The 72,089-nt window shown below is 37.1% G+C and overlaps 1 protein-coding gene across 1 annotated transcript; it reads left to right on the forward strand.

Annotated features, from left to right (window-relative positions):
- Window positions 1-3,375: 3,375 nt before the first annotated feature.
- Window positions 3,376-39,636, forward strand: CHIC2 (cysteine rich hydrophobic domain 2). The gene is made up of 6 exons (XM_069457704.1): window positions 3,376-3,800; window positions 18,834-18,888; window positions 19,029-19,184; window positions 34,752-34,808; window positions 34,975-35,034; window positions 39,272-39,636. The coding sequence occupies exons 1-6, from the start codon at window positions 3,682-3,684 to the stop codon at window positions 39,320-39,322; spliced, it is 498 nt and encodes a 165-aa protein (XP_069313805.1). The 5' UTR covers window positions 3,376-3,681; the 3' UTR covers window positions 39,323-39,636.
- The last annotated feature ends 32,453 nt before the right edge of the window (window positions 39,637-72,089 follow it).

The raw sequence follows: 72,089 nt of genomic DNA on the forward strand, positions 1-72,089 counted from the left end.
CACCCAATACATGAGGATTCAGCCCTCATGACCTAATCACCTCCCAAAGGCCCCACCTCCTAATACCATCACTTTGGGGGTTAGGATTTGAACATACAAATTTTGTGGGGACATAAACATTCAGTTCATTGTAAACTGGGTGGCTTATGGTGGAAGCAAAGAGAACCTGCTTTCTGGTAGCTCTTCTTACAAAGGCAGTAATTTTACCATGAGGGCCCCAGCCTCCTGACCTCATCTCAGGCTAATCATCTCCCAAAGGCACCATCTCCAAGTACCATCCCATTGAGGTTCAGGGTTTCAACATATGCATTTGGCAGGGGTTGAGGGGGGGGCACGAGTCAGTCCACAGCACATGCATTATCTCATATGATCTTTGATAACCCCATGAATTGGTTCCATTTTAGGATGAAGAAAAGGAAGCTTAGAAAGTTGAACCTGCCTAAGGCCACTCAGCTTAGGTAGTGACAAAACTTGGAGGTTTTTGAATCTAGGAATAGTTGTGTTAAAAGTGACAAGACCTGCTGCCTCCTGGGGCCTGAGGCACCATCCTGCTTGACTTTGAGCCATTTGGTCTGCCGGGAAGTATGAAAGTGTACGGGGAACGCAGACGGAGCAGAGGCTATGGTGGGGGAAGGGCACTGTGCAGGGCGCAGGAGAGCACCTGAACACCAAGGAAGAAGACGCTGAAAAGTGTGGTTCACCCCCAGGGAGGAACTGGGGGGAGGAGTTTGGCAGATAACTGGACCCTGGAAGGTTGGGAGTAGAGTTTGGAATTATGATGTCAACTGTCATCAGGGAAATATTTGACTCATCTTCCCTCATCCTCTTGGCCTTGTTCCCAGGTCCCACACCCTTTTGCTGGCTCTGACAGGTTTTTCAGAACAGGAAAAAAAAAAAAAAAAAAGCAGCCACCACCTTACACCCAGGCAGTGGAAGTTACAAAGTTCTCTGTGTTAAATAGACCTTAGAATAAGAACATTTCTCCCACAGAACCAGTGTTAAGATAAGGGTGAGGTTCTCACAGTCCTCTGAAGCCTAATTAACTCATGATGTTCTGGAAATGGCACTAGTAACAAAGTATCTCAATTCAGATAACATACATCAAGCTTCTTCTCTGAAGCAGGAACTGTGGAAGGTGCTGGAGACTCAAGGAGCGGTGCGTGGCTTCCTCTGCCCTTGGGAAGTTGTCAGCTAAGTGATGACTTAGACACTTTGGTGCCCCAGCCCTTTGTCTTGGCCACTGTTTCTGCATAAAGGTGCATTCTCAGCCACAGGGCACCAGGTGTGGGGACATGCCCGGGACATGCTGACCTTACTTTCTCTTGTTCCCTTTCCTGTATTCCCGTTTGCAGAGGCTCCTTGAACTGAGTGCAGCCACTGGCCTCCTGGTTCCTGCCAAGAAGGAAATTCCAGAGCTTTGCCTACCCAGTGCACTGAGTTAGAAGCATTCAATAGTCATGTGGCCGTGAGAAAGCTACACAGCATCTCTGAAACTAAGGAATAAACTGTATACCCTCCTTGCTTACCTCACAGGCTCTTGGGGCAGTATTAAATAATATATTATGCATGTGCTTCATAAACTGTAAAACATTATATAATGCAAAAAATTATGGCGATCCTCATAGAGATGATGAGCTGGACGGGTCCTTAAGGCTTGCCTGGTACCACTCCATATTTACTGTGTGCTGGGCCCTTCTAAGCACTTCACAGATATTAGACTGTTTAATCTACTGAGCAGCCCAGTGGGTAGGTACTATTATGATCCTCCTTGTACACGAGGAACGGAGAGGTGAAGTGTCTTGTCCAGGGTCACATAGTAGGTGGCAGAGCTGAGATTCAAAGCCAGGCAGTCAGGTTCCAGAACCCATTGTTGATCACTAGACAAAACTGCCTCCTGTGTGCTCCATTAGCACCCTCTGTATACCCTTCTGTGAGCACCTGGCAGGGAATTACAATTGCTTGCTTTAATGATAGATATGCTACTGGAAGGCAGACACTGTACCTCATTCTCTCAGACATGCACACACACACACACACACACACACGCCCAGTGCCTGCCACATAGTTGGAGCTCAGTAAATATTGTTGATTAAGTATCCTCTGGGGAAGTGTACAGTAAATCTGACACACCTGTGTTTTCCCTCATCTTTCCTTGGTTAACCACGCTCCTTTCCTTCCACCAATTTCAACGGGAACTTGTTTGGCATTTCTCACTGACCTCGTTTGCACTCTCTCCATTTCAACAATGATCGAGCTAAAGTGAACTGCCAGGACGTCAGCACTGGACTTGGAGAATAGTCTGGCTGGCCTTGGGTCCAGCGGGAATATCCCTTCCTCCCCCTACATGACTCTTCTAGGGGGCCCATTCCTGTCCCTGAACCATTTGTATGCCTGGGTATGGTTTTGACTATGAAACCAAGCACCCAAAGTGACCTTTAGGCCTTTACTAGGTAGGGAAGCAGAGTTTATTAAACTTTTCCCTTCCTTCCCTACATTCCCTTCCATTTCCTTCTCTCCCTCCCTTCATTCCTTCCTTCCCTCCTTCTTCCTCCCTTTTCTTTGTGGGAGGAACTAGTAAGAAAGGAAAAGGGATTCCTAAGGTTTTGAGGGAAGAAAACAGAGTATGTTTGGTGGGCGAGTTGGGGCAGGAAACTGCATCTTCTAGTATGGAATCCAGAGAATTTATCAGTTTTGTTTCATAGCATGACTACAGTGAGGTTTCTTGTAAGAAAAAAAATCAGCATCATTGGCATCACATATTGGACTATATTTAAGGGGATAAAGGGACATGATGTTTGAATTGGGAAATTTTTTGGAAAATCCGGTAGTACAGTGGGCAAAAATGTTCGCAATGCCTCTGTTGGGCTCCACAAATAGGCAAAGTACAGATTGTGGTTCTGCTCATAGACCTAAAAACTGGCGAAAAGCGAGGTTCTGTTATTAGATAAACTGGCAATCACACGCACGAACAATTTTCTATTCCAACCAGGGTTTTTCTTTTCGGTTGTTTGTTTTGGTCAGAGACGACTTTGGGGAACTGCATGTCCCACTGGACGCTCCGAGCCCTGCTCTCTGAGTCGGGGTCACGACCTTCAGTCCGCTGAGCCGCCACTTTCGCAGTCCGAGACCCGGGAGCGGGAGGGCGGGGCCGCGCCGGCGGGAGCGCGCGCCCCAGGCGCCGTGGCGTGTGGAAGCGGAGGAGGGACCGCCGCCCGGGAGCGCGCGAGGCCGCACGTGCGCGCGCCCGCTCGCCGGCTCTCCCAGCCCGCGCGCCCGCGCGCCCACGCGCCCACGCTCGCGCCCGCCCGCACTCCTGGAAGTCTCGCGATGCCTTAGCCGGCTGCTCCCGCTGCGGGTGGCTCCGGCTGTTGCTGTGGTTGCCTGAGTTGCTGCTGCGGCGGCGGCGGCGGGCGGCGGCGGTGCTGGTGGAGGTGTCGGCCCCCGGGCGGATGTTGACATTGTGTTGTTGTTGTTGCTGATGGTAATGGCGGCGGCGGCGGTGGCGACGGCCTGGACCCCATCTCCTCTGTAGCCGGAGCGGAGACAGCCAGGAGCGAACTCCGCGGCCTCTGAGCCGGCAGCGCAGCGACTCCCCTCAGCCTCCGCCGCCTCGCCAGCCCGTCCCCCGGCGCCGGCCCCCGGAGTCAGGCCCCTCTGGGCAGGGGGAGTCGGAGGCTCAGGATGGCGGATTTCGACGAGATCTACGAGGAGGAGGAGGACGAGGAGCGGGCCCTGGAGGAGCAGCTGCTCAAGTACTCGCCGGACCCGGTGGTGGTCCGCGGCTCCGGTCACGTCACCGTGTAAGGCCCGGAGGAGGGCGAGGGCGAGGACGGGAGGCGCGGGGCTGGGATGGGCCCCGCTGACTCCTCGGGAGCCCCCTTTCTCTGGTGGCCGTCTGGGGTCGGGGGCCTTTGGGAAGAGTAGGCGACCAGGAAGTGCGAACTTGCTTTATTTTCATTTGTTTGGGTCTCCGGAGTGGGGACAGACACTGCCCTTCCTCCTCCACACGCCCCTTTTGGCAGGCCCTGCAGGCCCGAGCGATGCGACGGAGCCTGGCAGGGAAGGTTTTCCTTTAGGGTCTGCTCTTTGGGCCACCGCTTCGGCTTCGGGGTGGAAGGACGTGTATTTACGAGGAGCCTCCCTCTTGTTTTCTCGCCCAGTTACCCTGTGGTTCTCTGTGCTTTGGAGCCTAGTGACATATGGCTCAGAGGCCAGATCTGGGCCGTGTGAGACCCCAGTGACAAGCGACACTAAGGTTCACTGTCGCGTGTGTGTTTCACACAGACCCACAGGTTTTCTCCCTTTTCCAACGGTTAATTTCTGTGGGACTAATGCAAGTTCCTGTAATTGTATGTGATAAAAACATACAGGTGAACATTAATTTGAGATATGCAGAAAGATATGTTTATAACTTTTTTTTTTTTAAATCAACATGATTTAACAATCAAGCCCAGATTACTGAGGGCTCCCTGTGGACTGAGTCCTTCCTTGGGGCATGAACTCCAGGATGGCCTCTTGACTTGGTTCCTGTAAGTCCGAGTAGCAACATTAAAAGTCCAATATGATTCAAACAATAAGCAACGAGAGCCTTCTGAAAGGTCATGACTAATAAAGGAATGTGAAGACTTGAACCAAATTATGAGCTGTCCGGAAGCAGGAAGTTTTGTAATGTTTCTCCGTGAAGTCCAGAGTTTTGTACAACTTGATACTCTTTCATTTTAGATCTGTCGTTCAAATCACAGATTAAACTTCCATACTCATCAGATATCTCTGCACTTTTCAGTAAAATAAAAGGGCTAACAAGTCCGAGTGTCTGGAACAATTTTCATTATGTTTTGGTATAGGGCGAGTGGGCTGTGCTGTGAATAACTTAGTGAAACAGTAAGACTTCTCATATAAGCTTGTCAGCAGAATCCTTGCATTTTTCAATACGTGACATGACCAGACATATTGTTGTTTGAGTATGCTTATGTAGTGCTTTGCTTCCTTTAGCACCTGTTAGTTTATATTCAGGTGACTTAACAGGGTAAAAACACTGCATCGTTGCTATCACAGCACCATGACAAGACAATGGAATTTCTCACCACAGTGAGAGTTTCTCAGTGTTTTGTCATCATTAGCTTAAGGAAGAAATATAACCGAATATCAGATATTAAATTTTAAACACATATCACAGAACTTTTTTATTCTCATAACCCACCATTTAATTTTTAGTTTTGACTTTCCGTTGTTGTAAGCCCAAGGAGTATGTGAGTGCTTAAAGAAGGGATTTCCAAACTTTTTCAATGCTCTCTATCTACCTTTCCCACTACTTCCCTCATGTCAAAGAAAAGCTGGCAAAATTTTGTTATTTAAAAGGGTGCAGCTATAGTTGTAATGTTTACTCAGTTTAAAGAGAAGAAAAGCTAAGCACTTTGTTGGGTAAACAGAAAATATAGTAGTCAAAGTGCTCAGAACCACATAGGTGATCAGTGAATTTGATTGTAGTTGGCTACTTAGAGTGGGAAAGAATTGCTAAGTGTTTTTCAATCATAGGTGCCCATTAGAATCACCTGGGGAGCTTTAAAAAAAAAAGCCCTGCCCACTCCAGGCTAATTGAAGGCCAACTACTGAGTGATAGCCAAGGCCAAGTATCCAGGCATCGATAGATTTAAAAAAAACAACAACAACAAAACAAAACCTACAGGTGATTCTAATGTGTAGCGAGGGTTGAAAACCACTCTATTCCAGGAGATAAAGGGACTGTCTGCCACTGATAAACAGTATTCCTGTCTGCGCTGGGAGTTAATATTTCTGTGATCTTCCTCCACAGCTTCTCTTCCAGGAGAGATTATAGCCTCTAGGTTCAAGTCTGTCTCAGCCACTTCTTGGATAAATTATTTATCTCTGCCCCTTCAGTTCAGATGGGGGCAGTTATGGTCCCTACCTTTTAAGATTATTAAGGATTAAATGAGATAATAAATACAAAGAATTCATCATACTGTGTGGTAATGTGGTTAATAAATATTAGGCTTTATTAATTATTCTCAGATACAGTTTTCCACTTTGAGAAACACAGGTGTAAAATACAGTACTACAAAATCAGAACTGCCATTTTCAAACCTAACAATGATGCACTTCAGTCTTATTTTCTCATTTCTAGACAACTTGTATGTGCTTAAATTACTGTGTGAAATATTTTGATGAAAATAAGGATCTTTCAGTATTAAACACTTAAGCCTGTTTTGTGGTGCCATAGGTATAGTAATACAAAACTTTCTTTTACATGACTCTGTCATGCAAAATTCTTAGGCATACTCTGCCCGTAGGTAGCCCAGTTAACACCTGTAAAAGTTTTTGGAATTGGTGCTTATGTGTTACTACAACTGTTCAGTTTTTCCTGCCTTTAAATATAAATGGGAAGAGCTATTAAAACAGTTGTAGTAAGACTGGCTAAACTTACCACTTCCCTCTTCCTTTTTTTTTTTGACTAAGGAACTGATCAAAGTAGTCTTCCCTTACCAATTTGCTAGTAAATGATAGTGTAAATGGAATCATTTGTAATCCAGATCAGCCTGGAAGGATATATAGATCTATCCATAGGTTTTTCACAGATTTAACTTTTGGGTAGGCCTTTTCAGTTGACTATTTCTACTCTTTTTTTCCACCTTAATATATTACAGTATTATTCTTTATTTGAGAGATCATTCTCATGTGACATGATTGGCGTATCCTTGTGATGTGAGAAAGTAAGTTACCTTATATTTGGTAGGTTAGTTTTGTGGCATAGTCAGATTTTGGTGACATAGCATGCAAAATGTTTAATTTCCCTAAATCAAGTCTGCTTTAATGTGGTCTTTAATACAAATATTTTTATATTAACCCCAAATCAGACTTACACTTTGTACTTCTCTCGTGATCAGTATTCTTTCTTGACATTCTTCTGGCTAAGTATTAATATTTTCTTTCATTGTTAGATTTGCATGTAGCAATGTGGAGAAATATTGTACAGAAGCATATTTTGAGGAAAGTGGTATTGGAAGGAAGGGAGGGAAATGATAAATTCATATCATTGCATAATATTTATATACATGTAACTTAAAAGGCTTGAGCTTACAATTCAGTTAAAAGTGGATTTCCTTTTTTTTTTTTGGTGGTGACTTCTCATATAATGAAGATGAGGGAAAAAGTGACTAGGTGGTATCAGCCAGATTCGTTACTATTTTAAAATTATGGCATTCCTTTATCCCTTAGAATAAATTTGTACAAGTTGGTTTAGGCCAATATTTCCTACCTAATCTGTCATTATAACTGACATTATTTGTTCTCATCTTACTTCATACCCCTCCTATATCAGAATCAAACTTGGAGCTTTGCTATAGTATGTGTAATCTTGACTTCTAATTTAAGTCCTGTCATAGAGCCAAGTTATTTTGCTGAGGTTTGTTTCTAATGTTATTCTTTTCTAATTTCACTAAATTACTGTCTCTTCATGTACTCTCTCCTGAGGTGTAATCTTTTTACCATCTCCACAAATAATTCCTCATCCTTCAACACAAGTTTTTATCAACGGCTGTGGGACACCAATCTTTGCTTGTTTTGTCTCAGATATGCCTCGGAAGATTGAAGATTTAGAAATGTGAAACTTGAAAAAGTTTGGAAACTACTTTCGGGTAAAATATGATTTTTGCCTAGGAGACATCACAAGAACACTTTAGTGTTTATTGACTTTTCAAATGGTAGAGGTAATAAAAATTTGTCTGTCTTGAAATGCGTATCTCAAGACTGCTACTAGATTCTGTGGTTAGTACTAGACCTGAACTTGATTTATCGAAATTACAGAATCCCTTCAATTAAGCAAGTTTTTTAAACTTTGTAATTCCTACCTCTTTCCTCCACCCAGCATAACATGTAAGAAATATTCCATTTTTAGAGATTTAACTTTTTTTTGAGATTTGTTTTTGGGATTATTGATATTTCGTCACAGGTTGTACAGTTCTTGAGGGCAGGGATTGTGTTTATTGGTCTTTATTTCTCTACTATTTAATATGGTGTCTGGAATATTATAGGTCCTGAAATATTCTCTGAATAAATGAGTTAATTGCATACATCTTTAGATCTTGTCAGAATTGCAAAAGGAACCAGTTTTCTTCCCTTTCTGCACCTCCTAATGAAGGCAAACAGTATTTTATAATAGAACACTTACCACATTGAAAAGACAAATGGCACCTCTTTTTTTTTTTTTTAAATGAAATTTGGTAATTGTGAGGAAATTTTCAAATTAAGGTATACTTCCCCCCCCACCGCCCCCCAAGGTTTTTCTTATTCCTTACAATTTGGGAAGAAATTAATTTGATTATAGCTTTGACATGTCTTTGGTAATACGAAGGATTACCAACTTCTAAAGCTTCTTAATGGATAGCTTTCCTTGAAGAAGTGAGAAATATGATAATGAACTGAGGTTTCAAAGTTTTACTATATTTGAATTTGAAAATTTGCATGATGTTTCAGTCCAAAGAGTTCAATGTTGAGTTTTTGCCTACCAAGAGAGATGAAATTGACTAGTACTTAAAGTTTTATGTGATTAGCTAAGTGGAATACAGGGACTAAATGGTGAAAAGTAAATTGTATGTAATTATTTAATGGTAAATAACTAATCAAATACTATTCTAATAATAACATAACTTTAAATAATACTACTCTATAGAGTAATTAATTGAAGAGATATTCTTGAATTCCAACTTGAGTTTATACTGTTAACAGTTAAAGGCCCAGGATTACAACTATGTACTCAAAAAGGAATCTTTTAAATCTCTTTCATAGCTATGTCTGACTACTATAAAGTTATTAAGATTTCATTCTCAATAACATTAAGTTTTAAATATAACATGTAGTAACAAATGTTCTTAAGTATCCTTCCTCTAGTATCTTTTGTGTAAGATTTTTTGGTGATTTTTGACCCCACCAGAATCCTTAGGAGAAGAGTCTAGGAATTTTTAGTTTTAACAAGAGCTTAGGTGATTCTCATATTAGATATATTTGCAAAGTAATGGATGATAAATGTGGGAAAAGTGTGGTCTTGACGTTAAACAGATTGGTTTCAATTCTCAGATACTTTCCTGATTATAACCATAAACAAATTAACCTTTCTTGACTTCAGTTTTCTCATCTGCAAATGTGAAAATATCTACCATAGAGGCTAGGGGTGGAAGTCAGAAATAATTTAATGACCTGGACCCATAATGGGCATTCAACATATTATTATTTATCTCATATTTTAGTGTTTATCCCTGCATGCACATTATTTGGTTAATCTTTAGAAATCAATCTAAAATGTGATATGCACCTTTTAGCTTTAAGACAAGATCCTGAGCATGAATCAGAATTATCTTACTGACTAGGTGAATCATTTAATCAAAAGCAGATATTACCAGGTTGGTACATAGTGATGCCTTAGATAGAGGCCTTTGATATGTTGGGGTTTGAGAACCTTCTCTGAAATGTACTTCTTTTTGGGCTGTTCCTTTCTGTTTACCTTTTTCTCTCATTGTAGTTGATCAGCTATACTTGGAAATGAAACAACCAACCTAATTAGAACTATGTATAAAGTAAGAGAAGTTCATTCTGTGTTGAATGGAGATGCTTGAATTTTAGTACTTGGGTCTTATGATATTTTTATTTGCTCAACGTCCTTTTTGCTTAATCTTTGACTATCAACTGTCTTGTTGAAGTTTACTGATAAGTAAATTAACAAGTATTTATTAAATGCTCATTTTATACCAGGTATTATGGAAGTCTCTGAGTGTAGAGTTGTGAATGAAACACACATAGTTCTTGCCTTTGTAGAGTTTACAACTAATAGACAAATTATATCTGAGAAAATTTTGGCAAAGGAGACTGATAGGGTGCTGTGATTAAAAGTAATGTGATTAGGGATAACCTCTGTGAGGAAGGTAATATTTAGGAAGGATGAAGAGCCCTGTGAAGAGCACCCCAGATCTGGAGAGTAGACTCTTGCCAAGATTTGGCCTGCCTGAGGAACTGAAAGGATGCTTCTGTGTTATGGCTAGGATGTAGTGAATAAAGGGGATAGTGCCTTGAAATGAGGTTGGGGGGCTCAGTAGGGGCCAGAAAGGATTGTAAAGGGATTAGAATGAAATTGAGGAGGTGACCAAAGCAGTCTAGGTAAGGACCTCATAGTGGCCTGAGGCAGGGTCTTGGTCTTTAGATAAAAGGGTTATTACAGTCTGGTTATAAACCATCAAATTTCACAACTTTTCCTATGAGGTATGGAACAACATAGCAATGGCCACTTTTGCTATCCCCAGTTGTTGTGTTTGTATGGTTTTTTGTTTTGGCTTTGTGGAGGGTGAGGTCAGATAACTGTGATTGCCCTTACTGTTGACTAGGGACCATCTTGATGACATACCTGCACTTTCTGTTTTGCTATTAGAGGGCAGCTAGTTGGCCAAGACAGCAACATGTGCCAGAAGTGGAGAGGGGCCTTCTAAAACAAGATCATAGACTTTGAAGTGAAGACCTTCAGAAAGTGATACCCTGCAGCTACAATATATGTGGTGTTTGACAACCTCCTTAGATGGTTCATTAGATTTGAGGAAAATCTAATGTGCTTTTATTGTACTTTTTATATGTTACATTTAAAACTGAATTGGATCCATGAGGGCCAAAATGTTCTCACAAGGCCCCTGAAATATAAGTTTTTTTCCTTAAGCTTTTTTTCTGATCTGCCATCTAGTAAATGAAGTTTACTTTTGGTAGAGTTGGTTGGACTTTGGGATAACCTACCTTTGTTTTTTTGATTGATAACAAGTGAATATACTATATCTATCTATCTATCTCAGAGCTTCCTGCAAGAGCTCCTTGTTTTATTCTCTTTGATCTTGCATTGCAGTTACAATGGAATCCTTGGTTAGTTCAGTAGAGGAGTTCCTGTGTACCCAGCCTTCTTTCTCTGCCTTTTCTAAACCATTAAATTATACATGTTACTTCAAAATGATATTTGTTGGTAGTCTATGTTATAAACCAATTCAACCATATATTTTTCTTAAATGAACAGTATTTAGCATCATTGTTTTGCTCATAAGCTTTATATAAATGTGAAGAATATTCTATTAATAAAATATGAATAAATTAGATATATACAAATCATTTTTCTCCTTAGACTGGTACAGATAATTTAAAGTAGTTGAGTTAGATCAGTTGAATCCCTGTATCATTAGAAGTTAATACAGCTAGACGCAGTGGTGTGTATCTATAGTCCCAGCTACTTGGGAGGCTGAGGTGGCAGGATCGCTTGGAGCCCAGGAGTTTGAGGCTGTGGTGCGTTATGACCGTGCCACCTGCAGTCCAGCCTGGGTGACAGAGTGAGACCCTATCTCTAAAAAATAAAAATAAATAAATAAATTTTAGTTACTACCATGAATTTTAGTAAGTATACATTTATATAACTTTCACTGTTTAATAACACATGGAGTTGTTAAAAATTAAAAATTGGTAAAATGCTAATGCTAGACTATTATAAGACTGTGGGGACAAGAATCCCTATTCAACAAATGGTGCTGGGCGAATTGGTTAGCCACTTGTAGAAGACTGAAACAGGACCCACAGCTTTCACCTCTCACAAAAATCAAATCACGGTGGATAACAGACTTAAACCTTAGGCGTGATACAATCAGAATTCTAGAAGAAAATGTAGGAAAGACTCTTACAGACATTGGCCTAGGCAAAGAATTTATGAAGAAGACCCCCAAGGCAATCACAGCAGCAACAAAAATAAATGAATGGGACATGATTAAATTAAAAAGCTTCTGCACAGCCAAAGAAACAGTCCAGAGAATAAACAGACCACCTACAGAATGGGAAAAAATTTTTGCATACTACACATCAGATAAAGGACTGATAACAAGAATCTATTTAGAACTCAGGAAAATCAGCAAGAAAAAATCAAGCAACCCTATCAAAAAGTGGGCAAAGGACATGAATAGAAATTTTTCAAAAGAAGATATAAAAATGGCTAACAAACATATGAAAAAGTGTTCAACATCTCTAATCATCAGGGAAATGCAAATCAAAACCACAATGAGATATCACTTAACCCCAGTGAGAATGGCCTTTATCAAAAAAACCCAAAACAACACATGTTGGCGTGGGTGTGGAGAGACAGGAACACTAATACACTGCTGGTGGGACTGCAAACTAGTGCAACCTCTGTGGAAAGCATTATGGAGGTATCTTAAACAGATTCAAGTAGACCTGCCATTTGACCCAGCAATCCCATTACTGGGCATATACCCAAAGGAAAAAAGGTCATTCTGTAACAAAGGCACGTGTACCCAAATGTTTATAGCAGCACAATTCACAATAGCAAAGATGTGGAAACAACCCAAATGCCCATCAATACATGATTGGATTAGTAAACTGTGGTATATGTATACCATGGAATATTACTCAGCTATAAGGAATGATGAAGATACGACATCTCTATGGTTCTCCTGGAGAGAGTTGGAACCCATTATATTAAGTGAAGTATCCCAAGAATGGAAAAACAAGCATCACATGTACTCACCAGAAAATTGGTTTCCTTGATCATCACCTAAATACAAATCTGGAAACGACACCAATTGGACGTCAGACTGAGGTGGGGGGTGGGGGAGGGGATGGGGGTATGCCTACACAATGAGTGCATTGCGCACTGTTTGGGGAGTGGTAACACTTGAAGGTGCTGACTCGGGAAAGGGGGGGGTGGGGAAAAATATGAAACTATTGTTTTTAACTTGCACTGTTCACTTAATAATTTATCATGAATATTTCTCATATTATTTCATATCATTGTACAAGAAATAATGTATACACTATGAGGACATACCGTATCTAACAAGATATACTGTTAGACTCTTTGATTCTGTAAAATTAAATTGAAAAAAAAAAAAAGACTGTGTATAGGGATGAGGTTTATGATGGGGTGCATTTTTTAAACAATTAAGTCTTTGATTTCACTAGTTTCATGAATGAGATTATACTTTCACAGAGCTAGATGAACTCAAACATTGTTCAAAATGTGGTCACAGAGTTAAAATTTTTAGACTTATTCTGAGACATGTATATATGTCTCCACCTCCAGGGGTTCTGTATCTTCTGGGTAAACGAAGTACACTTTGAGTTCTATCCCTTCCTCTTTGAGCTACATTGATATTCAGACATATATTGAGGCAACCAGATAAACTTAAAGCATGATTTATATACATAAAATCTGTTAATTTCTTCCATGATTATGACTTAATCTCCAAAAATAGCTACAAATCTGATTCCATTGAGCTCAGAGTTCAGCATTAGGAAATAAGTACTATCTTCATTTGCCATCTGCGTAATCCATGTGTTCAGTTTGAGTCTGAAATTTCTAGTTCATATGTTCATGGGTCTTATCATATCTATAGGGAAATAAAAGTTTCTGAATCTGTAGAGTTACACAGGTTGAGTATCTCAGAATCCAAAATATCCCAAACTGAATTCATAATCTTCCTCTCAAATCAGTGTCAGCTGTAGCCTTCCTGTTCTCAGTTGATGGCAGATCCAGCATCCTAATTGTTTAGAGCAAAAATTTTTGCTTCATTCCTGATTTCCCTCTTTCTCTTTCACTGCATCCATTCTGTCAAGAAATCCATTGGCTCTAACTTTGAAATCTGACCACTTTTTGCCACCTCCACTACTGGTGTGAATTGCCAGTCTTCCTTCTGCATTACACTTAATACTAATTATCTCTGTTTCCACCTTTGCCTCTCCCCCTTTACAGTCTCTTGGTACATCTGCCATAATGATCCTTTTAAAACATAAATCAGATCGTGTCTGTTTTCTGTATCAAGCTTCCCAAAGGCTCCCCATCTTCTTCAGCATCCTTTTAATGGCCTGGAAGACCCTCCCTGATCAGACCCATTGTTACTTGTCTGATGATCTCATAGTTTCTGCTTACCATTGGCTTCAGCTTATTCTTGACTTCCAATTATTTATGGTTTCACTATATCTAGGCTTCAATTTAAGCCCTTTCTCTGTCTTTCAGCTCTTATTCATGTTACCAACTAGTGTCTTATATTCAAATACCTCAAGAGAGATCTGATTGAGTTAGTTAATGTTGTCTAAGTTGGGCAGGACTATTGGGCTCTGCTATCCCATATGCTGCTAGCCAGCCCAGGGATTAGCTGTTCTTAAAGCAGATGTCTGTTTGTGGTCTAATTAGCTAGGGTGTAGGGGGCTCCTAGTTAGGGATTCAAAGTAACAGGCTATCTCTCTAGTATGCATGGTTTTGAGCTGTGTCATAGCTTTTCAGATTATGTATTATAATTAATTGAATATAAGGATATTTCTATTTTAAAACTTTCATTGCTAAAAATAGCACTGCTACTCAGAAGTTATGAAAATAAACATTGAACAAATATTTTTGGCTAAGGGTAAAACAAGTTGAAATAGCCAGATTTTTGCAGTTCTGTATTTATAAGGCAATATTCACCATGAGTTCAAAACATATCTTAATTCAAAATGACAGCACAATAGTGAATTCTAAGAGATGTTAATATGGGGAGATACCAGGAACATAGAAGAGTTAAAAACTGAAGTAAAAAGGACTTGGGGTTATATGGTCTTGAGCCATGGAAAAGATTGAAATGCATTCAAGAAAACTATTGGTTAGTGAACCTAAACCTCTCTGTTTACTTATGATAAAATACCTAGTTAATACCAAATAAAAGATTCAAATAGAAAAAAATTATGATTGTATTGTATATTACAGAATGCTTTTAAAGTATTTACTTAGCAACAACTATACATTACTGAAGAAAAGTCCTATTTTAAGAAACAAATGAAACAAAATGTCTTTACTGTGCCTTCCCCAAAGTGATGCTGAAGAATACTGGATTATTCATAACGTATCTGTGCCACTGTAACTGTTTCCTTCTGATGAATGTTTAGAAGTAGAATTGCTGGGTCAAAGGGTAGAAAAAATTTTTAAGACTCCTTTTATGTACTATCTGATTGTGCTCTTGAAGATTCTATCAATTTATAAGATTTTTTTTTCTTTGCATTTGAGATCATGGTGTAAGTACAGTTTTGAATTTTCTTTTTTTACTTAGCAATATATAGTTTCCATGTTATTAATTTTTAATGGTTGTCTAATATTCTGTATTGAGGTATCATAATTTACTTAACCATTCCTATTCTGTTGTGAGTAAGTATTTTTGTGAATAAAATTTCAGTGAACTTATTTGGGCATAAATTTTTATTCATATTACAGGTTATTTTTTAGGTTACATTACATTTCTAAAAGAAAAATCACTGTGACAAAGGTATAAATATGTTTAATGCCAAATTGATTTCTAGAATGAGTGTAACAATTTATAGTTCCACTGATAGCACGTGATGTTTTTCATTTTAAGACTTTATTGCTAACATAAAATATTTTTAAAATATAATTTTATTTATTAGTCTTGATAGATTACTGAATTAAGATGCCACCCACCTTGAATCACATCTTTTTAAATTATTAGGTGCTACTTCCAGCTGTTTGGATTAGTAAAATGTTTGGTTATTAGAGTCTGAAGGGAATTCAGCTTCCTATCCAATGCAGGAATCTTTGCTATTCTTTCAAGCACATCAAATTATTATTTTATGGGATGAAATTTGGCCTTTGTACTTTGTCTTAGAATAAAATAAATTATTTTTACTGTATTTGAAAACTTTTGTATAAATTTGTAGGAGCATAATAGATAAAAGGAATAATTATAATTCTGTCAATTTAAACTAAAACTATCCCATTTTTATTCTAACAATCCCTGTGTCCTACCAAACTTTAAAAAAATTAAAAAGCCAGAACTAAGGTAGTATCAAAACTTAGCAGTTTGTATCAAACCAAAATCATTAAAGGTAGTATTTTGCAGTTATATTGACAAACATGTAATGTGGCTTTTCTTATCTAGTTAATAAAGTAAGACGGTCTTGCTAAAACTTTATCTGGTAGTATTGGTTTGGTTGGCCTAGATTTAAAAAAAAAAAAAAAAGGGCTTTGGCAGGGATGAAAGATGTAGCAAAGGAGGCATTTGCTGTGGCCTGTGCCAAGTAAGACATTCTGATGCTCAAGCTCTTTGCTAGGAGAATGCCATGTGAAAGAGGACTTCCTGAAAAGAGCTGTTTTCAACTGCTCTTTTGAGAGCAGTGTCATCAGTAAAGAAGTATGGGTAAAAGTGCCTGGATTGTGATAGTCTGGATAATGAATGGGAAGTAAGGTAAATATAGTGAATGTAAAGAACTCTTTCAGGACATTGGTTGAGGAAGGAAAAGGGATAGATACTATGATACATTGAGGGAGAAGGATTCTCAGGCTAGATAGGTGAAGGTTTGTAGGCTGTGTAAAAGGAGCCTAAACAGAGGGAGAAATGCAGTAGATTGCAGAGGAGTCTAGGAAGATGGAATCAAGAGCAAATGGTTAGCTTTGGGCAGCTTTCCCCATTGAGAAAGATGATAAAGATACTGGAGACATAAGTAAATCTTAAAATAGGGTGGAAAGATAAAGCAGTTTATAGTCAATGATATTTTTTTCTCTTGTTGGAGTTACTGACTATGGTTATCTGCAAAAAATGTGAGTGGTGAGGATAAAGTTTAGCACATAAAGAGAGGAGCAACAACTGCTGAGCACAGAAGGGAACCGATTGGGAATGAATAAAGATTGCTATGATAATATTTACTGAAGTAAGAAATAGTATATTAGTTATGTGATTTTTCTCCAGTATCTCTAGGAGATGTGAAGAAAGTGAAGAAAATAAACAGGTTAATTGAACCTAGGTTGACAAGGAACACTCTAGAGATGATAAAAGGGTGTGTGTTGGAGTATGGTCAAAATAATTGCCTAGGTAGTTCTGACAGATAAGGAAGTGGAGGGAGCTGCAGAGGGGTGGGAAGCAGTAAGTTATAACCAGAGGACCCCCCCCAAAATAAAAGTTTGGTAAAGATGGGAGAAATGAAATGATTGATGATAGTGGTAGGAGGAGAATTTTACAGTTCAAAATTTCAGAGATGATACAGTCGCAAGTGACGACAATATCCAGAGTATATCACAGTGAATGGACTGCTAAATTAGATGGAGGTGAATTTCCTCAGAATATATAAGGTCAGGAATGAGCTAGAGTTGAGGATTTCTAAGGAAAGAGTGGCATTGCAACAGGGTTTTGGTTAAAGTAAGGATATATACAGTTATGTGATGCTTAACCAAGGTTCTGAGAAATGCATCCTTAGGCGATTTCGTGGTTTTGTATACATCATAGAGTATACTTACACAAACCTATATGATATAGCCTACTACACACCTAGGCTATCTGATATGACCTTTGGCTCCTAGGCTACAAACCTGTACAACACGTGACTGTACTGAATACTGTAGACAGTGGTAAATATTTGTGTATCTGTACATATCTAAACGTTGAAAAGGTATAGTAAAAACAGAGTAGTATAATCTTATGGGATCATTGTCACCGTTGTTGACCAAAATGTCATTATATGGCACATAAATTTATTGTGTTTTTTTTTTTTTTTTTTTTAAAGAGAAGATATAAGGAGGTTTACTGGTAGTAGCTGATCTACAAATTAGGAGTTCCAAAGAAAGGTTTGGAAAGGGAAGGAGCTATCAGGAAAGGGAAAGTCTGAATTGGGTGAAGATAAGAATGCAGGGTAATGGATTTACAGGGTAATAGGTTTACTCTTTGAGTTATGGCTATGGATTATAGGAATGAGGAGCCAGGGAAATGGAAGTATGTGGGAAACAAGCCTATTTTATTTCAAGATTCTGCTTAGATTTAGGTATGAAGTTGGAGTTCCCTCTTCAAAGCTTTACCCAGTAGTACATGAACTTTCAAAATTATCTTAAATTATATAAAAGTAAAATTGGCCATCAATGTGATTTCTTTAAAAAAAAAAGCTATAAAAGTCTGCTTATTGTTGGATCTCCTGAAGTGTTATATAGAAGGTGGCACAATATTTGCCATTTGAATGAATTCTCTTTTCTCCAAGTACTAGTAGACTTCTAATAGGTAAGAACAAAATAGGTTCTTAAGTTTATTATGTCTTTTACCTTCTTGTCATATTTGCCCTTCTTTGAAAATAGTTTAAATCTTTTATCAGTTCTAAAGCCAAGGAATATTTTAACCATGATTCAAGAAAAGGTGTTTTAGGTAATAGGAATAGAAGTAGATATAGCAGATGTCTGCATTTTCTTTCATACCGTCTAATGCACTGACAATTAAGTAGATATTGAGTGAAACCTGAGACAGTTCTTGGTAGCACTTTGTCAATCTCCACTTTCTTTTTAATTTTTTTCTCTCCCTTTTTCCTTCCTTTCCCCACTCTTTCCCCTTCATCTTTACTTCTCATTGCTTGTGTATATGCCAAGATCACCTGCTAAAATTCACAACCATTGCTTATCTTCACCAATAACATTCAAAGCTAGAAAAAATTTCTAGCCCATCTATTAGAATAATATACTTTAAAGTTTTTAATATATAAGTGGTAGCTCAAATTAAGTGAACCATTTATTCTTTTGTTTATGTATTACTGGTTAATTAACATCCAGCCTCTTATAATACAAAAGTTTTGATTTAACTGCTATAATAATTACTTGCTACCTTTCGTAAATTTGCTTATTACAATGATTTTCTGTCTCAGACTTTATATGTCTCAAAATTGCTCTGTTTATGAATTTTCATTCTATTAATATTTACTTGACCTTTAAGTTAGATGGTCTAAATGTTTTACAGCAATGATATGTAATAACATTCTTATTTTTTTTTTTTTTTTAATAGATTTGGGCTGAGCAACAAATTTGAATCAGAATTCCCTTCTTCATTAACTGGAAAAGTGAGTGAATTATTTATATACTGTTTATATGCCTCAAAACTAAAGTTTTTTCTAGTAAATTAGAAAAAAAAGTATGCAACTGAGACATGTTTATTGACATTAATATTGCAATGTTATTATTTCTTAAAATTTTTCTTTAGGTAGCACCTGAAGAATTTAAAGCCAGCATCAACAGAGTTAATAGTTGTCTTAAGAAGAACCTTCCTGTTAACGTACGTTGGCTACTTTGTGGCTGCCTTTGTTGCTGCTGCACATTAGGTTGCAGTATGTGGCCAGTCATCTGCCTCAGTAAAAGAGTAAGTTGAATTATATATTTTAATTTAAATTTAGAAGTAGACGAGCAAGTCTTGCATTTATCTAACTTTTATTTTTTATGTTGAATAAATCATACTATCCTGAATACTATCCAAAAATAATCTGATCCAGTAGAGGAGTGATTAAGTAAAATTGTTGTATGTATATCCAACTGCTGTTTTATTAAATAGCCATCTAAAAATTGTATTTATAATTTTAGGAGCAGAAGATAGAATACAGCATGGTCTATATGTTGCAGTGATACTGATATAGTATAATGATCAAGGATGCTGGGTGCATCTCTACCACCTATCTCTGTGACCTTAGACATGTTTCTTAACCTCTTCAAACTCTTGTTGAAACAACTGTGAAATATTCGTCTACTACTTGAATAGGATTGTTGTAAGGGTAAAATGAAATAGTGCTTAGAAAGCTCTAAGCTGAATAGCTCAAAGGAAGTGGTTAATATGAATTGATTAATAGCATTATTACTGATAAGTAAGATAGTACCCATAGAAGAAATAAAGTAGTTTTCATGATTATTTCTAGTTGGTAAGATTATGGGGAATTCTGTTTTTCTTTCTTTTTTTTTTTTTTGTATTTTTTGTAAGGTAATGATTCTTTAATCAGAAAAGAAACTAAAGACTCAATTTTGACTGCTTGTAATAAAAAATTCCCAAGATGTTGGTATAGATGGCAAATTAGTATAGATTACATTATATTTCTGTTACAGTTTTTAAAAAGATGATATTCATATGTATAAAAATGATATACTGTTAAGTTGAATGAATGGTTTCATATGGTTACAATTCATTTTGTCACCAAATAATGGTAAGAAATATGGGAAAGCAAATTCTTGTGCCTTGATTTCTGTTATAAAATATAAGAGGTGTATTCCTACCAAAAATTTTTTAACTGGTACATTTTATTGATAGGAAGGAGATAATGCCTTTGTTATAGAATTACTTTTGTAATATTTACTCTGATGTGTATAATATTTTTTCTCAGAATATTTATTTTTCATAGTTCTCACCGGATCATCTTTAGACCATAGAAAATATTTTTCATCTCTGACGGTCTCTGGATCCACAGTTGAATTTGCTGCTCTCTTGTAGTTTAGATCCGCTCATTCCCTTCTACTATTTGAGTGTTTCATTGTATAAATAACTGCTATATCTCACTTGGTTTGTAATTGTTGTCATTACATAACCTAAGGAATCATAGAGTTTTATTGCTGTAAAAATCTTTGATATCTAGCTTTTTTGTTTGTGTTTGTTTTTAGAGCCTCTGTTTTTTTTTTGCTTTGTAATGAATAACACAAGATAGTGCAGTATGTGTACAGTGTATTTAGAAAACAAAGGTAAACGTCTTACACTTCTGCACACATACTTATCAACTTAAGGTCCTTTTTGAAATTCCCTCATTAAATTGCTTTTTATTTGGGACTTAAGATAGATTTTTTTTTTTAGGCTAGTTCCATCTGTAGTTTCAGAAAGTATATTTCATTTAGCACTGTAGTATTCAGTTTAAGATCTCTGTTTGTATATATATATATGACTAGGTGTAAAGTTTATTTGATATATTTAATATTGTATGGACTCTGTCTTTAGTGAACATAAGCAAATATGACTTGATTTTTTTTTAAAGCTGTTTATTTCCCTGTCTTGTGTAAACTATTATATAACCATAGAGAGAGTGACACTTCATACATGTATGAAGGGTATTAGAGGCCCTGGAGAAACAATTGATTTGTAAAATGGGGCAGAATAATTTAAAACAGGGATTTTTAACCTTTTTCTTGTCATAGATCCCTTTGGTAGTTTAGGGAAGCCTATGAACACTTTCTTAGAATAATGTTTTATATGTATTTCAAAACATTTAATATATATCAAATGTATAAAATAAAATAAGATTACAAATGAAACAAATTATATAAAATATAGTTATCAAAATACCATAAAATTTCAAATATATGATTTATTAATGCATATAAAATAAGATAACAGCAGATACATGGTAACATGATATGATAGGAAGAATCTGTGATTTCTATAAATGATAAAGGCACAGGTCCCATTTAGTCTATGGAATTTAGTTGCATACATGTATAACCTAAGGAAATATGATACATTTCAGTTAGAGGTGAAAAATGAAGATAAATTTTTGTTTCACCCACTTTCATGGATTCCCAGAATTCTTTCTAGGTATTACATGTTAAGAACTCTTGATTTAGAAGTACTAGTATAAGAAAAGGCTAAAACTCTGCTTGATTGCCAGCTTGTGAACCTCTCTTTTCTCCTCATTTGTGATGTGGAATCCTCTCATATGGTTACAATTGTCTCAGACTCTGAGACAAATCAGGACCAAAGATATACTTGATATGCAGCTCGGCATTTACACCTTCCTGACATTATTCACTGATTTGGATAACTAGATTTCTGCTTTGCTTTTGAAACCCATCCCCAGCTTAGTGCCCTCTTTTTATGACCAGATCTTGTTCCTGAGACCTTGTTTTTAATTATCCTATTATTTTTATTTTTTTAGAACTTCCAGATTGCCTCTCCCTTTTTTAAACTGCCTTATTTTTGAAAATTATTTTTAATATGCAATGAAACTCATTTTTTAGTGTACAGTTCTATGATTTTTAATAAATGCATAGAGCTGTATGTATAACCAGCACCTCAGATCAAGATATGTAACAGTTTTCTCAAGATATATAAATGTTTTTGTGTTGTCCCTTTGTAATCAAATCCTCTTCAACTCTTAAACCCTGGCAACCACTGATCTGTTGTCTATCCCTACAATTTTGTCTTTTCTAGAATATTAATGGAATTATACAGTATATGTAGCCTTTTGAGTCTGGCATCTTCCATTTAGCATAGTGCATTTGAGATTCATCAATTTCTCTCATGTATTAATAGTATATTCCTTTTTATTGCTAAGTAGTATTCTGTCGTATGAATGTATCACAGTTTATCCATTTACCAGTTGAAGGACGTTGGGTTGTTTCCAGTTTTGGTGATTTTAATAAAGCTTGCTGTAAACATTTATAAACATATTTTTGGGTGAACATATCTTTTCATTTAGAAGTGGGATTGCTGGGTTATATGATAAGCGTATGTTTAATTTTATAAGAAACTTCCAAACTGTTCTCTATTGTGGGTGAATCATTTTGTATTCCAACCAATAATGCAAGAGAGGTCCCAGGACTTGGTATTATCAGTTTAGAAATTTTAGTCATTCTAATAGATATGTAATAGCATTTTATTGTGGTTTTAATTTGCATTACCCTCATGACTAATGATATTGAGCACCTTTTCATGTGCTTACTTGCCATTTGCACATCTTTTTTGTTAAAAGTTTTGGTTGAAATATTTTGCCCATTTAAAAATTATTTCTTGTTGAGTTTTGAGGATTCTTTATATAATTCTAAGTCCCCTGTCAGATATGTGCAGATATATTTTTCCAGTCTGTAGTTTGTCTTTTCATTTTCTTGCCAATATCTAGTTGGCAGAGCAAAAGATTTTGCTTCTGATGAAATTCAGTTTATCACTTTTATAAAAAATGGATTGTGCTTTTAGTGTATCTAAGAATTTGCCTAAACCAAGGTCATGAAGATTTTCTCTTATGATCTCTTCTGCATTTTACTCTTAGGTCTATGATCTATTTTGAGTTAATTGTTGTATAGGTGTGAGGTATAGGTCACAGTTTTGTTTTTGTCTGTTTTTTACATATGACTTTCCAGGTTTTCCAACACCATTTGTTGAAGAAACTATCCTTTCTCCATTGAATTACTATTATACTGACATTTATTGTCAAAAATCAGTTGACAGTATTTGAGTGGGTCTGTTTCTAGACTCTTCTGTTGATCTACATGTCTATCTTGATGTTAATATCACAACATCTTGTTTACCATAGCTTTATAGTGAGTCTTGAAATCAGGTGAGGTGAGTCTTCCAAATTTGTTCTTCTTTTTCAAGATTGTTTTGGCTATTTTAATTTCTTTGCCTTTATATATATAAATAATTTTAGAATCAGCTTGTCAATATCTACAAAAATGCTGGGATTTTGGTTGGATTGCATTCAATTTATAGATCAATTTGGGAAGAGTTGACATTTTAACAATATTAAGTCTTCCAAACCATGAACATGACATACCTCTTCATTTATTTAGGTCTATGCTTTTTTAATTAGTATTTTGTACTTTCCTATATAGCATATAGATTCCGATCATATTTTGTTAGCTTTATACATAAGTGTTTCTTTGTGTTTGGTGTTATTAAATGATATTGTTTTTTAAATTTTGATTTTCAAGTGTTCATTGCTAGTACATAAAAATGCAGTTGATTTTTTGTACATTGTGTCCTTTGACCATGCCAAATACTTACTAAATTCCAGAACTTTTTTGTAGATACCATGGATTTTTCTACATAGATAACTATGTTATCTGAGAATAGTGACAGTTTTACTTCCAATCTGTGTACTTTTTGTTTCTTTTTCTCTTCTTTTTCACTGGGTAGGACTTCCAGTAAAATGTTGAATAGAAGTGGTAAGAGTGGATTCCTTGCTTTATTCTTGATTTTCTCTATTTTTCTGTTTTCACTTTCATTGATTTTTTTTTTATAAACTAGTAGTGGAAAAAGTAGAAAATATATGCAGTTTAATCAACCTAGTAAAAGCTAGCAAAGAAGAAAAAAAGTGGATAAACTATATATAAATAAACAGAATACAATGTCAGAAACTTTCATTGATTTTTATTATTTATATTATTTCTTTTTCTTGCTTTGGATTTAATTGACTCTTCTTTTTTAGTTTCTTAAAGTGAAAGTCATTGATTTGCCCTTTTATTCCTGGTATAAGCATTTAATGCTATTTCCCTCAAAAGCACTGCTTTGACTGCATCCTTTCTGCAAATTTTATATAGTATTGGATTTTGTTTGTTTGTTTTTTTGAGACAGGGTCTTGCTCTGTTGCCCACCCAGGCTAGAATGCAGTGGTGTCATCACGGCTCACTGCAACCTTGGACTCCTGGGCTCAAGTGATCCTTCCTAGTAGCTGGGATGATAGGTGCGCACCATCACGCCCAGCTGATGTTTCTATTTTTGTAGAGATGGGTCTCACTCTTGCTCAGGTTGGTCTTGAACTCCTGAGCTCAAGCAATCCTCCTGCCTCAGCCTTTCAGAGTGCTGTTTATACATCAACTACTTAACCTTTTTAGTTATCTTACCTCCTTTTTAAAAGCACTTTACTCTCTTGTATAAGATGTACAGAACTGTGTGGCTTTCTAAAAGTGCTTTCTATATGGATTTGTTATAAATATATTTCTGTTTCCTTTGTGCTTTTATTTATATTTAGTCCTATGTCAGGGAATCATTCACTTAGGAATAGGGAAGTGTAGCCTGCAACATGGGGTGGCTAAGACTTGCACTTTGGTGCTGAAAGCAACTGGTTTGTAATGTGACACATCAAACTGCTCCTTAAACCCTTCATTGTACTGTTGTTTTAAGAATTAGAGTAAGTGCATGTGGAATAGTTAATATAGTATTTTGCTTATAGAAGGTGCTTAGTTAAAGGCTGTTGCTATTATTATCATTTTGGTGTTATTAGTCTCAGTGACTGTCTTGTTAACTACTGCATCCCTGGTGCCTCTCACAGTGCCTGGCATCTATTAAATACTTGGTGTTCAATAAATATTTGTTGAATTAATGTATTCTTCAGGTCTTTAGCATTCTTGAGTTAGTAAGATCATAACACTTCAGAAGATACGGTCCTTACTAGTCAAAACAAGATTCCTTGGTAAATAGAAGTGTCTTGCCTTTTAGAGTAAGACATTTTTCTGTAGGAGCAGTGTGATAAAATGTAAAGCATGGTAAAAACCAGTGTTTGAAACTGGGTGACCTTGAGAGAGTCACCTAAAACCTCTTGGAGCCTGAGGGATTTTCCCTTTCTTCCCTTTCCTTTTCTTTTAATCCGAGAAAAGGCCTGGCTAACTCCCCTCTCAGGTACTTTTTCCAGCTTTAAAAATCTATAATTTTTGAAAATTGAGCTCTCTAGGACTCCAAGTTATCTCTATTTCCAAGCTTTAAAAAGAAATTCTCAGTGTTGACTTTTATTTCAAATCTAAAGAATTAACATTATAGTAAATATTTTCACATAGATTCCTTAGGTTTTTTTTTCCTTCTCTGCATTTTTTAAGATAATTACTATTTAGTTTTTGAAACTTCAGCTAAAAGGACCTGCATTTTTCTTTTTTTAAAGTGTTTTGTATGCATACAAATAAATAGTAATTCAGTTTTACTATGTTTCTTTTGCTTGAAGTTCTAGTTTACTTGAGTTTGCTTCTGAATATCCTTTGTCTCAACCTCAAGTTTAGTTACCCAGTAATTATGAGTTACTCCGGTGAAAGTGCAGTAGGGGTTGAGAATCTAAATGGGAGAAGTGAATAGTAGAGTTTTGTTTCGTTCTTTTTTTAATGAGAATGTGGCCTTTAAAGAAATTCAAGGGAAGGTGAACCTGGGGAAATCATAAGCAGAAAGCTAAAAATATTTGTATTTGAGAGGAATTTGGGTTATACTTACAATATTAAAAGTTACCAGAACTTTCAGAATTGATTTACTCAGTGTTTGGGATTTGAGCATTTGTAGTCAGTAGTAATTCTGAATCATAACATGAAAGGCATTGAACATCTAGATGAAGAATTAGATAAAGAAAAATATCTCTAACATATTGCAGATAATAAAACAAAACAAATTTGAAAGAATATTGAAATTTTAGTGAAGGTGGAATCCTGAAAAGTCCCTAGTGAACAGGGGATGATGAATGAGATAGAGTCTTATGACTACTATTATTAATGATTGAAGATGTAGAAAATCAATGCTAATTTTTTTAGAATGTTATCCAATTTGCTTTGTTTTGTTAAATATAAGGGCTTTCATATTGTAAATAATGATCTTAATCTTCCTTACCCTTTTTTTCTTCACTTTCATATGCTCTTATTATAGACGTTTTTCAGGAACATGATGTTTGTTGTGGGAGAAATGTTTATACTGCTTTAATATATAGTGATAGACTTGTAATACAAAATACCATTTACAGAAATTTCTATCAGGTAAATCTAGAGAAACAAACGTGAATTTTATGTTTTTGTATTTAAATCAGAAACAGTTTTTATATTTAAGAAAACCTTTCATATCATATATTAGATGACTTTTAGACCTACTTAAATGTAATTTAGGATAGTAACACTTGGTTTATAATACCAGTTACTTCACATTGCTAAATTCCTGATATTTACATAACTTAAAATATTTTGCTGTAAAATGTAAAATCTGTATTGATATGCAATGAAATAATAGACTACAAGGAACAAATGAAGAGAAAGATAGTAATTACTGTGTACCTGCTATTAGCAAGGCTTATATTCTCTTTTAATTCAATCTTCACAATAATCCTATTTAGTAAATATCATGGTAACATCTCGTAATTATTGAGTGCTTAATATGTAGCAGGGATTGAAGTAATCAATTTACTTGTACTGTGTACTTCCCCAAATTCCAATAGTAGATATTTAAATTATTCCTATTTTAAGGATGAGGAAACTGTGACTTTGAAGTCAAGTAATGTGTTTGAGGTCTCCCAGTTTACAAAACTAAGCCATGACTAGAATCCCAACCTCACAGCTTCAAATCTCATGCTTTTCCCAGCATTCTGTAGAGATACAGAATCAAGCTATTTTTTGTTATCATAATTTGATTTTATACCTAGCAGGAGGGGAATTCTAGAGCTTTGGAAGGAACTTAAAAGATTTCACAAGTTAGGAAATTCAGGGCCACAAGAGGTTATAATTTACCTAAATTTATCCAGTTTATTGATAAATGATAACAATATCCGAGCATTGTTATATCCACTTTTGCAATGCTTTCTTTAGTTTTTAAGCAGATTTATCTTTATACTTTTTCTGTCTAATATTTGAATAAATTAAATTTGTATTTCTTGAAGATACAAACTCACAGTAAAGAGGCTATAAAGCAGGTAAAGTGGGTGCAGGAGGAAAGTACATTTTAATTAGATTTTATACGGTGTTATAGTTGGACAACTAGGAGTTGATGTGTTGCTGTTGCTTCTGTTCTACTTTTATAAAAACAAATGAAAATCAACATACCTGTCTTCAAAAAATTAGGTTCCCACTCCCTAGCTAATAAGTGTACGTGATTTCTGATAGTTATTTTTTTCTAATATTATATCCTTCCTTGAAACTTGTATATTTATACTTAGAGAGATTTAGAATGTCACATAATGAGTTGATGCAATGTAGGCAGGACAGGAATTCTGACTAAAAGAAAAATTGGGTTTTCTGAATCTAACCCTAGGTGTTCAGTTTGTTGTTTCTTGCCTCTTTTTAACTCTCTCTCCTATTATAAAATGTAGGGTAAAGAAATAGGTTCAATTTTTTTGAAATCTTCAGTTGCTTTGCAAAAGGGATATCCTATAAAAGATTTTTCGTAACTGAAGGAACACATTTACTGCTCCTTCATTTTAAAGAATGCTTTGGTTTTGAAACTTAGAAAACAGATTCCTATATAAATTACCACCATTGGTGTGAATATTGCTGCTAATTTGTTTTTAATTAGAATGAAAACATATTACTAAATTTTCATCATAAGAATCCTTAAAATGTGTAGGGTTTTTTGTTTTTTTTTTTTTTGAAACAGGGGCTCTTTCTGTCTCTCAAGCTAGAGTGTAGTGGCGTCATTGTAGATCACTACAACCTCAAACCTCTTGGGGTCAAGCAATCCTTCTGCCTCAGTCTTCTGCGTAGCTGGGACTACAGGCGAATACCACCAAGCTCAGCTAATTTTTAAAATTTTTTTGTAGAAATGGAGTCTCGCTATGTTGCTCAGGCTGGTCTCAAACTCCTGGCCTCAAGTGATCCTCCCATCCTGGCCTCCCAAAGTGCTAGGAGTATAGGCCTGAGCTACCACACTTGGCACAGAACATAGTATTGTTGGTGTGGTGGTTTGTAGAAAGATTTTTATATCATCTTCCTTGACCTGAGTTTTTAATACCAGATATTATGTCTTTCAATTCTAGGTTGTCCATGTGATGGTTTTATAGATTCCAGTTCTCTTTTGAACTCTGTCTTTTCATCTACCTTTCTGCTCTGTCTTGAACATGTTAATCCTAGTTGGTTATTCAAGGCTTGCTGGCCTGGTTAGGGCTTAGAGGCCTTAGATAACTTGAGTGTCATAGAAATGTTATTCATCTCAAGATAATACCCATAAAATATCTGTAAAAAAGTTCTTATTTACAAAAATTCTTTTTTACAAAATCACAAATGGCCTTAAAATTAAGGACAAATGTATATAAAATATAATTGAAATGAAAACATTAAAAGATTTTAAAGAAGAGAGAAAGGTAGATTCAGTTATACAGCTGCATTAGACAAGAGCAAGGCATAAAAGTAAAGAGAAGTAGACAGATTCAGAAGTATTTAAAAGGCAAATAAAAACTATCAGAATTTGGTGTACTGGGATATAAAAAAGGTGGGGAACAGAGGAAGTGTATAAAAAATTGTTACTCTCAGTTTCTTGGCCATGTATAGTAAGGCCATTCCCTTACTCATCTCAAGATCATATCTGTAAAATATTTATAAAATATCTGTAAAAAGTTCTTCTTTACAAAAATTCTTTACAATTTTATGCTATGTAATAGGATGGAAAGAACTAGAGGTCAAAGGCCTGGTTTCAAATCCTAGCCCCACCACTTCCTAGTGTAGCTTTAAATTTCTTGACCTCTGTTAGCCTTCATTTTCATATGCAAAATGGAAGTAATACAAGCTGCCTTTTAGGCTTGTTGTGCAGACTTATGCAGGTAACAAAAGGAAGACAGGTTGCATGGGGTCAGACCCACAGTGAGAATCAACAAATGCTGGTTCCTCATCCCTCCTCGTTTCTTCAGTTATCTATTATAATCAACCAGCAGGTGATTTTTTTTTTTTTTTACCGCCTTTTTATCTGTTGGCCCTGAGCACTGATTCTTCTTTTTGTAATTATGTAGTTATAAACCCCCCCAATAGTAGTACCTTTTATTTTAGTGAAATTCATTTGTCTGATGAACAGTTTTTCTAATTTTCTGCTGTCAATTGAAACTCAGTTTTAGTTTTTAGAAATGTTATTAGCATTTTCTCAAATATTATCCAAGGTTAGTATGTAATAACACCCTTTAAATTGTATGCAACATTTCATATATTTGAACATATCTTTCTTTTTTCCTGGAGGGAGAGAATCCATAGCTTTCATTATTCATAGTCAGTGTAACCTAAACAAGTTAACAACCACTCACTAGCCTAGGTCATAAACTCTTGAAATTCTATTTAAGATTAGCGCTTACAAGTCACTGCTCAGTATAAGTTAAGGTGATAATTTTTGATACACAAAATGTTAGCAGTTGTTTAGCTTATCTCTGTCTAAAAATATTATTTGTAACAATTAGTACATGATACTTCAGTGGATGTTTTAGTATATTATTTAAAAGTTAATGTTCACATAAAAGTTTTAAAAGGAGCATTAACATATAGAAAGGGAATTTGTTTAAAAATCCTTTTGAGGAATCATATTCTCGTTTGTCTTTTTGGTAAATCCAGGTTTTTCATGTATGTGTCATAATGAGATATGGCCATTTAATTTTCTGCACATCACTGGAATATAATATTTAATATTAATCCAGAGCAAACAAATAAAGTGTTTTCCTTTTAAGTTTTTCCTATGGTAAAATAACTTATTTAAAATTATCTATGGTTTTCTTCTAATAACATAACTAAAAACATTGTTTCATTTATTTTAATAATTTGAATTTGCACAAATGCTTAAAGATATGTATTATTCTTATTTGAAAAATACTTAAAATAAAATTATGAATACATCCAAAGCATTATTCTATTTAAAGCTTAATGCCTTATAAATTTAGGAGTTTAAAATTAAAAATTTGTTTTACATAAGAAATTGAACGTTTGAAATTTTACTTTGACATTCTGTGATATTAGTAAATCCAATTCAAATTTTAATTGTAGGCTTAAATAAGTGAACTTTTATAAATAGTTATTAGTGAGATATTCTACTTATACATTTTGTTAACATAGCCCAGCATCTTTGTATTCTAAAGACTGATAATACTGTTCTTTAGGAAAAATTCAGAGAAATTTTGTTATAGTTTCCGCATTTAATGTTTTTTCTTTGGCTATACGTACTCTAAAAGTCATCAGATTTCCATTGGTTTTATTAGTAACATCTAGAAAACCACTTTTTTGACAAACTACTTTTTCAAACAATTGATTGTGAATAAATGAGTCATTGGTAATGAGTATACTATTAAGTAATAGTGGTAGTAACAAAGTGGGAGAGTAATACATTCAAGATTTTCTAAATGGTTCCTTGCTGCTCTAAAAGACTTAATTCTGTCTAATGACACATAATTTGTTTATAGGCAATAATTTCTTCCTTAAAAAGTTACGGTATTTAAGAAAATTTACAAAAATAAGTCAAATTTGAATTTTCAGAAAATCCTAATTTTATATTATAGTAAAAGAAATAGAAGCCAAAATTTCTATGGTTATGCTACTGCTACTTGTGTTCAACTTGTCTATTTTTTATTTGGTAATTGAAATGATATTTTTTGAATCTCTTATTAATTTTTACTTTAACACAGCTGAATGGCTGTGTTAGAACTACTTCACCAAACTAATATAACTACCGGGGTGTTGAAATGAAGAAATGTGGGGATTTTTTGTTTTTGTTTTTTTAAAAAGTCATTTAAAGTGAGCTCTGAGAGGGCCATGGGCGGGAGTCCAGATGCTTGGAGCTGTCTATTTCCACACCAGGTTAGTGACATGACATCATTCTCACAAAAAAGTTGTTTTTCTTGCATGGTGTGAGTTGGTGGTCTTGGTCCTTTTAATTAAAGATAAGAATCCATGATAAAATTAGATTTCTTGTTGATCATCTTAAACAGGAGAACTGAGGATTCGTTGGTAAAGAACCACTAACCTGTCCTCTCACCCCCAGGGTGTGAGCAGTGAAAAGGATTAAGACCCACTGTAGGGAAACTTGTACTGAAGCAGGCACTGCCCTTTCCCCTGTTCTTTCAGCTAAATAGGAGATTTTTAGTTCCCATGACTATCAATCTGGTGCTTTTCACAAGCACTAAATTCTTCTAAGAAAATTAAGATGACTTACTTTTAGAAACTGACTTAGAATACTGAAAGATGATTTTTTGTTGGTGCTGTGTTTCATGTTGACAGATCCTATACATACCATGTTTTTCTAATGCGTATTAATTTGCTTTAAGTTATTTTGAATTTGGAGGTCAATATAAATATTTAAAAATCAAGAACAGGTTTTTATATGATTAGGTTTGCTTGTCCAGTTAGTAAGTATAGAGTTCGGCAGTACTGAACCTTTTATTTCATCAGTAATAGCTACCTGACAGCCTTGTGGACATAAACTCTTATTTCTTGATGACTGCAGGTATAAGATACCTTATTTTCATGTTTAAAAGCTTTTGAAGAGCTTTTGTAAATGCTGGAGTGTCATATATTTTTTCAGTATCTGTCAAATTAGTATTATATCTAATCTTGAAAATATATTTTGATTTTGTAACTAAAAATAATTGCAGAGTATTAAACTTTCTTACTAGTTAAAGCTTTTTTCCCCATTTAATTTGAGCTTTTGTTGTTACTAACAAATAATTTGTGGCACAGTTTCTTTTCTTTCCTTTTTTTTTTTTTTTTTTAAGTGACTGCTAGAATCTATATACTTGTCACCTTACTGTGCTAGAAATGTTCCACTCAAATCAAGGGTTCCTTTCTGGTTTTGTATGTTCTCACCTGCTCCTCACTGTAAATCATTGAGATGTCAAGTGCAATGATTAATTAAGCTGCACGTGCAAGTGCTTTTTTTTTTCACCTGTCAAGCAGGAAAGAAGTCTTATAGCAAGATTAGATGGTGGTAATTCACAGCTTTTACTTCAGACTGCTAAGTGTGTAGAAATATTTTATATTTAGATGCTTATTGAGAATATGGCATACCAGGATTTGTTTGGTTTAGAATTCTTAAATATTGTAAGATACAATTATTATACCAAACCCTATCATTAAACTCCTAATTAGAGGCAAAGAATAAATTCAGAAATTGCTACATAAATATTTTGGAATTTAAGGTTCATATTTTGTGATTATCTTTTAGTCAAATACTAGTAGTTGATTTAAGTTATTTAAAGTAAATAGTTTAAAGTTTTTAAGTTGATTGTGTATATATATGCGTGTGTGTGTGTGTGTGTGTGTGTATGTGTATCATAATGAAATCTATTCTTATAACATTGGTTTAAATTTCTGATGAGATGATAGTGGCATCTACATTATTTTCTTTGAGTAATATTTGTAGAAAGTAGTGTTGAGCTTTTGGGTACTATTTTTATACATTAATATAAAACAACAGACTTGGAAAGCTTGTTCCCCACCCCCCAGTTCTTTCATCGTCCCCCCTCCTTTAAACCATCAGTAAAAGTAAAACCTCAAATTGTATAGTAATCTTAATCTATTATTAAAAGGTCCTAGAAAGGAAGATTACAAGGTAGATTCAGGTTTTGAATCGGTTTTGCCATTGGTTTAGCAGCGGGTGGGCAGGCAGATGCCTGCTCAGAGTAGAACCTATTGCCATTTTTCACCATTGATAGAGTAGCCTTTCAGAGTCAATGAGCTCTGTCAATGTGAGCTTGTCAAGGCTACAACTTCATAGACCTGAGAGGCGGTTTGAGAGGTCAGCCCTTTTCAGGTTCGCTGTGATGCAAATGAACTTTAATGCTTAAACAACTATTGGAATTTTTATGTCTGCTCCTTGTTCTTTTTTCTTCACAAAGTCATTGACGAGACATTCAGTGCTTTTTAAATTGGAAGTTGCATTGTGCTAAAGACCTAGTACAGATTTACGGAGGGCTGAAAGCAGTTAGATCATGTTCTTTTCATGGTGCGATTAGAATCAAATCGATTTCCCTACAGCCTTCAGCATTCAGATGGCAATTTTAACAAAGCTTGGGGGCTAGACAAGGGACAAAACGACTGAACTGAATGTTAATTACACTCTGCAGCCTTATTTTCTTTTGATTTGGGGCTGACTGGCAACTAAATTAACAAAAAGTGTGACCATAACTGCTGCCCTATTTTCATTTAAAAGGAGAGCTGCCTCTAAAAGGCTATCTTTACAAAGAAACAAGTGAGGTCTGCTGATCATTGTTAACAAGGGCACTTTTTTCTTTAAAATTCTTGCCAAAAAGACTGTTCAAAAAAAGTAATGTAATAAATTAGTCATTGGTGTATTATTGTCCAGAGAAATAGTTGATTTTCTGATTTTTATGACGTAGCTTAGAAAATGTAAGACAATAGTGGTAATCCATTGGTGTTATGAATTCTATCTGGCACTTATGTAACTGCTGTGTGTTTTTAGCATGTTCAACATGCTAAAAGGTAACTAGCTTACAATAGATACTGTAAATAAATGTTAACATTTTATTAGATAACATTAAACTATGCAAAACCAGCTTGATCCTAACAATTTTTCACCTAGTTTATGCACATTTTCATATTTGATTATTAATACTTATAGTTATGCCACATTAATAGCAGTAGTTGCTTTTTTCCTTTCCTCTCAAGAAAGGTGCAGCTGCACCAAGTTGCAGTTGATCCTTGTGGCAACACTGTCATTTTTGCACCTGCAGCTGTGTCATCTCATCCTAACACCTGGCACCATGAATTATCCTCTCCTTTATTCATACTCCCAAGCAAGAAACCTTTCATGCTGCATAGCATATCTTGCACCAGTCAAGTGGGGTAAATTTCTCAGTTGATTCCTGAAACAATAGTATTAAGAGTTTGATTTTACTGTCAGATGGTACTTTTATGTTGGTTTAAATAAAGTTTTGGCTCTGTTTGGAAAACCTATGTGTGGAATAATCAATAAGCTGGCTTTTAAATGTGGCCATTATTTGTAAGTATGATGTGAAAATTAGTTTGATTTTTTTTTTTAACTCATTAGTATTTTTTTTCTTTTATTAACTTTCAGTTATTTGGTTTTGAATTAACCTAAAGGCCATTTGCATTTTGTTAACTAATATTTAAGTTACTCTTGTTTTAAAATATGTATTAAGGAACTTTCATTACTATTTAAGTATTACAAAGATATTTTTGAGTGGAGATTTAAAGTAGTAGATTTTTGAAGTAGAGATTTAAATTTGTATCATGTGGTAGATGACATTAGATTTTCAGAGTTTGATAGTTATATGTCAGATGCTAGTAAAAAAAAAAGATACATGTGCTAAAAAACTAAGCCATATCTTTATTAAAAAAGAGTACTGTTTCTGTTCAGGTTACTGTTTAGTGCTTAGAACATTGATAATGATACAGACTGTCCTATACTCAGTCACTGTCTTATACCTCTCCTCTTTTCACACAAAAAGCAGCTGCAAAACAAAGTTTTTCTAAAACCAGTCAAGAGTAAACTTTTTTCTCATTTGTCTTCCAGACACGAAGATCGATTGAGAAGTTATTAGAATGGGAAAACAATAGGTTATACCACAAGGTGAGTACCACAGGGAGCAGCTTCGTACTGTTGGGGTCTGAATTGCACAGTATGGAAACAGATGCTTTTGTTGAACTAAAAATATGAAAGGTGGACAAATGGGTTAGTCTGTGTGCTGCAATAAAATAGAGCTCATTTTTCTTCTTTTACTCTCCTACTTGTCTAGCTGTGCTTGCACTGGAGACTGAGCAAAAGGAAATGTGAAACGAATAACATGATGGAATATGTAAGTTAAAGGGCTGTTTTGTGAGTTTCTCTATTAAATGATCATTTATTTTGCTTCTGATCTTATTCTTTCCATGATTATTAATCAGCAAAGGTGTCAGGAGCTTAATCTCCTGAGTGCAAGGATTTTCTACGGTTCACAGATGCATGGTTTCATGTGCAAGACTGATTTATAAAGTTATGAATGACTTGAAAACAAGGCTTCACTGTGTTCTGAAAAATAATAAATTAATTGCCAAGATAAAATAGCCTGAACATGTGTTGATGGAGTGTGAAATTTTAGATGCTGTATGAAGAATAACCACAACTTTGGTTACGCAGCAAGTTAGATATGGCTTTTTTATATAATGCTAATCAAGTTTCCAAGTATGGAAGAAAACCTTTCAGCCAAGCCATTGGAGCTTAAGAAACCTTTAGCCTTTATAGATTTTAACTGCCCATACCTCAGTGGCCTTTAAAGAATCTTTTAAAGTGTTATTAGAATATCGCTTTGTAAAAATTATCTTAAAAGTAAACTGGAGATGAGATATTCATCATCCTATGTTTATTCATTAAAAGATATCTAATTTGGCATGTATATACAAGGAATTTTAGAATGTATTCAGTGTGGGATTTAATTTACTGGCTCCCTGATTTACTTTAACAATTTTTCTCCTTTTGAAAAGTTCAGAATACTATAGAAAATTATGAACTTTTATTTATTCTCCCTTGAGCTTGGTTGTTTTATTTTAAATATGGAAAGGTTATTACATTAAAAGAAAAAGATCTAAGGAAGAGTTAATTGTTAAAGATTAAATTCAGAGCCTTTTTGAAGTACCTGGTATAACTTTTGTCTATTCTTTGAAACAATATAGCCATCATGGATTGTGTGTATGCGTGCATATAAAAGATTGATTAAAGCAGTGTTTAAATAGTTGGAAATTATCATAAAATCATTTTTCTCTGTTAGCATTTTCCTGTTCTTTGATTATCATACAGTCAAATCCCATTTCTAGCCTTGAACATAAAAGATATTTTTAAAATGTCTTTTTTTCTTAGACTAGCTCTATTTAATGAACTGAATAATGTAGATTTTATCTTTCTCTATTATATCAAACATGTTAATTTATGATGATGAGAAAGACACTTGATACTTCTTTGTAATCATAAAAAAAGCACATTCAAGTAACTTGTGAGGTTAACCTATGAAAATGCTCGTTTGTATTCTCATAGATAGTAAGAGAGTTTATACATTTTGGCGAAAGGGATGGATATTTTGGAGAGTTAAAGGATTTTGTGAAAAAATATTTGCTACATTTATAAAACATTAATCTTAAAATTGAGGCATTAATTTTCTGTGTGCATTTCTAGATTTACTTTGAAGAAGAAAACATAAAAGTTATTCCCAATGCTGTGATTTCCAGATAAAGCTATATGAATATCATTCATGTCTAAATTATACTTCTTATATTCATTTTTATTTTATGGCATTCTCTTGTTAACTAAAATAATTCAGTAACCGTCTTAAAACATTCTGAACTATCTGCTTTGTTTGTAAAATAGTTTCCTTGAATTTTTAGATAATTAAGCATTTCTACTAAAGCCATTATATTATTTTTCACACCATCATAGAAGAAATCTAGAAGAGTAGTAAAAACAAAAAATATTTTTGAATTGCTGGGAAAAAGCTGGGCATGGTGGCACAGGCCTGTAGTCCCAGCTACTTGCAAGACTACGACGGTAGGATTGCTTGAGCCTGGGAGTTCAAGGACAGTGAGATCCTATCTTTTAAAAAAAAGATTTTGCTGGGGAAAAAATGTTTTTCTAGATTTTCTCAGAGTATATATATTTGTGATTATTGAAAATGGGAATAAGGCCGGGCGCGGTGGCTCACGCCTGTAATCCTAGCACTCTGGGAGGCCGAGGCGGGTGGATCGCTCAAGGTCAGGAGTTCGAGACCAGCCTGAGCGAGACCCCGTCTCTACTAAAAATAGAAAGACATTATATGGTCAACTAAAAATCTATATAGAAAAAATTAGCCGGGCATGGTGGCGCATGCCTGTAGTCCCAGCTACTCGGGAGGCTGAGGCAGTAGGATCGCTTAAGCCGAGGAGTCTGAGGTTGCTGTGAGCTTAGCTGACGCCACGGCACTCACTCTAGCCTGGGCAATAAAGTGAGACTCTGTCTCAAAAAAAAAAAAAAAAAAAAAAAGAAAATGGGAATAACATAGCTTCAGAAACTCCCTGAGAAATAATTCTAAAAAGTTAAACTAGCAAATCTAGTAAGAAGAGAGTGCTTTTTTATTTAATGAATTTGGGCCTTTTTACCACATGTCCCTCTTTGCCCTCAACTTTTCTGTAACTTATAGAAATTCTATTTGTTAAAGGAAAATAATTCTCCTTGATTATAATGTGAATATTGGAGATAATCAGAAAAAATACCAATTTGATGCTAATTTTTCTCTGTTCAGATGTGGTAGAGACCTATGATTTAGGAAAAATGAGACAAGTGGCCACTTTCTGTGTGTGGCTTCTGAAGGAAAAAAGTTTGTAGGATATGTTCTTTACAAACTAACTCAACTATAGTCAAAGGTAGTCCTTATGTTACGTAATGTACACTGCAAAATGTGATGCCCATACCCGAGGACTGAAATTGTAAACACCACTTGATGAGGACAAGTTTAAAATACAGAAGTATTTATTGAATGCTAACTCTTAGGTAGTTTAAATATTGAATTTTAGAGCTGCAAAGAATCTTGTCTTCTAGTCTAATCCCTTTATTTTATAGATGAGGAACCTGAGAAGTAGGAAAATCTAGCTCAAATGAAGATGTTATAGGGGACAAAGTATTTTAACAGGGAGCTAGTGAATATTTCATAGGCAAACAGCAGGTCAGGAGAGTGGCAAATGTGGCACCTAAGGCTTAGCGTGTAATAACTACAATAGGATGGGAATGTATTTGAGCCACATATAGAAGTACCTTCTTTACTGAGGCAGATCAAAAGCCAGGAGAACTAGACAGTGAAAACGAAGATTCCTGGCCTAGACAGCTAGCTAACTTGTAGAACTAACTAAACCTGGAGGTCATGTAAAGAAGCAGTTCCTGAAAAAGAAAGGAGGAGTTCACAAGACTTGGAAACTGTTCAAATCAAATAATTTTTTAGTAAGCATCTATTCCATATAGAATTGGAGCATGGGAAAGAGTTGATTGTAATTTAAGGCAGTTTAAGTTTGGAATAAAAATTAACTCTGGTCAACTTGTGTATTTCTATGTTACTATGTTTTGTTTTTGTTGGTTTTCCTTTAGTTTTCTATTAAAAGGTCTTTGGGAACAAATTTTAACCTTTAATTTTGCTAACCTAAGAAAAAAAAAGTTTAAAAAAAATTAAGAGATAAAGGACCAATCTTTATCTAGAGATTACATATCCTGGTACTGTAAAATGAAAGCAACCCTAGAACTTAGAGAAGACCCATGGAATTGGGTTTATAAAAGGGAGGAAGCCTGAAGAAAAAATATTGGGTCAGCTACAGTCATGTAGTGCAATTAGAAAGGGCAAGGCTTTGGAGTTAAGACGATCTTTTTTTTTTGAAGATATATAAAAGCAAAAAAAAAGTTTATTTTATCCTCTTGAAGGACAGAGAAAAATGAAGAGAGAGAGAGAAAGAAGAAAGAGAGCAGAGAGATGGCATGGCATTTCAAAGAAAGAGAAGGGGATGCCAGCCTAGTTAAAGACAATCTTTTGCTCAAATACTGACTCCACAGTGATGTTGTAATTTCTTGGAACATCATTTTTCTCACCTGTAAAATGGGGATGATAATACTTGCCGAATAGAAAAGTTGTTGGGATTAAATAGACTCACATAGTTGAAACTCTTGGTGTGCAGCTAGTTCTCAGCAAATGCCAGCCCCCATTTCTAGTGTATGTATGCATGCTCACTCTTCTCGTGCCTCAGGGGCTCCATCTGTATCACCCATCTCCACTTGCCTTCTCAGACTTTATTATTTTACTTACTTATTTATCTTCCTTTTCACAGAGCTGAGGTAATTTGTGTATTTGGTAAAGATCCAGAAATAAAAAGAAAAATTCCCAAGGATGGAACTCTGGGTTATCAGATAAATGTCTATTTTAATAATGCAAAGTTACAATTTTTAAATGTTGAATGGATTTTCAAAAAATTTTAAAGTGATAGAAAATAACTGAAGTTTTAAGATAAAAATCTGTTTAAATCTTCTTAAAACTTTTTCTTCTCCTTTTACAGGTCATCCTCATAGAATTTTTACCAAAGACACCAATTTTTCGACCAGATTAGCATTTACTTTATTTATAGAGACTTTCCAAGTATGTTGTCTTTCCAATGGTGCCTTGCTTGGTGCTCTCCTGGTGGTGACATAACATTGGTTCTACAGAATCGTGTGGTGTTTTTTTTTTTTTTTTGGTTTTTTTTTTGTTTGTTTTTTTAAATAACCGCATGTTCTAAGTGTGCATTTTTGTCAAACTTTGCAACAGTTATTTCATACAGATGTTTAATACTTAAGTTATTGTGCTCTTTCTGTTATGTATTCTGATTTTCAAAGATTACTTTTTTGTATTATCAAAAAAATACATTTGAACTTAGCATAAAAAGTGGCCAGCCTTTTTTATTTTATCACCAAGGTACACACAATCCTTTACTTATAAATTCCTTAACATAGAAAAACACCTCTGTAAGGCTCTGATCTATTCTAGCAAGTGCACTCTTTGTATTATTTTTTTTCCTTTTTAAATTTAATATAGTCATTATTTTAAAATAGTAAGTTTTCTTTATAGCCTTTTGGAACCTAACATAACATTTGTCATACAATTCCTTATGCTGTTTATAGCAGATATATCTGTAACATTATGAAGACCTATCAAAAAATTTTTAAAGTATTTCTGTCTTCAAAGGTAGTAAGACAGGATTAAATTATTTTTATTAGAATAGACAAATCAATGAATGATATGCATGCACCTAATGGTTACTAGAGCTCAGGATCACAAAATACAGTAACATCACAATCTCTGTATATTTTTGATCAAGATGATATTAATAATGGCCTTACTTGGGTTATTTTTATTGTTTATCAAATCTTATATACAAAAGAATGGAAGTATTCCTTTTAAAAATTTCTAAGGAAAATATTTCTCCCGATCTCATACAATCATAGAATAGATATATGTTTCTGAAAAGTTTTTGAAAGAAAACAAAAGTTCTAGAATTAAAAGAAGCTGGTGTTTAATACCCCATTGATATTTAGAACAGATTGTTACTAAGAAATGGAGGATATATTTAGTGCTATTTTTACCCACTAGTTTACTTTCAGTACAGTTACATATACCTTTTTTTTGACTGAAAGTGTAACATATAAGTTTAAATCAGATTAGCTTGTTTGTTTTAAATATACACATAAACACATACCTATTTTTTTTCCTGCTTTTGGTTGTACATATCTCCATGCATTTTAAAATTTTAGATTTGTGAATGACCTATGTGTAAATTTTTGTTTTTATAAGCTTGAGATTATACAAGTTTTAATGTGTGTCAAGAACTTGTTCCATACAACTGTGGTATCGAGCAATAATGTGAATAACTTTTGAAATTATATAAACTATGCTTAATAATTTGTATTAAGAATTGGTACCACTATACAATACTTTTTTTCCTTGTATTAAATCTTTTAAATACCAGTTTCATTAATTTATATACCTGTATTTTTAAAAAACATTTCTTTGTACTTCAAAGTACTGTAATCCTATATAAATTTGAATAGTTAAATGCCATTATCTCATGTCCTATATCCTATATTGGATATTAGGAACTATCTTAAAAACTAGGATTTAAAAAATTTTTTTTTGTTTGAGAATTGTTTCCGTTGCCCCCCAAATAACAACTTGAATTTATAGAACACTTTTCCTGTGAAGAGCTCAAAATACAAAGAATTCAAACACTTCTCTCTTTATATAACTTGTGTCTAGGGTATGTCCTACCACCTGAAGTAGTGCAATTAATTAAAAGTAATGCTCTCCGAAAACTCAAGTATGCCTCTGTGGTTTCAGAATGAAAAATATTATATTCCCATAAAATGCTAAATCTGCCTCGGGATTCAGAAAGAGCAGAAAAATACAATAATTGTGTAGACTATGCCAACACAGTGTTCCCTATGTAAAAAGTGTGTAAATCCATAGAGCACCATATGGATCAGCTTTATGAGAAGAACTTACCTATTTAGATATAACTTTTATCCTTATTAGTCTTCTGTCAATTATTTTTAAATTATTATATTTCTGCAAGAATATTTTAACAGTATGATAATTTTCACAACTGATAATATTAAGTATAGGATTTTAAAAAGTTTTTCTGACTTTATTGAGAGGTGTGTCATTTGCCTAAAGATTCTCTATAAATGTGCGTTTCCAGTATATATAGAGAAAAGAACTGTGAATGCTTAATATGTGGCATTAAGATAAGCCAGTTAGGCCTTGAGCAGTTAGATTTTCATGCTTAATACCTACAGTATAATTCTAGCTTGTCCTTTCTTGAATCATGAATTTAAGTGCCCATGTTACTGGAAATCAGCAATGTTGGAGATGTCTATGTTACATGAACATCAGTCCAAGGAAATATTTAAAATGATGATTAAGCTTCTGTTTTCTGACTTAAAGTTTGTAGGACATGAACCATAGTGCTTTTTAAATTGACCAAGGAAAAATATTATTGGCAGAAAATCTAATGTATAGATTTTACACGGGCTAAGTGAATAACTTACAGTCTTTTTTATACATTACTGGCATTTTACAATCCGTCACCATTTTTTTGCAGAAACATTCTTTTCTCAAATAATGTACTTTGCAAACCTTATCATATTTTAATACATAACTTTGGTTATAACTGATACTCCAAAACCTAATGACTGCAGTAAAACTGATGTGACACATTTAGCGTCTAAGGTAGAGAGTGCCTCTCCCTCACAAGGGAGTCAACTTACCTATCTAAAATGATCATCAGATGTTTTATTAAGACTCCTTAATGACTAGGTTTCATTTATTTAAAGTATACACATGTAATTTTGGCCTAAAATCAACAAAATAAATGCAACAAAACCTTGAATAATAGTAAACAATGATTTCCTCTTCTTCTTAGTAAAACTAGTTTTATATATTGAATAATTTTAAATCAGGAAGACTCACAACCTTCCCCATGGTTGTGTCTTCAGTGTTATTCATAGAGAGCTTCTGATTGTTTCTTTATATTAGTAGACACAGGCCAACCATATAAAACTGACAACATTCCATCTCACTCTTTGGTTGTAAAAGAATGATATTAAATAGTAATATGTGCAGTTGGACCCACAGTTGCATAAGTTCAAACTACACCAGTTTTATATAACATTATGTACATAGTCATACTGTTTCAACTTTTATGGTATTTGACTTCACAATTATAACCTTTAGCTGCATGCCTGATGTTTCACTGTAAATATTTGCTTTGACTTGCTGTTTCAATACTTACCAAATCAAATGTGCAGTGTGTTTCAAATAGTCTTTGATGGAACTCCAGCATCTAGTCCTGGACTCTTTCCTTCTATTTTTCTGGATACAGTGTATCCTTTTGCTGTCCTCGATGTCCAGAGTCTTCACCCAAGCCTGGACATAGTTCAAAGTTGCCTTTTTATCTTTCTCCAAGCTCCCAGTAAAAATGTTAATTCTTGTGCATTCTTAGCTAGGTGTTTAGAAGACCAATTAAAGTGAAGTCACATTAAGTAGTGATGAATGGCTGACACCCTCAATTCTGCTAAGGTGGTATTTACATTTTAAAAAGGGAGTTTCTTAATTGGTGCAGTGATGCAATTGATGTTTTTCTTCTCAACAGACCCTATTGGTCCAGACTTTCTAGAGAGGGAGGAAGGAAAAGGATAATTGGACATGGGGCTGCTTCTCAAACCATGGTTTTTGAAGGAAGCTGATTTATAATTAGTTTTGGGGAGGAAAGAATAGGCCAATCCTAAACCAAATTATTATCCCACGGTAGTTTGTGTTTAAATATTTACTTTTTTAAATGAAATAAAGAAGCTCTTAATTTTTCCTTGATATAATTATCAACTTTATATTGTTTTTAGGAACATACCTTTTATGTAATTTGAGATTTGAAGAATGTCTTTAAATCTTGAGTTATCTTGTTCTACACTTTTACAAAGATCTTTAGATAGTAATTAAGAGAAGCCTAAGTATAGTTTACATTATTAGTCATAATTCTGTTTACTTGTTCCTGTATTAGGGATCAATATTCTTCCCACTCCCAGTGCAAATTTGAACCAACACAGGTTGTTTATAACCCTGATAGATAACACTCAAAACAGAAATTCTGGATGTTGATCCTGATTTTGACATTGCTGATCTTTTATTAAGGTTATTAAACATGAAATGTCCGATTTCCTTAAGTACTAAGTTTGACAGTTGGTAACTCTGACATTTCATTTTGACATTTCTTGTTTTATTTTTATTGTGAAGGTACATCCTCAAGTCTTTCAAATGCACGTTTTGGCTTGTGATTATCTTTCAATTTTTTTTAGAGTAATTTTTGTGAAACCATGGATGAGTCAAAAATTCGGGTTCTTTTCAAATATGAGTTCCATCGTGGAACCAATGCAGTGTAGACAGCTTGAAATATCAACAAAGTGTTTGGGAAGGATGGGGCTAATGAACGTCTGTGGTTTGAGAAGTTTCGTTCTGGTGAGTTTCATCTTAAAAAGGAGCCACATGGCGACCTGAGACCAAGGTGGATAATGATGAACTGAAAGATGTAGTGGAAGTGAATCCATCTCAACCTACACGTGAATAGCAGCCAGGCTTGACGTTACTATTCCAACAATATTAGACTATTTGAAAGAAATGGGCAAGGTAAAGAAGCTCAATAAATGGATACCACATGAATTAAGCATCAGAAGAGAAATCATCTCAAACCTTGCCATTCTTTGCTGTCACGACACAAAGGTGAACCATTTCTACACTGTATTGTTACGTGTGATGATGAAAAATGTATTCTTTTTCACAGTTGCAAGTGTTTGGCACAATGGTTGGATAAAGATGAAGTGTCAAACGCAGTCCAAAACCGAATATTGATCAAAAAAAAAAAAAAAAAAACCTAATGGTGTCTGGTGGTCCAGCACTGGTATTATCCACTACAGCTTCATAAAACCTGGTCAAGCAATTACAGCAGATGTCTACTGCAACCAATTGGATGAAATGATGAGGATATTTACAATTAAGCAGCTGAGATTGGTCAATATCGACAGGCTGATCCTCTTGCAAGACAACACTCAACCACATGTCACGCAAACAACGCTGCTCAAACTACAGCAGCTGGACTCGGAAACTGTGTGTCATTGACTATATTCACCAGACTTTACACCAACTGACTACTACTTCTTCCAGACTTTGGACCACTTCTTGCAATGAAAAATACTCAGTTCTCAACAAGCTATGGAAAATGCCTTTTGAAATTTCATCACCACTTGCTCTCCAGGCTTCTTCAGTGCTAGCATAAACAAGCTACCGTTAAGATGGCAAAACTGTGTCTATAGTTTAGGCTCATACTTTGATTAATTGTACTGCTTCTTGTTTGAGATATAATAAACTACACTTTTGATTTGAAATCGGACATTTCATATTTAATGATCTGATACATGATCATCAGGTTACTTGGACTCTTTTATTTCCAAAACAGGAGGATACTATGACTACCTCACGATATTGTGAAACAATATTTTTTAATCATTTATTTTCCCGTTATGAAGTCCTATAGAAGTGTAAGGAGCTAGATATTTAATAGCAATGATTGAGTGGCTTTTTTGACTTATTTACAGTATCAGCATAAACTTATTGTCGTTTTACATTTAAAACTAAAGAGATTGAGTATTCCCTATATGTACTTATGATAATGCTTTGTGTGTTTAGAAATCAGGGGAACATTAAATATAATACTTGAGAAAAGTTTCTAATAAGATTTTTGAAAATATAGTTACATCTGAACATACTTAAACAAACTCATGCCTTTTTTTTCTTTTACATACCCTCTACTTCATAAACATGGTGCTCTGAATTTGAGAGTTAACTGCTTTTTTCTCTTTATGTAAAATAGTATATTGCTTCCCTAGTTCTTTATCTCAAAAATATTTAAATGAACTGACCATACCAGGCATTCTTAATTTGGGCAGATAAGCTATCTCTTGCTTTGTTGTTGTTTTTTATTTAAAGAAACAGTGTCAGCCAGCCTTCAAGAGAAGACAAGTGATGAGTCAGTGTTTTGTCTACTTCCCTTTATTGAGACATAATGTACCCTCAAACTGCAGAGTTTCTATCCTATTATATTTCCTACTGGTTCTTAATTTAATAGAACTAGTTTCAGTTCTTTCTACTGGCATAAATACTATATAGATTTAAAATGTTCTAGAGGGGAAGAATCTTTTATTCTCTTCAGGATCCTTCTGCACTAATTAAAGACCTCCTTTTCCTCTAGTGGCAACTTATTTAGGTAATTACAGCCATCTCATTATATTGCCATGAAGTCTTTATAAACAGGAGTTTGTTTTAACTTAAATATCAAAGCCCTTTTAAATTCTCTATTTTTATATTTGTTGAAGCTGTTAGCATTATGCCCTTTCAGAAGAGTTAAGTATTGTGAAATTCGTAGTAGCCGTAGAAGCAAAGTAGACATGATTGGAAGGCAGGTTGCTGAAATCTGGCTAAGAGAAATAACTGTATTTTTATCCTACACTTTGGTTGACATGGATGAAAGTTATACAGTGGTCAGGAATTGTACACAGCTTTATGCTTTTCTTTTATACATTCTTTAAGTATTAGATGGGGAACTATTTTCAAAAAAAAAGAAACATTCTAGATAGGGGTTTTCTCTGCTATCATGTCCTTTGAAAAGAAAGATAGCTTCAAGGGAGGCTAGCTTGAAAAAAGTATACTTCTATTTATCTTTTATAATTTAACAATAGCATTTTATTAAACCCACTAAAGGATTCTAGGAATTCGTTGGTATATCTTTAAATGATCATGGAATAGTTTTCAAGTAAAATAATCAGAACTTTCTGATGAGTGAGTGTTTATGTAGAACCAAGAGCAGGATCCCTAAAACTATGCTTTCAGGCAATTACAGTAACATTCAGGTAAGTCTAGTAATATTAAAAAAATGAAGATAACTTTGGTGAAATAAAGTTGAATTTTAAAGGTGCATAATATATTTTTGCTTTCATTATTAAGAAATTAAGGCCATTGCCAAACAAACGTGGTCTGTTTTTCTTAAGAGATTTTTTTGGTTAGATAAAAATTTGTTGGCCTTCATAATTGTGAAGAAATATGTAGATGGATTATGTTTAAAGTAGCTTGGATTTGGTCCCATGTTGGTTGCAGGATATTTAGTCTTGTAAAATTAAGTCATTATTGACTATGCTTTTCTAGTGAACAAATGGAGACCTAATTTGAGTTAGGTTTTTCTTTTTTGACTTTTGACTTTTTGTTTGCTTGCTTTGGTTAGTTGAGTTTTGTTGCGTTTAAGTGAGTCTGTTGCAACATATGATTTCAATACAAAATCCATGCTCAAAACTAAAATATGGCTAATTCACAGCATTTGATCTTTAAAGAATATATGAAATAAAATCTTAAGCCAGTGTAGATGGAATGCTAAAGGGAGTCTAGAACTTAAAGATTAAATCACTTTAAAGGAAATTAATCAAACTAATAATGTCTTTTGATAAGACCATATGAATAAGTATACATACACACACACATATATTTCTTCTGTAGACATGACCTGTGCAAATGTCTATGAATAAAATAAGTTGACATTATTATGAATATGAGTGTAGGAACACTCATACTATCTATGAATGTGAGTATAGGAATGTACAATCACTTTAGAGAAAATTTTATGTGTTCATGAACTAATATCATTGTTGGAAAAAAGAATAGAAAAAAATGCAACTTATGTATTACCCTTTTTTCTGCAACAATCTTATTGTCTGCCCCCAAATTTTAAAATCAATGCAGTTTTTATTTTTATTTATTTATTTTTATTTTTTTATTTTTTATTTATTTATTTATTTTTTTGAGACAGAGTCTCGCTTTGTTGCCCGGGCTAGAAGTGAGTGCCGTGGCGTCAGCCTAGCTCACAGCAACCTCAAACTCCTGGGCTTAAGTGATCCCACTGCCTCAGCCTCCTGAGTAGCTGGGACTACAGGCATGCGCCACCATGCCCGGCTAATTTTTTGTATATATATATTTTAGTTGGCCAGATAATTTCTTTCTATTTTTAGTAGAGACGGGGGTCTCACTCTTGCTCAGGCTGGTCTCGAACTCCTGACCTCGAGCGATCCACCCACCTCAGCCTCCCAGAGTGCTAGGATTACAGGCGTGAGCCACCACGCCCGGCCACAATGCAGTTTTTAAATAATCATCCTATTTAAGTTTTTAAGCTTTCAGGAGAAGGCAGAAATAATTCTAATCACCAGTCCTGTAAATATACAAAATTAGCAGTATTTAAAGCTTATGGATTGCATTCTGTCAATGACTATCACACATACTTTTATTTTTTTAATTTTTGTCAGTTGACCCAGATTCCATTGCAAATCTTTACAAAAATACAGATCCATATATGGAAAATATATATACATGCACACATACACATATGTGCATATATACACATACATAGAGATACAATCCTAAGATAAGTTAACTGTGATTCAATTCACTAAAACATCTCTTTGCAATAGGCAGTAAAGATACCTCCATCAGGATTGTTTTGGTCAAAATACAAAACAGTTTATTCTACATGAAATGTTTAAAAACTAAGAGAGAAATTTTGTTTATGGATTGTTTTTGTCTCCTTGAATCATCTCAATATTGTAGTTTGTAAAGAATTGACAACTTATTTTCTGAATTTTATTCTTTCATTTTTTTTCATCCTGACCCCCTCCCAAAAATTTGAACGTTCTCAGAAGTGTATTGTTTCTTTTTTCACAAATGGAGACCCAAGCAAAAATGCCATTACTGCTTGCAGTAGTTACTATCTTAGACTCTATCACAGAAAGCCCAACCTTTTGTACCTACGGTCTTAGATATTGTTAGATACCCATTCAATTTTCTTTGCATTGTGTGTGAGATGAATATTTCTTGAGACTTTTTTGTTTGCTTTACTAAAGAAATCAACCAAGAGAAAAAAAACCCAAAAAACAAAACAAACAAAAAACACCCTGTAACTCATGTGAAGCATGCAGGGTGTTGTAATTTCAGTTTGCAAAGCGGTGTGATACAATGTTGCTGAGCCAAAAGCACACGATAGATTTAATGTAGCCAATTGTGTACTTTTGAAAAAAAGAGTAACTGTTCCCTGTGAGTTAATTTTGGATTTTTTCAAAATCTCTCTTTTAGGCTTTGTGCTGGATTCTTCCAGACAAATGCGTATTCCATGTGGGCCACTGTTCTGCTAAATGCTCTCAGTTCTCCTTTTGCAATCAAGATTATGTTGCTAAGGAGATTTTGCTTTTATTGGTGCCATTGATTTGTGTTAATACGTTTTGAATACCTCTCCGTATTCTTCCGTAGACAAGGCCAAAAGAAAAACTTCCCCGAGTTTCCCAATTTACATTACAAATGGAGCGGTGGTGTAATGAAGCCGATATAAAGTGGGCAGTTGAAAGGGAACTAAAGAAGGGCACTCAAGTGAGAAATGAAGAAATGTGCCGAGTGCAGTCTGTGGCTGCCCTTGGTCCAGCTGCAGGAACTCGCTCCGGCCAGAGGTAGAGTGAGTGAGCGCCTCCCTCTGCAAAGACCACCCACTTCTGGAGCCTCGGTTGGCACACCATAGATTACCTCATTGATTAATATAGGACCATTAAAAAAGTGAGAAACTTTTGAGGTGGCAAGAGATGGTTGCCTCTTACTCCTTAATCTCTTTTTTAGTTCTTCCTAGAGCATAACTGAGACCAGACTTCCATACTTTGTGACCTTAAGTTGTGTTATAAAGGGAGTCCTATGGATGTACCAGTTCTGTGGGTCCTGGGGACTAGCATACTTCAACTATTGTTGGCGTAGGTGAGAAGGATATTAACTAGATTAAGTTGGTTTTAGTTATATGCTCCTTACTTTGCATCATATTTGAGACTCCAAAGACTCTCTTTACTGTAAACCTCAAATATTCTGAGTGGAAGGAGAGACCAACTAGACGTGTCTTTAACCAGTGAACATTTGCGTAGATACCAGTACATGAAGGTGCTAAAGAATATCATTGTAGCACAATCATACCCCTTTCGTGGCTTACAATGTTTGTTCAAATGGCATGGTGTTAACAGTTTTTTTAAAAAAAATCTTAAGCACAAATGCACCTATATAATTAAAGAATTTTTAAATATTTTAAATTAGAAATGTCAAAAACAATATAGAAACCATGAAGAAAAATTGCTACAGAAATTTGAGGAAATTCAAAATTGCTCACAAGGGAAGCCTCTCAAGTGTTTACTGTATTATTTGGAGGTGAGAAATGACTGTAAATATCGAAACAATTAGTTAATTAGCAAAATAGAAGTCTAAACTCTCCTTTAATGTTGGATGATCTGGAAAAGACACATAAATTGTGAAGACATTCTGTTATCACTGAGAAATATGAAATCTGTAAAAACATCTAAAAAAGGAAATTTTTAATTCCTATACTTACAGTGTCTTTTTTAGTAGATATTCCCCAAAAGGTGCTTGTTAATCACTGTGCTTTATATGGATAAAATTGCTATTTCCAGGCCATATGTGGCAGTAATTTTTGTCATATCACAAAATCTTGATTTTCTTGTACTTACGGGTTTTGTTTTCCCCCATAATATTTTTAAAGCTTTAAAAATTACCTCCAGCTTAAAGACTAAAATATAGGGATGAATTTATATTTTCAACCTAGTAGTTCTGACTGTATTTGTCAATGGTTTCTATATTAATGTTACCATTCTTCAATTACCTAAACCTAAAGTTAAGAATTCTAAGAATAAGAAAAATAGCTATGAATTAATTATAGGTAAAAGGCAGTGAGAAAGATATATTTCTATACTATATATTGATAACTTTGTATTTTTTCAAGTTGGAATATATTAAAACTGACTTAAAATTACTTTAAACTTTAAAATTCTTATGCTAGGAAAGCCTGACTTATAGAAGTAGACAAACTTGTTTGTGTACATCAAAGGTGAGCAGTGTGGTTTTACTCTGAGCATCAAGCATGTTACAAAAACTCTCACTAGATTGAAGATATGTAAAATTTACCTGAGGTACTCTAAGATTTATGAGCTCTGCCAAGCCAGCTCTGCAGCCTTCTGTGTGTAACATACTACTGCCTGCTGGGTGGTGATTTTATAAAAGAATGTAGGAGTGAAAACCGCTCTGTCCTGATTGTCTGACCAGTGTTTATTTCTTCTAATGTTGCTTAGAGCGAAGATGAGTTAGGTCATCTATAGATAAATGAGCTACATGTTTTTAAATCTATCAGAACCATAAGCAATTAGATTGTGCCAGGAAAGAGACCTTTGCACAAAGTGTGTGTATGGGAAACCATTATCTTTTCTGATTCTGTAAGCACTGGGTCTTTTAGCCATAGCCCACATCCGTTTAAAAGAAGGTGGAAGCTGGGCATGGTGGTTTGCCCCTCTAATCCCAGCCACTAGATCGCTCGCTTGAGCCCAAGTGTTTGAATCCAACCTAGGCAACATAGTGAGACACCCCCCCACCCCACTCAAATAAAAGGTGGTCTCAGAACTGGAAGAAACTCCAGAGATGTCTAGCGGGAATGTTCATTAGGATCAACTGGGAAGTTTTCTGGTCTTGGTTTTTTTAAATGTATTTGTCTCTACCTTCCCTCTTTCCCCTTTAGAATTGGGAGGAGAAGGAAAGAGAGCCTGTATATTTTGAATATTTCTCTCAATTATGATAAGACATCTTCCCTTCCCATGCAAACCTAAATTTATGATGACATCAAGACCCAGGAAGTTTGTCATTTCTCTAAGATCACAGATTGTTAGTAACTGTGCCAAAACTAAAACCCCAGGCATATGACCTCTCGTTTACAAATGTGAGGTCTTTCCTAAGTAAATACTGTAAATACAATCTTCCTTTTTGAAAACTTAGCAGTTGAAAAAAATTCTAAAAGTGATCATTTGGAATCCATGTAAGAAAGCATCACAACTGGTTTTCTTTAATAGAAAGAACATCACCTATGCCTAGAGCAGCTAAAGGTTGGACTACACCCCCACAAAAATTGTTTATCTGTTTCCATAAGTGAAGAAAGTTTAGTTCTATCTACCGCCCAATCTGAGAACTGTGACTTAGACATCTAATTACTTATTGATCAGCCGTGTGAAAACATTTAGAACGGCTGGCAGCCTACCAGAGCCTGAGTTAAACATTCGACAGCCTGACTAGACTGCTTGGGAGCCAACTTCACATCAGATTAAACACATTCTCTTCATGATGAATAGCTTGGAACCTAAAAACTTGATTTCATTACAAAAAATGCAAGGGGTGGGTTGTTTTCTAAATTAAAATTATTTTATGTTTTACTGCCACCGTTCTGATTGTGGTTGTCAAATGTATTTTCTTTGGTGGTGGTGAGATGGAAGGGAAAGGGACAATGAGGGACTTTTGGGTCTAATAAAATTTAAAAAAGGACTCCTACAAGGTTGGACACAATGCAGCCTAGGGATGAACATTCATGAATTTTGTATTGAAAAAATTTACATTTCATTACCATTTTAAATTACAAAGGCAGGTCTACAAATACTGATTTGTGCTCGTGTGTTCTCCTTGCATTTTCCAAGCAAACAAGTGAATAATGTAGTGCTAACCACATCCTGTGTTTCTTTACCATTGATTTCCCTTTTTATTTTAAAGTGTAAGCTAACTGTAATGTGTAGTAACATTAATTTCAATGACGCTTACTTTACATTATCTATACATCTGTGCACATAAACTCCATGCAGTATTCCTTTATGTAGTAAATGCTTTGGGATAATGAAGGGCGCTTTGGGCATCACTGCTTAGCAGTGTAGGAAACCAGCTCTCCACAGACTTGCTATTCCAGTTTTGCTTCCACGTGGATAGAAATTAACCTGCTTGAAAATGTAATATTTGATGACTAACATTCACCAGAAATTAGGATAGAATCATTCAACTCCAGTTTGCCATTCTTTCAAACATCTTTTATTTTGGGAAATTCTGTGAAGTTGTAAACATAATTTGAAAAGTGTGGTGGAGGAAAATAGTGGCTGACTAATGTAATGAACTGAAACGCTGGAACGAGAAGTCTGCTCAAGGGAGCTAGATGTCTAGCAGGTGGCCAGTGGAGTGTACTTGACAAGCAGGTGCCTGGGAAATGACAGGGAAGTCCCTACTTTTAGTGATTGGCATCAGTAATCATGACATTATGGCTTTAGACCATGATTGAGGAACATATTTTCTGAGAGTGAAATTGTATATCATATAAATTTGAAGTGTGTTAACTATTCAATGGCAGAAAGTTACAATGTCTAAAATTTTTACTGTCTGTGCCTTTTGATCAGAAACCCCCGTTTAAGAACTTGTTCTTGAGCAGTTTGAAAATTTAGCAACTAAAAAAAAATTAGCTTTAGATATATTTTTGATAAAAGAAAACTATAAAATGTATACTTTAAAAATCGTGGTTTATGAGTGTGCCTTTTCTTTTATTGAATGCCTGGAGCACTCTCAGAAACTTACATAGCTTTGGAGTTCTTTTCTTGAAGAAACAGGCATCAGTGAAGAATATTGCAAGATTATTGAACTCTGACAGTTATCTTTCTGATACTGTCTTCTTCCAGCACTATGGTGTCCCTATAATTATGCTTGAAATATGCTATCATTCTTGAATGCCACATTTTCAAATATGGGTAAACATGAACAATATTTTGGTTATTTCCTTTGTTTCCCTTATAAACTACTTTTTAGTAAGTCCATGTTAAAACTCTAATTTACTCAATAAAATTGCATTTTTAGAATGAATTTGTATCAAGATCACAAGTGAAATTCATTAAATCATTTTAAATCAAACAAGGAATGGTTTTAATTAATTAATTGAAGTAAAGGAGCTGACCATGTTGAAACAGACACTTGAATAGTATGTTAAAATTTGTTTAAAGTGTGCTATTAGGTGATACATAAAATCAATTGGGATAATATTTAAATAGCCTACAACAGAAGGAATAAAAAGACAATTTTTGTTTTTAAATAATCACAAGCATTGGCCAGAGATAGCAAGTCAGTACTAAACTTGCCTTGTAATAACATTTAGATTTCAGAGTTTGAGTTATATTTTTATGTTTGTTTTGACAAAATGGTTCTTTTGCTTTCTTCAGGAAGATAGGGTTTAAGGCTTTGAATGTTTTGAAACTGCTTGATATTAATTGTTAAGGTTTTTAAAACATCCTATAGAAATAAGGTAATGTCAAATATAAATAAGATAGAATTTACTATTATAGCAAGTTTACTCACAAAATTGCCTTACAATCTTACCTGTCTCAAAAACAAAAATGGAAACAAATTTTTCAAACTTACTGACATTTTAATGCCACTTTAAGTGTGTTTTCTTCATCCCCAATTTTATTGTTACCAGTTTGTAAATACATGATTAATCCTTTTTCCTGAAACAAAAAGGAATCCAGCTCACTTTTAAAAATCTACTTTTAAAAGTTACTCTTTTAATACATTTTTCTTCATAGAATCCTTGCCTCTTAATTATCTGACACTAGCTACTGTTACTTCCAACAACTACATTTTTAGCTTTAAAGAATATTTTATTGATTTTTTTGCATCAATTCCAAATTTAGAAGATAAGAGAGCAATCGCTAGTTTCCATTTGTCTTCATTTTGGTTCCCCAAAGTGATCATTCTATTATGAGGTGTTTTGGTATTAGCATTTAGTTATTAGCATTTACTCTTGATATTAGCATTTGTTATTGCTAGTTATCAAGAAGGATTCATTATTAGAGCATGTCTCCAAATCATGTATAACCAGTGGCCTGGAATAGCAGATGAAGACTTCCACAAAAAATAAATATATATATAGTTTACTTCAAGATATGACACTGTTGTAATCTAAAGATCTGTTGAATTTATGTTCCTGAGTGAGAAATTTTTAAAAATCTATTATCTTCCAATCCACAGTAGATTTCAGGAAAACAGTCTGAAAACCAATTGTCCACCCTCATAGCTAATGCACAGTTTATTGAATAGTCAACTTAGATATCTTGAGTGCCAGGATAGCAGAGGTAGAAACAAGATATTAATGAAATTGAAGACATTTGTATTTTCCCCCTTCACAGAGTCATACTTTAAGTTGGTTTGGTGAAGAAAGGCCTCAAGGAGTATGTGTTAAGCTTGGCTCATTCACAGGCATTGTGCCGAATGCAAAGGATATCAAAGGGAATAAGACCTCTTTGTTTCTGAAGAGTTAAGGCTGGAGGGTAAGTGTGAACATGGTATGATGTGGCATATAATCAAGGAATGTACGTGATATGGTGGGGCTACAAAGGAGCAATAAATTTTGGGTGGAAAGGTCATCAGTTGTAGCTTAACACATGTTCAAAGACAGATATAAATGTGCTGTGTTAAAAAACTGAAGGGTTCTGCATGACTGGAAAATAGGGGGAGATGGTCTAGTCCACAATAATCTGTTAAATTAATGATTTGAGGGGAAGTATCAAGAGATAAGGCCAGAAAAAGGGAGAAGGGACACGTGTATCATGCTGAAATTTTAACTCTAGCCTGGAGCTACTGAAAGATACTGAGAATAGGGATCTGATCAGGTCCATCATTGGTAAAGCTCATTCTGGCCCTGCAATAAGCCCAAATTAGTGAGCCCCAATGTTAACCTGTTTTAACTTACAAAGCTAACAAGTCAAAATTCCTTAATTAAAAAACTTACCGTTTAGCAATAAGGCCAAACAAGAGATAAGATGGAAGGAATGGAGATGCAGAAAAACTGTTTTGCACTTCATTAAACTGAAACAGTAACCCACTAACAATTCTAGATAATTATCTGGAGCATTATCAAGAAATCTCTTGGGGTCAAACCTGGAATCTAATTCTGGCTCTGCTACTACCTGTGATCTTGGAAATGTTAATTAACAGCTCTGTGCCTCTATTTCCTCTTTGTAAAATGGATTTGTTAATAACACCTGTTTCAAGAAATAGCTGTGAGGATTATCATGGTGCATATGTTCCACTGGCAAAGCCACCCAGTGGAAGACCACCAGGAACACGCAAGAAGTTGAACAAAGTTGGGCTTTTTGTTTGTTGAAACTAGAGCGTACACCATGGGGAATCATGAGTGCTGGAAAGCACTTATTTTAGGATTTGGGCTTAGGTTAGGTGATTTGGGAAGGGCTCCAGCAAGAGTTTGCCCTGGATTTGGATTCTCTCAGGAGGTGGGATGATCTTATCATTGGGTTTCTTAACGGATCTCATTTAGGAGGTGGGAGAAATGAAGCGAAGTCAAAGCTGTAATTGGTAAAGCAGCAGCAGTCACTTTCAGTGCTGGAAGCCGCTGTTTGGTATTTTGTGCTTTGTATTGTGACTTTGTTTTTTTGTCTGTACTTGGACAAGATATGAAGAGGTCTTTTCTATTTGTCTCATCCCGTCATGGCCACAGAGTGACCTTGCCTGATGCTGGTGTTGTGTGACATTGTTTATGTTCAACGGGAGAATACCAAGGCCTAGCTGACAATAACAGGCCAATTCCTGGATGTCAGGGGCTGTTTTTCTCTTTCCCATCACTGAGCACAGTGTCTGGAATAAAGTTAAAGCTTAAGAAATATTTCCTGGGCCGGGCCTGGTGGCTCATGCCTGTAACCCAGTACTCTGGGAGGCTGAGACAGGAGGATTGCTTGAGCTCAGGAGTTCGAGACTACCAAGACTACCGCAAGCAAGAGTGGAACTTCATCTGTACCAAAAAGACAAGAGAAAAAAAAAAAAAAACAATATCCAGCTGGGGCATGGTGGCCAGCGCCTATAGACCCAGCTACTGGGGAGGCTGGGGCGGAAGGATCGCTTAGAGCCCAGGAGTCAGAGGTTGTAGCGACAATGGCGCCACTGCACTCTACCCAGGGCTGTGAGTGAGACTCTGTCTCAACAAAAACAAACAAGGCAGCTGAGCACCCCTCATCATACCCCTACCCCTTTAAAAAAAAAAAAAAAGGAAAAAAAAAAAAAAGAAATATTTCCTAAGGAACAATTCCTTAGGAATTGAACCCAACTCTCACATGCATTCTGACCCTAACATAATGGCCAATTTGGTCCACTTTTGAGGTTAATATAACAGTTTTGTTTCAGCTTTATTGGTCAGCTCCTTCTAACTCCTTTTCTTTGTGAGTGAATTTGTTTTAGATTTTTACTATGAGTTACTATTTTTCATACTTAAAAAAGATAAATCCGAATGTTAAATGTCTAACAACAGATTCTTAGAACATTTTTACAAAAGTTTAAAAAATCTATTCTTTCCAACATCTTCCTTTTATGTAAATATTACACTGGTCAACCTTCACAGTGTTTATCACAACTGAACTTAAATATGTGTTAAGTGTAGTTTTTTGTAAAATGTCTGTTTTTCCTGCTATGCTACGAAAGCAGGTTCCCATCAGCCTTGTTATTTAATCTCTGGCACCTAGTGCGGTGCTGACACAGACTAAGTGTTACAGAAGTGAATGTTCAATCACTGTATGAGGAAAAGAAAATAAATTGTGCTTGGGAAGGGGAGTGGGAACTGACGCATATTAAGTGGATATTCAATGCCAGGCACTATTTTAGGCACTATACAGAAGCTATAATTAAATCCTTAAAAGAAAGGACTTAAGGGGTAGTATCACTGTTCTGCAAAGAAAGCTTTGACTTAAGTGAAGTTCAGTAACTTGCCCTTGTAGGAAGTGATAAAGCTTGATTCTCATGTCTTGTATTGGGAATGCAATTTAACATGGGCTGTCATTAGCAATTGCTTCTTTGTAGTCACATCAACTCATTCAACTACTCGCCCTCTGTCCTAGTCATATGAGGAGTCCCAACTTCTTTTATCTTATTTATTTATTTATTTATTTAGAGACAGTCTTGCTCTGTTGCCCGGCCTAGTGCCATGGCGTCAGCCTAGCTCACAGCAACCTCAAACTCCTGGGCTCAAGCTATCCTCCTGCCTCCGCCTCCCGAGTAGCTGGGACTACAGGCACGTGCCACCATGCCCAGCTAATTTTTTCTATTTTTAGTAGAGATGGGGGTCTCACTCTTGCTCAGGCTGGTCTCAAACTCCTGAGTTCAAGTGATCCTCCCGCCTCAGCCTCCCAGAGTGCTAGGATTACAGGCGTGAGCACCGCGCCCGGACCCAACTTCTTTTAAACACAGTTATCTTTGCTTGTACCTAACAACTGAGTGGGGCTGGAGAAAAACCCCAAACCAGCTCTGGTAATGAACTTAATTTTGTTTTCAGTTCATGACCACAAATTTCAAATAGGTACTAGCCAGAGATCTCACAGTGCTTCGTAAATGTGTGTGTTCACTTAATTCTCCAAAATTGCTCTGTCTTAACCTCACTTGCCTCTTCAACTTCCCAGCACCAGCCTACTCTTACTACTTACATTCTCTTTTGCCTTCCATCGTTAAACAAAAGAAAACCCACTCTTGACCTCACATCCCCTTCCGCCACTTCTCTTACACCGTCACAGAAAGTCTCTTAAAAGCTTCCCCACATTTCCAGCTCACCTCTACTGATCCTAACTAGGCTTTGGATCCCCCACTCTCCTGAGACTGCTCCTGTCAGGATTACCAAACACCTGCACTTTGCCAAATCTGTATTCACTTCTCTCTGTTACTCTGCAGGTTTGCGCAGTTGGCTGTTCCGTCCTCTTGAGGCATCCCCTCCTCTTGGCTTCTCTAGCAATCTGCTCTCCCGCCATCTTGCCTCTTGCTTCATCCATTGGCTCTAGCTCCTCCTCCTCTGGGGAGCTCCAGGGCTCAGGCCTCGGAATTCTGCATCTCTTTTGTTCTACGTACCAAATTCCACAGTTTAGATTCCCTCTACCTGCAAATTTATATTGCCAGCTCTGGCTTTTCCACTGAGCTGTAAATTTAGATACCCAAATGCCACCTTGACCCTTCTCTGCTTGAATAAGAAATAGGCATTTTCACACTTAAAATGGCCAAAATAGCACTCTTGACATTCTCCCTGTGAAAATTGTTCTTTCTTCATTCTTCCTTATCTCAGTATACAGCACCTCTCCTTTCACTCAGATATTCAGGAAAAAATGCAGGCGTTGTCATTTCCCTCCCCTCCATTTCCCATACCTCCCATGCTCTCTACCTAAAAAACGCATCCTCAGTACATTAATTTCTCTCCATATCCGTTGCCTTTATTTTTGTCTAAATTTCCATTATCTTCTGTCAGTTCTTACCCAACAGAGCTTATTGCAATAGCCTCTTAACTGTTCTTCCAGCATCTAAAATCTGGCCATTGCCTACCTTTAGACATCATTTCCTCCTGTCCAGTGTCCCACCCACTCCAGTCTAGCCACATTGTCTTTTTGGTTACTCAAAAAGGCAAAGTTAGTCTTCCCTGGGAGCCTTTTGCTCGTTGCTGTCTCTGCCTAGAATGACGAACTCCTCTTGGCTTCAGATCTCAGCTCAAATGTCCCTCAGTGAGACTTTTCCCAACCACCCAATCTGAATTTGCCCCTCCACCCTGTTACTATGACATCATTTGTTTCCTTCATTATACTTTTCACTATCTGAATTTATCTTATTCATTATTTTTTTTTATTTATTTATTTATTTTTTTTGTCATTTGGTATCTCTTTTACTAGAATATCAGCTCCAGGAAATTGGGAGCCTTGTCTGGTCATCTTAATTCCCAACATTATATTCCCAGCACCAAGACTATTGCCTGACACATGATAAGTGCTCAATAAATATTTGTTGAATACATATATTTTGTAATCATATTTGTTTTAAAACTGTTTTTACTGCTCAACTTCGACCCTAGGAAAATGTGCCTTGTTTCTCCCATGACTCTGAGTGTCCACAGCTTCATTACCTCATTCCTTACTTTGAGAAGCTTTGTCATTCTTTCCACCTACACCAGGCACTGCTAAAAAGTAATAGTCTCCAAACCCTGCCAGCATGAAAAGGGGGACAGTAATGTCTTTGAACACGCATCAGAGAGGAGGCTCATGAGTACATTATCAGCATGAGCCAAAACAAAAAACAGAGATGCTGTCATCTGAGAAAAACCTCTTCCCACCCACTTGAGTATTTGGGTTGAGCCTTGGCTTAAATAAACAAGTATACTTCCCTGATGTGGCTGGTAAAAGGTGATACAGTATCGTGTGATGTGAAGAGAAATGAGGCAAAGGCTACTTTGAAAATATGTAAATCTCTGATAAGTCATGGTTTTAGACCACACACAGACTGTCCTAAGAGGGGGAACACAGGAAAGAAAAGCAGCATAGACATTTCTATCCTTTTTGTGTTTGTCCAGAGTGGAGTTTTAGAGGATGCCCCCAAGAGTGCGATACTCTCCAACCACAGAACAATCTCTTTCTCCAAATTGTAGAAGGTAGATTTAAAATTGTTTTTTCAGGTTTTATTGAGACTTAGACTTCATTAATTCCAATGTGTTTCCTAATGTATGAATGTGGAAAGCGGAGTATGATTACTCCTCTGCTTTATGTCACCTTTTCTTCCTTATTCAAAATTTGTTTTCAGATGGGAACTCTTCTGTATGCTAAAGTAGTTAATATTTAGGAAAAAGATAGCTCACGGGCTAAATTACAGTTTAGCAGTTTACAAATTAAAGGTTTTCTCAATCTAGTCTGTTACCAAACTCACTTTTGCTGCTGATTTTCAGTAGGTCTTTGCTTCCTTACCTGTAGAAGGAGACAGTAGTCAAGTCAGTATTGTTAGGTTATAAAACACAGGGTCCTAAGGGAGATTAGAAAGATGTTAAAAATTGGTCATTTGCAGTTGGTCTACCCACTTGGTTGCTATCTGTAAACAAATGATGTTGAAATGATTTGGAATTTGACTATGCATTCAAAACATTGTTTTTGCCAAATGGGTTGGGAGATGGGTCGTTTCAGGAAAAAAAAAAAAAGGAACATATTAACAATTAGTCATAAGATTTTAATTACAATAAAACTTCTTTTTCTTTCAATAACATGGAAGGTAAAATAAACCTGTCTTCTTTTTTTTTTTTTTTCAGTTATTTACCCATTAGTAATGAATTAGAATATACCAAAAATTAAAAATAATTCTGAGTGTCATTATGACTCATCAGTTTAGTTAAAGAATAGTGGAATTATAGATCAAATCCTACTTGCTAAATCATAACTTTAGAAAATCAAAGCTGGAAGGTCCTGTTTAGCCTGTGGCCTGGGCTTTAGCCAACTCTCAGGATACCAGTTGCATGGTGTTATTACGTAAAGCTCATTTGACAAGCTCTGGTCCTTATTTTGCACTCATTCCAGTAAACCCAACCCCTCTGGCACTTAACATTGCCACTGTCAGTAAGTTTAGGTATTGACTGCCTTCAGGGCTCTCTGCTGTGTGCACTGGTCACTCACTGGGAGAGACACCAAAGAACAGAGGCCAACGCCCTCTACTCAGCACGGCCGTTTACAGCTCTGCTAAGGAGTCAATGGAGTCAGATTAATCAAACTGTACCCCAGAGGGAAGGGTCAGGGAGGAGGGCTTGGCACAGTACAGAGAGGCTTCAAACATTCTCACCCTGAATTGGAATCACAGTGCCCACCGCACACAAGTGTAAGGCTTTCCCGCAAAGGGATATTGTACCCTCAAAGGTAACACACAGCTCTGAAGACTGAATTTCCAGGGTAAAGAGAACTGTCCTGCCCTCCTTCCTAGTGACCAGGTTGTGGGGGCGCGGCTGGCTGCGAGGAGCAGGGGATGGGATGGAGGTTGGTGGAGGTGTCGACTCATTTTTCTTCCTTGCACTGCAGTTATAACTGTTCTTCTTATAAAAAGAACAGATAGAATGGAACACGGGAGCCAGATCAAATCTTTTTTTGCAATGAGTCAGAGTATACAGTATTAAAAAAAATCAGCCTGGAGATCTTGAAAACAAGAACATAAACAAGGAAAACATAAAGTAAAATTGTCACTGCGTATTTCTTCAGGGGAACAACAAGGGCCACTTAGGATGGGACCCTTTTCCTGGAAACGCAGACCATTGAGAGGGAGGCAGTGTGACTAAGAGCCCACAATGGAAATGCAAGGCACAGATGAGTCACAGATGAGCTAGGGAAGTTGAGGAAGCAGCGGAGTGCATTTGTGGGTTTGGTACATTCTGTGCCAGGCTCTCCATCCCACCTCTCTGAAAGACCCTCCACCATGTGTGAGGAGAGAGCAAAAGAGGAGGGGGCAGGACAGGGAGGGCCTTCCTTGAGGATCTGGTGCTGGTATTGTCCTCAGCTCACCAAGAGAACCCTCTGAACAATGTGACTCCTATTAGAAATGAGAACAAGTACCTATTGTTTAGGCTTAAACAGCTCTAAGTGTTTCTTGTAGAGATAATTAATTTAATTAAAATGGCCCCTGAAGCCAAACTGAGCTTCATATTGAGCAGTGCACACATTCCTTGCAAATTCCAGCACAAGGCTATTGAGAACCTGCAAGCTCCCGGCCACACATCCACGTTGACTTCCATTGGAACGGAGGCCCCAGGACCCGGCTGGGACAGCGGGCTCTTCCTAAGCTGGGGGGAGTGGCATTAGCTCTGAGGCAGTTAAAGAAAAGATCATCTTTCATGTATGGATTTAGTTCCAGAAATGATGTGGGCACTTTTTCCTTCATAATGGTCTAAAGAATAAGAGCAATTTGGCTTCCTGACTGCATCCAAATCAATAGTCCACAGTACAGCCTCAAATGTTGGTGCTCAATAAATGAGTAAGCAGATACATGAATGAAAATCAATCCCTTTGGTTGGGAATAAATTGGCTTTCTGGCCTGTTGTCTTCTGGAATAAGGAAGTAAAACAAGTAGCATTTGATCTCAGATCAAAACTACCAAGTTTGCCATGTACCCCGAGGGGGTATAATAAGATGCTTATTTACGGGGGATGTGAGTGAACATGTTCATTCCAAACCATGAGGCAGGCACAGTGCCGGGCGGCCATGTGGTGCGGCAGTTTAGCCAGAGACTGTGGACGCAGGCAGACAGGGTTCCTGGCTGTCCCCCTTTCTTGCGACTTGACCATGAGCCCATTTTAAAAACTTCTCTCAGCTCTGCTTCTTCATATATAAAATAAGGATAATATAAAACCTAACACATAAGTTTTTGCAAAGTTTAAGTAAAATATTCATTCATTCAGCATGTACCGAACATCCACCAGGTGCCAGGCACTGTTTCAGGTGTCTGGGGTCTGTCAGCGAACAGAATGAAGGTCCTTGCCTTGGTGACACTCACAGTCTAGCAAGGGCAAGGGGGTGGGAAGCAAATGAAAAACATAAACATAACAAAATAAGTAAATTATATAATACGTTAGAAGTTCTGTGTGCTAAGAAAATAGTGCAGGGCGAGAGATCCAAAGGGACTGTTGGGGGACGTGGGGTGGGGGTGGGGGTGGGAGTGGGTTGTAATTCGATACTGGGGGGACACAGTAGGCCTCATGGAGGAGGCGATGCTTGAGCAAAGAGGTGAGGGGTCAGGGAGCGGGCCGTGCAGCCGGCTAGAGGCAGACCTTTCAAGGCACAGGGCACAGCAGCGCGTAGTCCAGAGGGCAGGGGTGTTCCAGGCATGTTTGAGAGCGAAGATCAGAGAAGCCAGATGGCTTGCAGGGGGGCAAGTAGCTGCAGATCAGGTTGTAGAGGACCTTTAGGCCATTGTCAGAGCTTGGAGTGAGATGGCCGCACGGTGCAGGCAGGTGACCGCGGGAGAAATGATGGCAGGTTTGTGTGCTGATGATCCCATTGTGTGACTGATCCACTTGAGTGAAAGCTGATGATGCCGGAAAGAGGAGAAGAAGTTGCTGGAGGGATGTGCTTGAGTAGGTGAGAGAGCCGGCCTCTGGGGACTCAGAGAGAGTCTAACTGGGACCAGGTAGGGGGCAGAGGGCGTGGGCACAGTGGTGGGTAGGCAGGTGTGTGGTTGTGGGAGCCTGTGGAGGTTTTCTTCTGTTTCTCCCACATTTCTTGAGTAGGTAGCAAAGGAATCAGCAGAGAGTAAGTGGGGAAGGAGTATTAGAAGTTTGAGGAGAGAGAAGAAAGTATGAACTTGTTCTCTAGAAGAATCAGAGAGTGAATGGACAAGGGGAACATGCTATGAATCCAGGCAGCATTAAGGGCCCACTTAAGGGTCAATGATCATGAACTCAAAATGAGACTGGCCAGCCTGATTAAGTTCTTCACCAGACACATCCAGCCATTCCAGGACAGGCAAAGAGTTGGCTTTCACCAGGGCTGTGGTTTGCTAAGCAAGTGTGACAGCGTGAGAGAAGGGCATGGGACCTGAGGGCTTCCTAGGCGAGTACTGACAATATACTAATTGACCAAAGGCTTGAAGCCAGGTAAGGAGAGAAGATAAGACCTCAAGTGAAAAGGTGAGGGAAGGACCGATGGAGGAGAGCCTCTTGGTTTAGGAGGGTTAGTGGAATTGGGGTACTAGAAGGAATGAGCTGCAAAGAGAAGAGGTGAAGTCAGAGTGAAATGTGTCAAATTAAGGTTATGAAAATGCAAAAAGCGGGAAACAAACTGGGGCAGGGTTGGGGTGGTAGATATCCCAGGTAAGGATATATCTCAAAACTGGGAGAGACCAATATTGTCTAAAGGGTGTGGACTTGGAGTCACTTTTGCTATGGCAACTACAAAAAGAGTCCGCTATGCTGTAGGTCATTATCATGAATCAAATCTCATGCCTCAGACAGAAACCTCTGGCCAACGTGAATGCTTGTTCCTTGTTTGGGATGGTGTAACTATTTTCTGAAAGGGTCTTTTAATCCTGTTCAAGTTTGGAGTCAAGGAGAGGGGTAGTGAAGTAAATCAAATCCATAGGGTTAGCATTTTTGTGTAAACTCAGGAAGAGATTTTTATAATCTTGAGGATAATGTGTGTTTGTTTGGTATTTCAAATATTTGTAAGGGAGGATTTGACCTGTTAGGGAATTCTGATCCCAATTTAAAGAGTGTGATTTGTAATTTTTGCTCAAAAGGTATAAGGAGAACTTTTAAAACTTTTTGACTGACGTTCTAAACAATTACTATAGTTATATTTTGCTGGAGTCATGTATTTGAGAACATTTTGCTTGTTAGGAGCATTTGCAGTGCTAAAAAAGATCCCATACATTAAATATATAAATGCAGTTTCAAATTTTTAATGGAATTTAATAATCATGTAAATGAGACTATTTAAATAATTACAAAATGAGGAAGTTAGTTCCTGCAGCTTTAGTTCACAGGACTTTAATCGCCTTGAAACTGACGGTCAAACCTTACTCAATTTACAGATAGAATAATAAGATTTCTATGTTGAACTTTAAAGTTTAAGAAAACTAGGTTTTAGAATTAGTTAAAATATGTTCCTTTAATAAGTTTTATGTTAATTAAAAAGCCCAAAGCATCTGCAAATCATCTTCATTATGTTGTAAAGTTTCCATTAAGGACAATAAAAACTCACGTTGACATACGCAATTCAAATTGTTACCAGGATCCTGTAAGTTTAGAGACATTTTAAAGCCAAGAATTTTTTTTTCCACCTCGAGCACTAGGACTTTTGAAGGCATAATCCTCAGGTTATTCACGAAATACTCCCCTATATGATCTGCTGATAACTGGCCAAGAGACTGCACAGGTGGCCTCGGGGGTGGCTCCCTTGCAGTCCCTGCCCTCACCTGCTTCACACCCGGAAGCCCATCACGGGCGGAACAGGCAAGCCACCCGAGGAACCGGCAAGCTCACGTTCTCCCCGTGTCTGCTGATGGGCGCAGCGATTAGAATCCCAACAGCCTGCCCACTTTCCCCGCGCCGAAAGCCCAGCACTCAAGTCTGTAGTACAAATTGCAAATGCTTTGGAAAATTCCATTTTGAAAATGATGCTTAGCATTCTGAGGAATGTGATTTCTCCGAGGCGTGAAGCTGCCTTCCTGGTGATGGGGATATCTAGGAGCCATCAAAACACCTGAATTTAAGGAAGACTCGGGCTTCCATAGACTGCCAGAAAACACCTTTCTTTCGGACTGAGGACTTTGATTCCATTGGCTCTTCCGAGGACTTCAAGTAAGGAAAAAAAATTCACCACCCACCTTTCCTGTAGAAATTGCTCTGCCCCCGAGGGTGGGCTGATGCAGCCGGTTTCATGATGGAAGTCACCGTGCAGCCGGCCCTGCCCGCTGATGCCACACTGGGTGTTAATGTTGACTAGTCTGCCCCTTCCCCACCTCGGTGAAGAATGCGAGCTACAGAGAGAAGGAAGCCCACGTGGACAGCGTGGTTTTTCTTAATCCAGTATGGAGAACGGCAAGCTCTTAAGGCCTTTGCTTCTAAATCGATGTGCCTGGTGCAGGGTTCTGTTTTGTGTTGCTCCCAAGCCTTCTTCCCCAAGCCTTTCCTTCCTGAAGCTTTTCTTCTTCAGAACCTTCTTACAGCACATAATACTGTAATTTGTGCGCACTTATCTTCCTCCCACCTCGGAGCAGCTCAGAGCAAAGCTTGTGTTTTGTTCATCCCTGTACTCCCTGTGGCTCCTTCCCCAGTAACGGGGACACTCTAAGTGCTCAAAAAATATCTGCGCAGTGAACAAGTGGATAATCCATAACAGCCACTAATTACATTAGAAATGTTTACGGGAAGGAATGTGGAAGTGTTATTTTCTCAGTTTGCTTCAAGTGCTGACTTTTTTCTACTTTAAATTTTAAATGTGGAATTAATCCTAACTTCATGGCTATGGTGTGCTATTAAGTATGTGCATATTTTATGTACAAAGTCTATTACTAATTGTCTGCATTAATGGAGAAAGAATTATTGAACTTAATTGGAATAGGTCTCAGAGATTACCTAGCCGGCTAATAATAGTAACTATTAGGTCCAGCCAGGCATGGTGGCTCATGCCTGTAATTCCAGCAGTTTGGGAGGCTGAGGTGAGAGGATCCCTTGAGGCCAGGAGTTCGAGACCAGCGTGGACAACATAGTGAGACCCCCATCTCTATAAAAGATAAAAAAATTAGCCAGATACCTTGACACATGCCTGTAGTCCTAGCTACTCGGGAGGCTGAGGCAGGAGTATCACTTGAGGCCAGGAGTTCGAGGTTACAGTGAGTTATGATTGTGCCACTGCACTCCAGCCTGGGTGAGAGAGCAAGACCTTGTCTCTAAAAAACCCCAAAAAACTATTATTATTAATGTCTATTATTTATTAAGCATTTACTATTCCAGGCCTTGTCCTAAACACTGTATATACATCATCTCATTTAATGATTGCAAGAACTTTACAAAATAAGCATTATGATTTCCATTCTACTAATCAAGAAAGCATACTCCAAGAGGTTCCACAACTTGCCCTGGGTGGCAGAGATCATTTAAATGTTTTTATATTTGACTTTAATCACAGTAGATTTCCAATACATTTCATCCGAGCCACAATGAAAATCATTTATATTTTTAGAAAATAGAAATTGATGATGGCAGGAAGTAGTCCAGGAGTGGCTGAAGCCAGCATGGGCTTAAAATTCGTTTCAGGTTATGCATTCCTTCTTGCAAAGGATATTGTTCAGTGTGTGTAGCACATTGTTCTGGGTTATGTGGGTGGATGTGGGAGGCACAAAAATGATTTAGGACAAGGTTTTTCTCCTCGGAGAGCTGAACATCTAATAATGGGGATATAGCCAATTCTGAATAATAGCAATACAAGGGTGAGCACGCTGACGCTGGAGAAAGAACGCAGGGAGTAGTCAGGTTCCTGTAAGGGGGACGCCACTCACAGCTGAGGGGACCGGGGTCTTCAGAGAAAGGGGCACATCCTCCACCCTTGGAGGGGGCAGAATCTGGCTTGAAGGTGACAGGGGCAGAAGGACCGAGGGGAGCCCTTGCGGAGGAGAGAAGAGTGTAGCAGGTGCAAACGCTACCTGAACACTGAGCCCCGCGCTTCCGCCCCTCCCTGCCAGCCCTGCTGCTTCTCACCCGGAGAGGCTGGCGCCGGGGGGTCCCAGGCCAGCTGGACCCCGTCTTTCCCTCCACCTCTGACCTCTCTCTTTCCTGGTTCCCTCTGAACAGCTCACATACATGTTCAGATTTTCTCCAACTTAAGAAAAATCCTCCCGTAATCCTGTATCTCCTTGTGGGTATTTTGTTGTTCTTTTTCACAGTCTTCAAAATAAAGGTCTCTGTTTGTGGTGTCCGCGCCCTCATCCTCTATCCTGTCCTCAACCCCTGCAGTGTGGTGCTGCTCCTCGCCGCCCTCACCCCTCCCTGCCAGGCGCCCGCCCCCTCTGCCCACCCCCAAGAGAGAAAACTGCTTGCCAGGATGATCAGGGCCCTCCCCATCATCAGCTGCCACGAACGCTCGTCCTGCCTGGCAGGTGACATGCTGCTCACGTCCTGGATGCTCATCCTGTCTCCTGAGCTACCAGGCCAGACCTCTGCACCTGGATAGCCCAGGTTTTCTCAAGTACGGCAGCCCGAATGGAGCAAATCAGCTCTTCCTTCATTCCCTGATTTTATTTTATTTTATTTATTTATTTATTTTTTTGAGACAGAGTCTCACTCTGTCGCCAGGGCTAGAGTGCAGGGGCATGATCATAGCTCACAGCAACCTCCAACTCCTGGGCTGAGGCGATCCTCCTCCCTCAGCCTCCTGAGTAGCTGGGACTACAGGCGCGCACCACCGTGCCCGGCTAATTTTGCTAGTTTTTGTAGAGACAGGGTCTCACTCTTGCTCAGGCTGGTGTCGAACTCCTGGTCTCAAGTGATCCTCCTGCCTCAGCCTCCCAGAGTGGTAGGATTATAGGCGTGAGCCACCATGCTGTGCCCCTTAATCTGTCTTTTCTACTGAATTCCCCTTCTTTATTAATGGCATCGTTTGTTTTTCACCCTTGTGCCCAGGTAGGGAACCTAGCACCTCTTCCCTACATCCTGTTGGTGTCTTGTTGAAGCTACTCCCTAAAGCTCTCTGGGGCCTGTGCGTTCTCCTCCACTCTCCCTGCTCTGCAGAGCATCTCCTACCTGGACTAGCCTAAGAGTCTCCCAGATCTTCCCCTCTTCAGCTTCTTTTCCTTCAAATTAATCCCCGCTATGCTGCAGGAGTGAATTTCACAACCAGCAGTACTCTATTCCTCTTCTGCTTGCAGTTCTCCATCACGTGGAAGACAAAGACCACACCCCTTAAAAGGGCATTTAGGGTCCTGGGCCCTGGCTGCGGCCTCCTCTCCTTCCACTCACCTGCAGCCACCTGAGCTCCAGTCACACCTGACTTCTCGCCGTTCCCCTCTCCAGCCTCTTGTGTGTCCTTTTGGTGGTTCCTTCTGCCCAGAATGTCCCTGATTCCTGCTCTCCTGGAAAACCGACACACTCCTGAGGCCTCCAAGAAGCGCTGGTGCTCTCAGACTGTGAGAAGCTCCTCCAGGGTCACCCTTGGACTCGCTCTTTCCTGTACCTAGGGTGGGCAGGGAGGCCCTAGCAGACGCTGTCTCGATGGGGCTGCTATAACAAATTAGCATGGACCCCGTGGCTGACACAGCAGGCATCTGTTTCTCACAGTCCTGGAGGCCAGGAAGTCCAAGATAAAGGCACCAACAGATCCAGCGTCTGGTGAGGGGCTTCCCGGTTTGCAGGTGGCTCTTTATCCGTGTGTCCTCACATACTGCAGATAGTGGAGACAGAGACAGAAAGCTCTTGTGTCTCTGTTCATAAAGGCCCTAATCCCATTCATGAGGGCTCTACTTTCATGACCTAATTACCTCCCAAAGGTCCTATCTCTTAATACCATCACATGGGGGGGTTAGGATTTCACAACATGCATCTTGGGGGGCACACACATTCAGCTCCTAACAGAGGCCAAAGGAGGAGCGAAGGGTTAACAATCTCAAGTTTCTACCCTAATGCTTTGAGCAACAAGTCTCCGTGGGGAGCTAGCTTTTTTTTATTAATTCAGACATTTATCTTATAACATCCATGATCAGTGGTAGTAAAGGGAAGTTTTCACAGGATCCAAAACTCACTTTTCCCTCGTTAGGTTACTCCCCGGAGCTTGGCATGAGGGAAGTGAATGCACTTTGGGTGGGGACGAGGAAGACACTAGGATCCCTGTTATCTTCCTGTGGCTTCTCTGAGCTGGCTCCCCCAACCCTCCCCTCCACCCCCTTACATTAAAAAAGAAGCTGAGAAGGAAATTATTTACTCTCTGAAATGGCCCTTCCGTAGGTGATCTGCCACCTCGCAAAGAGATCTCTATTGTTGCACAACATTATTGATAGCAGGCTTCTGGAGGATTAAACTGTCATTGATCTTTCATTTTTAAGAACACTTTATATTTGCCACATAAAATAGTAAATTCACGATGTTATAGAAACCAAATAAAAGATTAGTGTGATTAAAGGAAAACCACCACCAATTAGTCTAATCTAGACTAAAAACTGCAGAATGGTTACTAATACTTATCATAATGACAATAACATGAAGCCGCCTTTTCGGGTTGTTTTTGTTTCTTTGTAAATGGGATTTAAGTAACACACCCCACGAAAATGATAAATCGAGCTGCGTGACTACCAGGTGCAAGAATTCTATTTGTGTGGCAGGAACGGGGCCGCTAATCCCTCCCTCGCTCTTTTCTGTTTGGCAGCTAAACATTTCCTGGTGAGCCCTGTAATAACAGGCAGCTGTCCTGTCAGCTCCGCTGAAAAATGAGATAATAAGGCCAGCAAATGATGTCCTTTATGTCTCGAATCTACCACTTCCTGCAGTTTTCTTCTCAAATGCTCGAAGTAACAAGGATCTGAGCAATTTTCACACTGTTTCTTCTCCTAAAAAAGTTTGTCCAAATTCTTGGTGAATGTCATTTCCCTTCTGGGACATTTGGTGGAAAAGAGGCAGCCTGCTTCATTGCACCAGGACAGAAGCCTTCCCGGAACCCTCTGAATGGGGTTTGGAAATGGAAATCCCCCCTCAAAAGCAACCGAGGTGATCGGAACTGTGGCGAGGGCCCGGAGGGATGGGTTTGGCTCCCTTGGAAGACGACTGCTGTGGGTGTCTCTGTGGCACCTCTGCCAGGACCGGCCCTTTTAGAAGCTGCAGGAAGAACAACAATATCCTCCGAGTCTTGCAAAGGGGCGGCTGGTGGCCTCGTGGCTGGGAAAATCACACCAGGTGGGGAGGATCATCTCACCCCGGAGAGCCCAGGGCAGCAAATAATGCACATATTTGAGGGTTCCTGGAGGGCATCTGTGTCCACCCACATTTTGCAAAAAACAAAGTTGAGGCTCACAGGGCAGGACAGTGTTGGGACTTGAATGCAGGCGTCCTGATGGCCAGTGTAGTGTTGGTGGTGCCTGTCCCTAAAACCAGGGTGCATTTCTTGGCATTCTTGACAATCCTCCCTGACCCAAGACCCATAAGACATGGTATCCCCCGAATTAAATGCTGCTCATCTTGTAGAAGCAGCTTATTGTTCAGAAAACACACGTGTTAGAATATGGATTCGCAAGGACTCATTCAACTCCCATTCCTTCATTTATTCACTCATGAACCCCGCAGTGGGCAGAGGTTAGAGAGATAAACAGCTCAGTTTGTTTTGCTGCTCGGAGTGGTGTCTCAGGAGGCAGCACTAACCAGAGAAGCAGACTCCAGACATCCTGCACACGAGTCGTCTGTGTGTGGGGGAAGGGCTAACAGTGTCAATCAGTGAAGTCTTAAACAGCCTGAGACAAAAATCCTTGCTGCATTGTGTCCATTTATTCCAACGGTGCAGCCTCTGCTCTTCCTTGGGAATAGGGGTCCTGCTTCTGGGACAAAGTCAGAGTCTTCTTACTCATTCTCTACTGGAATTAGCTGTTGAACAGGAAGGGGCTGCCCTGGGGGCCGGGAACACTGGGCCTGCTGTTTGCCACAGGCCCGTGCAGCCACCTGGGCTTAGAGGCTGACGCTGCTGTCCCAGCTGAGCAGGCCTTTGTCTCGCCTGGTCCCAGCCAGGGCTCGAGCTGGGCTGCAGGGGAGATGCCCCGCAGAGCTGCTCATAACCCTGTCATAACTTAATAAAGGGCTGAAGACATTCACTTTCCAGATGATACTTTTTGCTCACTCTTTCGCCTCCCCTATCTCTGAAAGGCCGTGGTCAGGGTGAAGTCTGTGCAATATTGAGAGGCTATCGTGGCTAGCGCTCTGGCCCACTGTGACTGAGGGAATAAACCACCCTTTTATTCACTCGTTCCTCTTTCCAGCCTCCTCCCCTCCCTGATCCAAGGTGGTGTTTTTTTTTTTTTTTTTTTTTTTCACCCTCTTCATTTCTATTCTCAGGAAAGAATTATATATCTAAACTTTACTGGGCACTAATTGCATGCTCAAGCACTGGTTCAATGGCTTTATAAGTATTAACTCACTGAATCCTCATAACAACCCAATAAGGTATTTCTACTGTTATCTTCATTTTACAGATGAGCCAGCTGAGACCCAGAGAGGTTGAGTGACTTGTCCAAAGTCACACAGCTGGCAAGTGGAAGAAAATAGGGTTCAAATCCAGGAAGTCTGACTTCAGTTTCTTTCTATAGGAGTAGATGATTATCAATTCATCCCAAATTTTCTAGAAATGCACTGTCCAATGAGGTAGCCACTAGCTGCATGCAACTATTCAAATTAACATCTAAATTAATTAAAATAAAGTAAATTAAACATGTAGTTCCTTAATCACACTAATCACACTTCAAGTTTTCAATAACGACAAGTGGCTAACAGCTACTGTATTGAATAGTGCAGATAAAGAACAACTCCAGACCGGGCACGGTCTGGTGGTGGCTCACGCCTGTAATCCTAGCACTCTGGGAGG

The sequence above is a fragment of the Eulemur rufifrons genome, chromosome 24 (genome assembly GCF_041146395.1).
Source record: "Eulemur rufifrons isolate Redbay chromosome 24, OSU_ERuf_1, whole genome shotgun sequence".
Classification (NCBI taxonomy): domain Eukaryota; kingdom Metazoa; phylum Chordata; class Mammalia; order Primates; family Lemuridae; genus Eulemur; species Eulemur rufifrons.

Bases quoted from the DNA above. Each gene is read 5' to 3' on its own strand.
- CHIC2 (XM_069457704.1), top strand. From the start codon at position 3,682: ATGGCGGATTTCGACGAGATCTACGAGGAGGAGGAGGACGAGGAGCGG. The intron at 18,889-19,028 runs GTGAGTGAATTA...ATTTTTCTTTAG, and splicing joins CTTCTTCATTAACTGGAAAA to GTAGCACCTGAAGAATTTAA. The intron at 35,035-39,271 runs GTAAGTTAAAGG...CTCCTTTTACAG, and splicing joins CGAATAACATGATGGAATAT to GTCATCCTCATAGAATTTTT.